Source organism: Gavia stellata, unplaced genomic scaffold (genome assembly GCF_030936135.1).
Source record: "Gavia stellata isolate bGavSte3 unplaced genomic scaffold, bGavSte3.hap2 HAP2_SCAFFOLD_42, whole genome shotgun sequence".
Lineage (NCBI taxonomy): Eukaryota > Metazoa > Chordata > Aves > Gaviiformes > Gaviidae > Gavia > Gavia stellata.
This window is the reverse complement of record NW_026776913.1, coordinates 1,062,501-1,131,605: the sequence shown is the minus strand read 5'-3', so window position 1 is coordinate 1,131,605 and position 69,105 is coordinate 1,062,501. Positions and strand designations below refer to the sequence as shown.

The window sequence follows — 69,105 nt, the reverse complement described above, 5'->3', positions numbered from 1 at the left end:
TTTAATATATCTATAGACGATCTGGATGAGGGGATTGAGTGCTCCCTCAGTAAGTTTGCAGACGACACTAAGTTGGGCAGGAGTGTTGATCTGCTTGAGGGTCGGAAGGCTCTGCAGAGGGATCTGGACAGGCCGAGGCCCGTTGTATGAGATTCAGCAAGGCCAAATGCCGGGTCCTGCACTTGGGTCACAACAACTCCATGCAACGCTCCAGGCTTGGGAAAGAGTGGCTGGAAAGCTGCCCCGCAGAAGAGGACCTGGAGGTGCTGGTTGACAGCTGGCTGAATATGAGCCAGCAGTGTGCCCAGGAGGACAAGAAGGCCAACGGCATCCTGGCTTGTATCAGAAATAGTGTGGCCAGCAGGAGCAAGGAGGTGATTGTCCCCCTGTACTCGGTGCTGGTTAGTCTGCACCTCGACTGCTGTGTTCAGTTTTGGGCCCGTCACTACAAGAAGGACATTGAGGTGCTGAAGCGTGTCCAACAAAGACCAATGAAGCTGATGAAGGGTCCAGAGAACAAGTGTTATGAGGAATGGCTAAGGGAACTGGAGAAAAGTAGGCTCAGGGAGACCTTATCGCTCTCTACAACTACCTGAAAGGAGGTTGTAGTGAGGTGGGTGTTGGTCTCTTTTCCCAGGTAACAAGTGATAGGACAAGAGGAAACGGCCTCAAGTTGTGCCAGGGGAGCTTTAGATTGGATATTAGGAAAAATTTCTTCACCAAAAGGGTTATCAAGCCTAGGAACAGGCTGTGCAGGGAAGTGGTTAAGTCACCGTCCCTGGGGTATTTCAAAGATGTGTAGATGTGGCACTTAGGGACTTGGTTTAGTGGTGGACATGGAAGTGTCAGGTTAACGGTGGGACTCGGTGGTCTTAAAGGTCTTTTCCAACCTAAATGATTCTATGATTTTATGTTTCTACTTTTTGCCCATCCCTCTGGCCTGTCTATGTCCTTTGAGATGGCAGCTGTGGACTGCAGTATAGTTTCTGCTCTCCTCAATATAGTTGCATCTACAAATGCTGTGAAAAATTACTCTCTCATCTCCTGCAGGTCATTAAAAACACATGAAACAGAGCAGGTAGCACGACAGACTCTTGCAGGACCCTTTTAGCTAGATGCCTCCAGGCAGAGTACCACACATTGACCTCATCCCTCTGAGCTCCACCATCCGACTGTTGTTTTAGCCATCTACTGACTCACCCACGCAGGCCATCATATCCTAACTTGGGCACAACAATAATGTGGGAGATGATGCTGAAAACTTCACTGACTTCCAGGTTAAAAGACAACCACTGCTCTCCCCACGCCCAGCAATCCTGTCCTTTCATCACAGAAAGCAAAGAGGATGGCGAGACACACACTACCCTGAGTAAAACCAGACACCACCTTTTTCAGCCACCCAGAAATGGGATCTGAGTGAATGGACACACTCTGGAGCACAGCCTTGAGTTTCACTGCTCATCTGTTGTGCATTTTTGAAAGGTGCGTGCCATGTTTGGGTGCTGCCAGTCATCAGGGAGTCCCCCTAGTTTCCATCACCCTCTAAAGATGATGGAGAGTGTCATCACTGTGAGATTGGCTTGCCCTCTCAGCTCCCTGGGATGCCGCCCCACTTGTCCCATAGACTGGTAAGGGTTGCGTTTGCTCAGGTGACCCCTGACTTGATCCCCATCCACCACTGGCTGATCTCCTTCAGGGTCCTGCCCTGAGTCACAGAGGCCTGCGAGACCTTGCTGGGGAACACTGAGGCAAAGAGGATAACAGAGAATCTCAGCTCTGTCTACACCTGCTCTTATGAAACTCAGCAGTGACCACAGAGTACCTTGGTTTTCTTCTTCAACTGTTCCTGAAGTAGTAAACACTCATGATGGTGCCCTTTCTAGTTTCCTTTGAGTTGCAGTCTGGGTTATTGCAGAGCTTGGAGGATGCTGTCCTTGAAGACCAGCTGGACTGAGCTGTGCCATCAGGTCACAGCTCTGTCTCCCACAGTAACGGCTCCAGTTTGTCCTGTCCGTGGCCCTGGCTGAGGTCATTGCTGCACATCTGGGCTGAAGCACCACAGCTGTGGCATCAGGCAGGGTCATACTTGCCATAGGGGAACCTGTTATCAAGTGTCCAAGAGCCTGGGTGTGCAAAGGCTTTACTTCAGAGGAGAGACATGGCTTGGACAAAAGAATTCTGGATGTCTTTTTATCCCTAGGACTACAAACCCAGAATGAAATGTCTGAATTCAGTCAACTGAAGACGTGTCCCCAGCTTGCAGAAATTAGATCCCTGCCTGTCACCTTCCTGGTGTCCTGTCTAATGATGAAACAAACAAAACGTGATTCTCATGCCTGACTCTTTTCCTGATAGGAGAAATGTCAGTGCTGGGAAGAAGTGTCTCTCCCCAGCTGCGGGAGGGAACCTCAGTGATTGCTCCAGCCTGTTTCACAGCAGGTTCCCCTGGAGCCCCAGGGACCCCTGGGGGGAGCCCCGAGGGGCAGAGAAAGTGCCGCCTTGGGCTGCTCCTCTGCTGCTGAGCTGGGCCGGGCTCCTGGGATGGAGGGAGCTCACGGCAAGCGGGCATCACTGCGGAGAGACAGCTCTGCCCAGGAGCAGCTCCTCTGCACAGCGCAGCAGGGCTGAGGGTACTGCCTGCAGGCACCGAGGGGAGAGGATCAAGGCAGAGAGAGGTTAAAGGCAGTCTGGGGTGGGAGGACAGAGGCGAGCTCACTGGAGGAGAAATCGTCACAGCCCTTGACACGGTAAGTCTCTGGGTGCAGGGCAATTTAGGTACAGTTCACGGACAGATCTCCTAATGATGGCACATCCCACAAACTCTGAGAGCTTTCAGGAAGAAGTGCCACAGGTGCTCCAGTGTAGAGGAGGAGGAGGTGCCCCAGAGCAGGGCTTCCCTGCTGCACCATCAGCGGGACAGGGCATGAGGGCTGCCTTCTGCCAGGGACGGCTGCAGGGTGTGAAGGTGGGTGTGCAGCCAGGGGTGCCCAGGGCTGTCCTTCCGAGCAGGGTCCCTGCACCCCCGGGGCTGGGTGCTGGGGCAGGGACTCTGCCGCCTGCCAGGGTCAGCACTCAGCCTGCCCGGGGAGCTCCCCACGGCGCTGTGGGGAGAAGCTGGGGGTGGAAGGAGAGACCAGTGCAATGGCAGGGTCCTTCTGCTGTTGAGAGGGTGCTGTGTGGGTCAGAGCTGCTCACAGCTCCACATCACTGCAGGATCTTCCCAGGAGACTTTTCAGGAAGCACAGCAAGGCAGGGGCTGCCTGAAAGGGAAGGATCCTGGTCTTTCACTCTTCTCCTCTGGGTTGTCTGGGTGGGCAATGGCACATAGAAATTAATCTCTCATTTCCGGAGGAGGCACTGAAATTCCAAGTCTGTTCCTCTTAGAGGTGAATAAAGCGGGGAGTGTTGGAAATCACCATGCCGTGGTTACAGACAGCATCAGTGTCACTTTTCCAGCCTCGCCAGGGCTGGTCTGATGTTCCCCTCAGAGCCTGCACACCCAGAGATGCCCCTGGGCAGTGTCCTGCTGCAGGGAGGGCTCTGCAGGGCAGAGCTGAGCAGGCAGCGGGTGGGATGGGCTCTGTGAGCACTGCCAGGGAGGAGACACAGGGGACAGAGAACCAGCTCCTGGCAGGGACAGCTGCAGGCAGCAGAGACAGGGACGGGGTTGGGAGGACACTGCAAACGAGCACAGGGGGAGGGTGCGCTCAGGCAGCTCTCTTTCTGTGTTTCCCTGCAGAAGTCTGCTGGGCACTGTCTGCGGGGCAATGAGCTGACTCTCTCTGTAGAACCTCCCATTGGAGGGACCCCCGAGTCTCTGCTTTGCCTGTCCTGCAGGGCTTGCAGGCTGCCCCCCAGAAAGGCGCAGCTCTGCTGTGGGATCCTCGGGAGTGCGGAGCCTTTCCTTGGGGGTCGGCACTCTCCTCGCAGAGTCAGTTGCTTCTCTCTGGGAGGGGTCGTGTCCTGCCATCTCCATCACACCTCCACCTCTGGGCTGGGCTGGAGGAGAGTTTGCAGAGCTGTTCTTTGAAACAGGACTCCTCTGGTCTCATCAGAGTCCAGGTTTATTGTTTTTTTTAAAAGACTAATTTGTGTGTGAAGTCATCTCCAAGGCAGCACAAGCGAAAGCACAGGGCAGATGGGAAAAGGACTGATGTACACTGCAGCCCTGTGAAAAAACACAGACAAAGTTATAAGAAAGTCATGCTGAGCCTCTCTTTCACAGCCCACGTTCTTCCATGTCATGAGTGCAGATATTGAATTTTTCCATGAAAGGTGGATTACATCTGACATCCCCTGTGATCATCGGAGCTGTCACAAGTCAGGTCCCATGTACCCACTGCAGCAGAGCAAAGCTGACTCCTCAGCAGCAGAAGGGCAGAGCTCGTGCTCCTCACAGCACACTCAGCCAGCACAAACTAGAGAATGGAAATGTATTCCAACTGCGTGGGGTTGCGATGAAAAATGGAGTGGGTTTTCTCAGAGAAATCTGTCCTAATTTTTCCTGTTTTTTCCTTTTTTGGACAGAGCCCCCAGACCAAGAGACAGAAAATGTCCAACAGCAGCTCCATCACCCAGTTCATCCTCCTGGCATTCGCAGATACGCGGGAGCTGCAGCTCTTGCACTTCTGCCTCTTCCTGGGCATCTACCTGGCTGCCCTCCTGGGCAATGGCCTCATCATCACCGCCATAGCCTGCGACCACCACCTCCACACCCCCATGTACTTCTTCCTTCTCAACCTTTCTGTCATCGACCTGGGCTCCATCTCCACCACTGTCCCCAAAGCCATGGCCAATTCCCTCTGGGACACCAGGGCCATCTCCTTTGCAGGATGTGCTGCTCAAGTCTTTCTGTTTGTCCTTTTCATGTCAGCAGAGTTTTATCTTCTCACCATCATGGCCTACGACCGCTACATTGCCATCTGCAAACCCCTGCACTATGGGACCCTCCTGGGCAGCAGAGCTTGTGTGAAAATGGCAGCAGCTGCCTGGGGCAGTATTTTTTTCTATGCTGTGCTGCACACAGCCAATACATTTTCACTACCTCTCTGCCCAGGTAATGCCTTGGACCAGTTCTTCTGTGAAATTCCACAGATCCTCAAGCTCTCCTGCTCAGATGCCTACCTCAGGGAAGTTGGGTTTATTGTGGTTAGTGCTTGTTTTAGTTTTGGGTGTTTTGTTTTCATTGTGCTGTCCTATGTGCAGATCTTGAGGACCGTGCTGAGGATCCCCTCAGAGCAGGGACGGCACAAAGCCATTTCCACATGCCTCCCTCACCTGGCTGTGGTCTCCCTGTTCATCAGCACTATCATGTTTGCCCACCTAAAGCCCCCCTCCATCTCCTCCCTATCCCTGGACCTGGTGATGGCAGTTCTGTACTCGGTGGTGCCTCCAGCAGTGAACCCCCTCATCTACAGCATGAGGAACCAGGAGCTCAAGGATGCCCTAAGGAAACTGATGACTGGTTGCTTTTCAGAAGTAGCAATGAACTGCCCATCTTCTTCTGCATATCACTTGTCACATAACTCATTACATGCCCAGACTCTCTTTGGTAGGTTGTTTGGTTTGGTTTCTTTGGTTTTTAGCTTTTCTTGGTTGTATTAATGCTGTCCACAAAAAGGAAGTCATTCTTCATCCTATTTCTATTTCAGTATCTGCCTGTCCTGTGTGACCCAGAGACTTTGTGTAAATTGGGAGCTGTGTGTTTAAACAAAATAAAGGACCCTGCTCCAGGTGGTTTGCCTGAGATCCTTTCTTTGAGATCTTCTCTGGAGACGTGGGGCAGTGTCTGTGTGCTGAGGTGAAGGGGGCAGTAGTCACCGGGAGCTGGGTCTGCCTCCCAGCATGACCAGCATGACCCTGTGGAGTCACTCCATGGCCCTGGGAACTACAGCCTGCTTGCTCTTCAGAGCAACGCCGCCAGCTCGGAGGCTGTGGGGAGCCTGGGGAGGGGGTGCAGGGGTGACTGGCCAGTGCGAGGAGAAGAGCAGGGCACTGTGTGTGTGCAGGGGAGACATGGAAAGAGAAACCCTTTGCTGAGGGTGGCAGCTGGGGGCAGGCTGCCCTGTCCATGGGGCAAAAGGACCTTCCTGAGCATCCCCTGGGCCAATTCTCTCATGCCATCCTGGGGACCAAGTTTGGCACCTGGGGCTGCAAGTTGCCTGGAGCGGAGATCTCCTCAGCGTGCCGGCTGGATGGACATTCTCACTGGCCTCCATTTCCTGCTGTGGGACGAGTCAGAGACATGGAGGACCAGCAGAGCAGGGTCTGACCTGTGCCCGTGTTCGCTGGACACCCCGGGCAGCTGCCCCAGGGTAGTCGTCACACACCAGCCAATAACCACCACCATGTCCAGCACTGGCCTCTCACCCCAGCTCGGAGAGGTTGCTTGTCCCTCCACAGAGGGACACCGAATGACCAGGTCAGAAGTCCAGGTTTGCATTGTACAGACGAGACGTAAGCATGCACATGGTGTGCGTGTGGGGAGATGAACCCGAGTGAGCACAAATGCCATCAGCTCTTCCTGGGGGTGCCATGAAGGCCTCTGGGACAGACAGTGTCTCAAGGTCACTTCACTTTGAGAGTAACATCCCCTGGGAAAGCACCTGGATGCAGCACTGGGATGTGCTTCATTGAACGGACGTCCCCGTGTCCATTCCTCATGCCGTGGAGCATCTCAGACGAGTGCAGAGCAGGGCGATACACCGCAGGGCTGAGGTGCCTCCCAGCCTCTGGGAGCAGCAGCAGGAGGTCAGATTGACACTGTGACTGCTGCAGTGCACTGCCTCTGCACGTGCAAGGCAAGGACTCCTGTCCCTGATCACCCTCGTGTGTACGAGGAGTGCACGAGTCCAGCTGAGACATGGGCACCTGGCAGAGCTCCGACATTTCTGTGTGTGACTCCAAGAACAAATTTCCATTTTCCCAGCTACATTCATCTCAGCTGCCTTGGACAGGCTCATTGCAAGTGCTCCTGACTGCTCCTTGCCTGTGATTCTGGATTGTGACCTCAAAAGTGCCGGAGCAATCATGGAGGTTCTGTGGTCCTTGGAAAAAGCAGACGTCAAACCCCTCTTCAAGAAGGGCAGGGATGAGGATTGACAGAATTGCAAGTGGCCTGCCTACCTCAGACTCTAGGAGGACATGGGGCAAGTTGTCCTGCAGCCATCTCCAGGCCCTTGAAGGACAAGAAAGGCATTGCTGAAGCAGAATGGTTAGGGGAAACGAGGGCACGTTGTGTACCTGGACTTTTGCAAGGCCTTTGACATCATCTCCCAGAGTCTCCTTAGAGCCGGACTGATGCTATCAAGGCTGAAGAAGTGGATGGTAGGGTGGGTGGGAAGTTGGCTGGATGGTGAGGCCCAAATGTCATCAGCAGTACAAAGTCTTTTTAGAAGGCAGTCATACCCAGAATCCCTCAGTGATTAGCATTTGGGCCAACACTCTTGAATGTCCTTATTATCCCTCCACATGGTGGAGCCCCATCCAGGAATAGGGCATGGATATGGGTTGGCATGTGCCTTCTGCCTGAGTACCTGACGGGACAGCAGCAGGCATAGGGCTTGTTTGTGCCTATCCAAGAAGCTGAAAGGCCAGGGAAAGTCACGTGGTTTAGAAGATCACAGTGAGTTTACGCACTCAGCTCAGGTGAAGGGCCACAAGAAGGCTGATGAGTTAGGTCGCGTGCTTGAAGGGTGCTTTCTGAGAATTTTGATCTCTCCTTGGTGGTGGGAAAAAGCAGGAGAGAGAAAAAGTGCTACAAAGTGCAGCTTGGAAAGTGGAGCCTGGACATGAGGAAGAAGAAATGTCACTCGAAGGGTAGAGCTGTGGTGCAAGAGCTCACCCAGTGAGAGTTGGTGATCAGACCATGGCTTTGTGTTTCAACGAACGGCCGGTGAGGGTGGGGAGACGTCAGTGAAGGCAGAGAAATGCCCAGGGGAGAGCAAGGTGGAGAAGCAAGATGGATGTCTACAGGCTGCAGGAAAACAGGGGCAGGTGTGGGACAGCCTGCGATGGAAACTGCCAAGGGCGCTGGCCAGGCTGGAAGGCATGAACAGAACCCAGGTCTTTGTCCTCTGGGCTATGGCAGTTGTCTGTGCCACCAAGGGCTGTGAGAAGACATGTTGTCCTCATGGCACTGGAGCCTCATTTCCTCCTTGCAACCCCATGGGGAAGCTGGGAGTGTTGTTCCATTGTCCTGCACTGGGCATTGCAGACCCCACATCCACTGGCCCAGGAAGGGCCCTGACCCGCGTGTGAGGGACAGGATCCCCCTTCCATGGGCCGGGGGTCAGGGCTTGGCCTTTGTGCTCCATGTAACAATCCAAGGGCTTTGTCAGCGTCAGAGCCACCTGCACAGTGCCTTTGCCTACCTGCAATCACAGCCTCCAATTATCAGCTCTAACGAGTCCCTGGGGAGGCTTTGTCAGTAATGGCCCTCAGTGGGGCCCAGTAATGCTTCAGAGTATTTTAGGTTTGTCTTCTGCCTTTGTCTCCTTGAGTGGATTGTTCAGTCTCTTCTCAGTACCTGAGGCTCCTGGAGTCAGCACTACATACACCATGGGGCTCATTAAAATGCAGAAAGCGCTAACGAGCTATGCCTCTTCTATAGTTTTCTTCAGGTCTTCAACATTTGTATAGCCAGTTAGAGAGGTAGGCACCTACCCTGAAGTAGCATAGCTAGCTCAACCTTTTCAATGAGCAATCTGAAGATGTGATAGGAGAATTCTCCAGTTGATATGGATGCAGAGTGTCTCCTAAAGAGGTGTGGACAGGTAGGAAAAGCAGTCCCTTGAGGCCAGACACGGTATGGACAACCTTGCTCCTCACCTCTCCAACCCTGCCATTGATCTCGTTGGCCACCGGGGACTTGCATCACTTTTCTTTACATCAGACTTCTCCACCAAAGTCTGCAGCTGAATATTACAGCTGCTTTGCAGCAATTCCTACCTGCTCTCCATGGAGAACTGCATGGAAACAGGGTTCTTTAATTGGGGGAAAGAAAAAAGAAGAAAAAGTAAAACAGAAGAGAACTTAATCCACAATAAACACACTTCTCAGCTGTATGGTTATTTTTAGCAGCTTCCAACGAGGTTCACCACCCCAGTTGAAGAGTTGCCTATAGGGACTATGAGGGAGAGTACTGAAAGACAAGAGAGGACTGAAAGACAATGACGCTTTACCTCCCTGGAGCTCAAAGCAGGGTGATAGGTGAGAGGGATCTGAATGATCAAAGAGTAAGAGGCGGAAAACCCTGGAGAACAGTGGAAAGTGCGTATGTCCAGATCGTTTTCTGAAGAGATGACTTCCGACGTGGGGAGTTTGATCAGGACAGGTAGAAACACCTGGAAGGTTAGGGAGATTAAATACACAGCATGATAGACAGAGTACTGGCAATGCAAGCACAGGGCAAGATCAGGATTTCTTCTCCCGCAATAAATACACAGTCTCAAAAGTCCCATTTTGGCAGGATAGAAAATACAGTGATATTTTATTGAAAGTACTGAAACATTGAAGCTGGTAAAAAGGTGCTGGGTTTTTTTTCTTTCTTTTTTTAAAGTATTGAGAGCAGTTCCCAGGTTTTCAGGCAGAGCTCCGGGGTCTGACCATAAGCAGCCAGTGCCACCTCGAGAGCTGTATCTGAGGTACTTGCCGGGGCATGTAAAGGACCACTTCCCCTCCTGGTCCAGACCTATGGCCTTACCAGTACCAGAGCCCCAAGACCCCACAGTTTCTCCAGGCGATGCTTTGGACCACCTGCTCCCTCCAGGAGTCAAATCCCCCCTCCCAGTCTCTCCAGTTGCTTCCCCCCGGGCACGTGAGCCCCTATGACTTGTGGTCCCCCCTCCAGGGGCTGGCACTCACACCTCCACACGTACAAAGAACAGAGATCCCCCTCACCCCAGGAAGTAGTGAAATGGAGTTTAACAAGAAGGCAGGACAGGCTGGGGCCATCTGTTGCAGGGTGCGGCTGGACAAGTGTACTTACCAGCAACCTCCTTCATCGTGACTAGCTGTTTTTAGCCCTATTTCATCCCCAAACAACCTCGAGTCCTCCCTTTCCCTGCCATCGGTCCTTTCCTAGAAATCCCATCGGAAGTCTTCATTATATGAAATAGGAACTGGGTTTGCAGATCCACTTTCAAGAAGACAAAGACAAAAAGTATGAGTAAAAGCATGAGTATTTAATTGCAGTAGCTGCTTCTACTCAGCATAATTGAGATGCAGTTGCATTGGAAATCATACTAGCACCTTCAATGCCATCTGCTGTGGTATCTGCAGCTGCAATGCTGTTTGACACAGCACCTGCGTCTCCGGTGGTGTCTGTAATGGTATCTGCATCTGCAGTGGCATCTCCAGTGGCATCGGTGCCGGTACCTTCAAAAGAATCTTCAAAGGCACCTGCATCTCCAATGGTGTCTGCATCTGCAATGGTATCTGCAATGGCACCTGCATCCTCAATAGCATCTCCATCAGCAATTGCATCTGAAACTGTATTTCCAACTCCAGTGGCATCTGCACCAGCATTGGCAATGTTATCCACAATGGTATCTCCATCCGCAGTGATGGCTGCATTGGAGAGCTGTAGCTGACAGGACAGTTGCACACACAGCATTCCAGATGCAGATACCTTTGCAGATGCCCTGGCAGATTCTTTCCCACTGCAGATGCAGAGGCCATTGCAGATACTGATCCCATTGCAGATATCCATAGCATCACACACCCCCATGCAGATACCAACACCATTACAGATGCACACACAGCACAGCAGGCATTATCCCCCCTCCTCAGCACCGCTCAGAACACATATACACAACACCGCGCTGCGTACGGGGTCTCAGGAAGAAGTGACCTCTTGCTGGCCTCTGTCCTCTACTGGCCTCTGACTCCGGTTCCCACAGGCCCTGCCCTCCTCCTGCCTCCCCAAGGGGCCAAGGAGCTCAGAACTGGGAGAAAGCGGGCACAACGCTGCTAAAGAAACCTTCTGCTGGGGATTCGCAAGTTGAGTCCTGCATGGACAGGAGGGACTGTCATCTCTGTGAGGGCAAAAATACCCTCCTGACCACTGCAACAGCCTCACTCACAGCCAACACTGCATTTGGTGGACAGGGACAAAAGAAATCCATTCACTGCCTCCAACACAGAAACAGCTTCAACATGGACCTGACTAGAGTTTTCCCCACCCTCTTGCAGAAGGGGATAAGGATCCACCAAGAAAATCACAGAATCACAGAATGAGAGGGGTTGCAAGGGACCTCTGGAGATCATCTAGTCCAACCCCCCCACCAGAGGAGGTTCACCTACAGCAGGTTGCACAGGAATGCTTCCACGTGAGTTTTGAATATCTCCAGAGAAGGAGACTCCAAAACCTCTCTGGGCAGCTTGTTCCAGGGCTCTGACACCCTCAAAGGAAAGAAGTTCCTCCTCATGTGTAGACGGAACTTCCTATGACCATGTTTGTGCCCATTACCTCTTGTCCTGTCACTGGGCACCACTGAAAAAAGACTGTTCCCATCCTCCTGGCACCCACCCCTTAACTATTTCTAAGCATTGATAAGATCCCCCTCAGTCTTCTCTTCTCCAGACTAGAAAGACCCAAGTCCCTCAGCCTTTCCTCCTAAGAAAGCTGTTCCACTCCCCTAATCATCTTCGTAGCCCTTTGCTGGACCCTCTCCAGCAGTTCCCTGTCCTTCTTGAACCGGGGAGCCCAGAACAGGACACAGCACTCCAGATGCGGCCTCAGCAGGGCAGAGTAGAGGGGAAGGATAACCTCCCTCGCCCTCCTAGCCACACTCTTCTGGATGCAGCCCAGGATGCCATTGGCCTCCTTGGCCCCAAGGGCACATTGGTGGCTCGTGGTCATCCTGTTGTCCCCCAGGACTCCCAGGTCCCTTTCCACAGAGCTGCTCTCCAGCAGGTCAGCCCCTAACCTATGCTGATGCAGGGGGTTATTCCGCCCCCGGTGCAGTGCCCTACACTTGCCTTTGCTGAATTTCATCAGGTTCCTCTCTGCCCAACTCTCCAGCCTGTCCAGGTGAAACTGAATGGCAGCTCAGCCTTCCGCCGTATCCACCACTGCTCCCAGTTTTGTGTCATCAGCAAACTTGCTGAGGGCACACTCTATCCCTTCATCCAGGTCATTGCTGAATATATTGAACAGGACTGGACCCAGTACTGACCCCTGAGGAACGCCACTTGTGACAGACCTCCAACTAGACTCTGGGCCACTAATCACAACCCTCAGAGCTCTATCTATCAGCCAGTTCCAAATCCACCCCACTGTCCATTCCATCACACTTCCTACGCTTGCCTCTGAGGATGATGTGGGAGACGGTGTCGAAAGCCTTGCTGAGGCCAAGGCAGACAACATCCACTGCCCTCCCCGCATCTATCCATCCAGACATGTCATCGTAGGAGGCTATCAGATTGGTCAGACATGACTTTTCTTGGTGAATCCATGTTGACTACTTCTGATAACCTTCTTTTCCTCCTGGTGCTTTGAGGTGACGCCCAGAATGAGCAGCATGGAGAATAAACAGGAAGAATTGGAGATCTGTGTGCGGTCGCAGGGCCATGATCTCATTGCAATGACTGAGACATGGTGGGATAGCTCACATGACTGGAATGTTGTCATGGATGGCTGTGTTCTTTTTAGGAAAGATAGGCCAGCAAGGGGAGGTGGTGGAGTTGCTCTTTATGTGGAGAGAGCAACTGGAATGTATCGAGCTCTCCCTGGGGGCAGATGAAGAGCGAGTTGAGAGCTTGTAGGTAAGGATTAAGGGGCAGGCTGACATGAGAGATGCTGTTGTGGGTGTTGATTACAGGCAACCTGATCAGGGTGGGGAAAATGATGAGGCCTTCTACAGAGAGCTGAGAGTCATCCCACCATCACAGGTCTCAGTTCTCCTGCGAGATTTCACTCACCCTGATACCTGCTGGGAAGGCTTCACAGCCAGGCATTTACAGTCCGGGAGGTTCCCCCAGTGTATTGATGATAACTGGTGGAGGAGCCAACAAGGAGAGGTGTTCTACTGGACCTAGTACTGACAAACAAAGAGTGACTGGTGAGGGACATGAAGGTTGGGGGCACCCTCGGCTGTACTGGGCCAAAGCTTCTAGTTCCTCTCGTTTATTTTGCATGCTGCACGCATTAGTATAAACACACTTCAAATGTGCTCCATTGTACTCAGCACATCGTGGAGCAGACTGAAGGACCTCGCTAGCACAGCGTCCCTCCAACATTGGTGTGCCACCCCCAGGTTTGTCTCTGGTGAGCCTGGTTTTATCCCTTTCCCCCTTCAAATCCAATTTAAAGCTCTTTCAAGGAGCCCTGCTAGCTCCTCTGCAAAGATTCTTTTCCTCTTCTGGGACAGGTGTACCCCATCTGTTGCCAGCAGGCCTGGTGTTGTGTAGATCGACTCATGATCAAAAATCCCCAAATTCTGCTGGTGACACCAGGCTCAGAGCCAGGTATTGTTCTGCTGGCTCGTCCTGTTTCTTTCTTCATCATTTCCTGCAACTGGAAGGACAGAGGAGAGCAATACTTGTGCTCCTGATCCCTTAACCAGTCGTCCCAAGGCCCTAAATTCTCTCTTGATTGCCCTTGGACTTCTTATTGCAACTTATTAGAACAGGCTGCCCAGGGAGGTGATGGAGTCACCAGCACTGGAGGGGTTCAAGGAACCTGTGGATGTGGCACTGCGGGACATGGTTTAGTGGGCATGGTGGTGTTGGGGTGGTGGTTGGACCTGATCATCTTACAGGTCTTTTCCAACCTTAGTGATTCTGTGATTCTGTGATTCATTGCTGCTGACATGAAAAAGCAAGAATGGATAATAATGCGAGGGCTGTACCAGGGTAGGAAGTTTTCCCATCATATCTTTAACGCAGACCCTAGGGAGGCAGCAGACTTCCCTAAGAAGTGGGTCCAGTCTGGATGTTGGGCCTTCTGTTCCCCTCAGGAGAGAGTCTCCTATGACAGTGGCCCATCTTTTTCTCTTTATGGAAGTGGTTTTGACGCAGGGAGTAGTCTGACTTAACCTTGGGGACACCTCCAACCTAGATCAACCATCGTCCTCGTCATTATTGGGTTCCACTTGCAGATTCTCGTACCTGTTGTGCAAGGACACCTGGGAAGGTGGGGTAGTGATGGAGGAGATGCGTCTGTTGTGCCAGGCAGGAACCTGTCGCCGTTTCCCCCTATCCCTTGAGTGACTGCGTTCAGCTAGGTGGAGAGAGGATAGGGAATCCTCCATATGATGTGTCCGGTCTGCCTGACAGGCTTGTTCCAGGAAAGGTAGGGTGTGTTTCCAGCATGTTCCCAATGGAGCTCTGCAAAGACTCGACAGTCACAGTGGATGCAGAGTTTAGAGAGGCCATGGCGTTCTGCTGGGTAGATACCATATCTCCCTGGTCAAGCCAGTGGAGTTACAGCGCCCTTCCTGCACACCCTTCCACATGAACTTCCCCGCAAACTGCTGCGCCATGCCCTTTCTGATGCACCACACCCCATTTGTCCGCCCTGCTCATGGCACTCCCTAGGGTTTTATTTTATACATGTCGGGGCTTGGCCACCATTGCTCCTGGCCCTACCCAGGTCTCGTTGGCCACTGTCATGTTAGCTGCTGGCTCCTGATGGGTCTCTCCACTCCCCTGAGGTGTCCCTGGTTCAGGAAAGCCCCTGTACACTCTATACCCTGTACAGTGCTGGAGTGCTCCTCTGCAGATCATGCCTGCACCAGAGCTGCTCACCTCAGCCACCATCACAACCCATCTCCAAGGACAGCCTGGTCAGGATGTCCTGGGAGCATGCAGGCGGGCCATGGTGGTCAGCTACAAGCAAAGACATGCACTGCAGGTGCCTGCATGGGATCAGAGCAGGGCACGAGGAGACACCCTACACCCAGCACAGAGGCCCCGTGGCAGTGCCCGTCGGCTGACACCGAGCTGGGGACTGTGGGACAAGAAGATGAGACCTTTGCAGCTGAGTGGTCCCCACATGGTCCCAGAGCCCCACAGTGCAGGCGCTGCATGGACCAGAGAGCATCAAAGGACAGGGAAACACTCCCCCGACACAGTCCACACAGCAGTCCTCTGTGCCTGCTCCCCCAGCAGCCCCCTATGTGCAGCCCCCCACCACTGCCTGCCCCTGCACAACCTCCGTCGTGTCCCATGGGACCATCAGCAGACAGCCCTGCTGTGGGATCCGGGGGTCTGGCCCAGGTGAGAGGCTGGGCAGAGCTGGCCATGCCCCAGTACCCTGAGCCCAGCAGGAGGACGGAGCTGGCCACGCAAGAAAGGCCCCTCCCCAGGGCTGGGGTGTGTGGGCAGACATGGAAAAGTGCCCCGCTCTGCTCCCTGCCAGCCCTGCTCCCCAGCACCTCTGAGGGGGTTTCACCTTCTGAGTCCCCATTCACAGCCCACCCCCGGGCACATGGAGAGTGCCTGTCCTCTCCTGAGCCCTCCACATTCCTTTCCAGAGGCACTGACAGCTGCTATCAGCCCTGTCATACCTCTGGCAGCCGGAGGAAGGGGACTGGGAGTTCACGCACCACCTCCAGTGCCTCTGGACACCAGGAAGGTGGTTTTCAGACAAGTTCTTAGTGTCCCAGGTGTGATTCGAGATTATGGCCCCAAACACAGTGAGAACAGAAGGAGAAAACTTTGAAAAGTCCAATTCCTTTGGAGTGTTGTTGGCCGGACCTTTACAAGGAAAGCTCAGCCGTCAGGCACTGCACTCAGGAGACTGCCTTTTATTTCAGAGATGCTATTAGAGAGGCCAGACGTGACACAGTGTTCAACATATTTGTGAAAGGGTCAGACACAACAGGACCAAGCCTCAAGAGCAGTGGTATGAACCCCAGCAATTACTGCCAGGTAGGATTATCATAGGGGAAAAAAGCACAATCCTGGGCTAAGAGAATCCCTGGGCACTCCGCAGAGAAGGGGAGGCAGGTTATTGTTGATGGAGAAATGTCCATTGCATCAGTTTCCTTAGGGCCTCCTTCAGCTCCACGTTCCTCATGCTGTAGATGAGGGGGTTCACTGCTGGAGGCACCACCGAGTACAGAACTGCCATCACCAGGTCGAGGGATGGGGAAGAGATGGAGGGGGGCTTCAGGTAGGCAAATATGCCAGTGCTGAGGAACAGGGAGACCACAGCCAGGTGAGGGAGGCACGTGGAAAAGGCTTTGTGCCGTCCCTGCTCAGAGGGGATCCTCAGCACGGCCCTCAAGATCTGCACATAGGACAGCACAATGAAAACAAAACAGCCAAAAGCAAAAGAAACACTACCCACAATAAACGCAACTTCCCTGAGGTAGGCGTCTGAGCAGGAGAGCTTGAGGATCTGGGGGATTTCACAGAAGAACTGGTCCAAGGCATTGCCTTCACAAGGTGGTAGTGAAAATGTATTGGCCGTGTGCAGCACAGCATTGAGCAACCCACTGCCCCAGGCAGCTGCTGCCATGTGGACACAAGCTCTGCTGCCCAGGAGGGTCCCGTAGTGCAGGGGTTTGCAGACGGCAATGTAGCGGTCATAGGCCATGATGGTCAGAAGACAATACTCCCCTACAATCAAGAACAGAAAGAAAAAGACTTGGGCAGCACATCCTGCATAGGAAATGGCCCTGGTGTCCCAGAGGGAATTGCCCATGGCTTTGGGGAGAGTGGTGGAGATGGAGCCCAGGTCAAGGAGGGAGAGGTTGAGGAGGAAGAAGTACATGGGGCTGTGGAGGTGGTGGTCGCAGACTATGGCAGTGATGATGAGGCCATTGCCCAGGAGGGCAGCCAGGTAGATGCCCAGGAAGAGGCAGAAGTGGAAGAGCTGCAGCTCCCGCGTGTCTGTGAAGGCCAGGAGGAGGAACTGGGTGATGGAGCTGCTGTTGGACATTTGCTGTTTCTTGGTCTGGGGTTCTGTCCAAAGAAGGAAAAGACAGGAGAAAATTAGGACAGATTTCACTGAGAAGAGCCACACCATTTTTCATAGCAACTCCCCCCAGTTGGAATGCATTTCCTTTCTCTAGTTTGTGCTGGCTGAGTGTGCTGTGAGGAGCAGGAGCTCTGCCCTTCTGCTGCTGAGGAGTCAGCTTTGCTCTGCTGCAGTGGGTACATGGGAGCTGACTTGTGACATCTCCGATGTTCACAGGGGATGTCAGATGTAATCCATCTTTCATAGAAAATTTCAATATCTGCACTCATGACATGGAAGAACGTGGGCTGTGAAAGAGAGGCTCAGCATGACTTTCTTATAACTTTGTCTGTGTTTTTTCACAGGGCTGCAGTGTCCATCAGTCCTTTTCCTATCTGCCCTGTGTTTTCATTTTGCCACCTTGAAGACGACTTCACACACAAATTAATCTTTTAAAAAAACCCTAAACCTGGACTCTGATGAGACCAGAGGAGTCCTGTTTCAAAGAACAGCTCTGCAAACTCTTCTCCAGCCCAGCCCAGAGGTGGAGGTGTGATGGAGAGGGCAGGACACGACCCCTCCCAGAGAGAAGCAACTGACTCTGCGAGGAGAGTGCCGACCCCCAAGGAAAGGCTCCGCACTCCCGAGGATCCCACAGCAGAGCTGCGCCTTTCTGGGGGGCAGCTTGCAAGCCCTGCAGGACAGGCAAAGCAGAGACTCGGGGGTCCCTCCGATGGGAGGTTCTACAGAGAGAGTCAGCTCATTGCCCCGCAGACAGTGCCCAGCAGACATCTGCAGGGAAACACAGAAAGAGAGCTGCCTGAGCGCACCCTCCCCCTGTGCTTGTTTGCAGTGTCCTCCCAACCCCGTCCCTGTCTCTGCTGCCTGCAGCTGTCCCTGCCAGGAGCTGGTTCTCTGTCCCCTGTGTCTCCTCCCTGGCAGTGCTCACAGAGCCCATCCCACCCGCTGCCTGCTCAGCTCTGCCCTGCAGAGCCCTCCCTGCAGCAGGACACTGCCCAGGGGCATCTCTGGGTGTGCAGGCTCTGAGGGGAACATCAGACCAGCCCTGGCGAGGATGGAAAAGTGACACTGATGCTGTCTGTGACCACGGCATGGTGATTTCCAATACTCCCCGCTTTATTCACCTCTAAGAGGAACAGACTTGGAATTTCAGTGCCTCCTCCGGAAATGAGAGATTAATTTCTATGTGCCATTGCCCACCCAGACAACCCAGAGGAGAAGAGTGAAAGACCAGGATCCTTCCCTTTCAGGCAGCCCCTGCCTTGCTGTGCTTCCTGAAAAGTCTCCTGGGAAGATCCTGCAGTGATGTGGAGCTGAGGGCAGCCCTGACCCACACAGCACCCTCTCAACAGCAGAAGCACCCTGCCATTGCACTGGTCTCTCCTTCCACCCCCAGCTTCTCCCCACAGCGCCGTGGGGAGCTCCCTGGGCAGGCTGAGTGCTGACCCTGGCAGGCGGCAGAGTCCCTGCCCCAGCACCCAGCCCCGGGGGTGCAGGGACCCTGCTCGGAAGGACAGCCCTGGGCACCCCTGGCTGCACACCCACCTTCACACCCTGCAGCCGTCCCTGGCAGAAGGCAGCCCTCATGCCCTGTCCCTCTGATGGTGCAGCAGGGAAGCCCTGCTCTGGGGCACCTCCTCCTCCTCTATACAGGAGTGACATTCCTGGGTACCATGCCAGCTTTACGAGAGCCCTCCATGAACTGCAGCTGCATTGCCCTGCAGCCAGAGACTTACCGTGTCAAGGGCTGTGAAGATTTCTCCTCCAGTGAGCTCGCCTCTGTCCTCCCACCCCAGACTGCCTTTAACCTCTCTCTGCCTTGATCCTCTCCCCTCGGTGCCTGCAGGCAGTGCCCTCAGCCCTGCTGCGCTGTGCAGAGGAGCTGCTCCTGGGCAGAGCTGTCTCTCCGCAGTGATGCCCGCTTGCCGTGAGCTCCCTCCGTCCCAGGAGCCCGGCCCAGCTCAGCAGCAGAGGAGCAGCCCACGGCGGCACTTTCTCTGCCCCTCGGGGCTCCCCCCAGGGGTCCCTGGGGCTCCAGGGGAACCTGCTGGGAAACAGGCTGGAGCAATCACTGAGGTTCCCTCCCGCAGCTGGGGAGAGACACTTCTTTCCACCACTGTCATCTCCCTGCTGAGAGACAGAGTCACGCCTAAATATCACCTTTTCTTGGCCCATCTTTAGACAGGACAGCCAGACAGCGACAGGCAGGGATCTCCTTTACCCCTGCTGAGGGAAGGGATGCAGCTGAGCCCGACAAGGCATCTCATCCTGGGTTTGGAGTGCTGGGGCTGGAAGGGCACTCAGCTCCCTCCCATGCACACCACAGACCCACAGCAGGTGGGATTCCTCCTGCCCCCCTTCAGGTGGACACACAATAGGCACCTGCATGTGAGCTCCTGCTCTCAGCTCCCATGGTAATTAATGGAGCTGGAGGCCAGGAGTGAGCTGTTCAGATGCAGTTGTCTGGTGACATCTGCGGTGCCAGAGGTGGTCAAAGATATGTGCCGCTAATAGAGACAGATTGAAGATACGTGCAGGCTGATGTAGAGACAGGCCAACATCTGGGGCATCTTCTTGGAGGCTCTTGGGAATTTCCTTTGGCCAACTGAAAGGACAGCTGCTCCCAAATTAAGGGCAACTGAACCTGTCCCTACTCGTTATGTTCAGGTCAGCCTATAGCGATATTCATAGGATGGAATGGAGTCATATGCCACAGGGAGAGCTCCGTCTCTTTCTTCCTCTCCTCCAGGTGTTGGATTCACTAGACCTTCACTGACTGTATTGGCAGCTGTCTCGTGTTCATCCCCACATTGTGGTACAGAATTCAAGGCAGCTGCTCAATGTAAGGTTCAAATCCAGGCCCACAGAGCTACATGAGATGCGAGGGCTGGCAAGAAAATCACAGGATCACCAGGAAAGCAATTCCCATTCAGGGTGGGTGCCTGACAGACACCCCAGTCGGCATCACAGAGAATGCCATTTGGTGCCTCACACATTGCTTGGGGCAATGTGTCACATACACAACGCATTCCCAGAGAATGGGATTTTCCCTGACACGTTGCTCGGGGCTTTTCCTGGGGCAGTGTGGTCAAGGAACATCCCTCCATCACACTGCCCCAGGAAGATCCCTGAGCAAGTGCAAAAACACGGTTTGAAACTAGCCAGGCTCCTGGGTAGGGAAGAGGAGTCCATGAGGCCCTCGAGCTGTAATGATGAAGTTCCTACTGGTAGGCCCTGGCTGGCACAGACAACAGCCACAGCCAAGGGGAGGAGGACGTCAGCTCTGTTGGGGGCTTTCGGCATTGCCAGCTCCCTCGACCACCTCCACCCAAGGCTGTCCTATGGTGTGTACGCCTGGCCCTGTTTCCTTGAAGGCTGTGGACACTCCATCCTCTTGTTCTCACCTGAGTATCTCACTGCCTTTACTGATTTCTCTCCGCCATCCCTGGCTGTTCCTTGAAACACAAAGCCTTGGGCTGGCCCAGGCTCCCTCTGGGTGGCCTCTTGTATCACAGCACTGCCCTTGGGGTGGCATTTCTTTCTCTCCTGTCCAGTCTAAACCCACCAGGCGAACACCCAGCTGCCTCAGCACCCCCAAGGAGGGCACTAGACCCTGACCCCCATCTCTGCAGAGCTCTTCTGGGCACTCTCCAGTTCCTCCCGAATTGCCTAGAGCAGGAAACCCCACAGAGGGACACACTAGTCCAAATGTGGCCACAACGGTGCTCACTCGATGAGGACGATAACTCCCACTGTCTGGGTGAACACATCATTCCTAACGCAGCTGATCTTTCTTCTGGTGAGCACGTGCTACTGGCTCATATGGCATCCCTTGTTGGGCCCAGGCCCTTCTGCTTTGGGTCCCTGCTCAGCCAGTCGGGTACCAGCCTGCCCTGAGGTACAGGGTTATTCTTCTCCCCCCGGTACAGGACTGGTGGCTTCTCCTTGTAAATTCAGGAGGTTTCTGTTGGCTGAATCCCAGAGATCCTCCAGGTCCTCATGGACTGAGTCACTGTTTTGTCAGCTGTTTGTGCAATTGAATTAGTCTGATTGTGGTGTCTCTCACAAGGTAACAGCATGAGTTGCAGAGCACTACAAATGGTAAAATGAGGTATTAGTTTAATGGAGTCACTTTCCAATGTAGAATTTTCCATGCTGCCCATCTCAGAAAGAGCTACAGAGCAAGCAAAGGCAAGACCAGTGTGGGAAGAGCAAACACAGGTGGGCTGTTTGTATGCGAGGACATAAGGATGACCAAAGGGCAGAGCTCTGATGGGGGAAAAGAGGGGAAAAGAAAAGAGAAGATGAAGCAAAGGACATGATCGAGGCTGTTTGGAGGTACCTGCCAAGCAGCTCTGCAGGTAAGCAGTGGTGACTTGCACGAGACAAGAAAGATGATCTGACCAAACTTAGGTTTGCTCACCTCCAAGGTGAAGCTGAGTGCTTTCCCTAGCATGGTTCAGGGAAGCCCTGTGGTGGAAGGAAATGTGCAGTCCCTCATGCTGCACGAGAGCCAACCTGCTGCTCCCAGCAAGGTCAGCTATCAAGTCACACCAGGCGGCTCAGAGTTTTATTTGTGTGAGGCTCGAAAACTTGCAAGGACTGACAGAGCACAACCTCTCTGGGCAACCTGCCTCAGGGCTTGACCCTCTTCATGGGTAAAGAGCTTTTCCTCAGGTGTTTCAAGTGAAGTCCATTGGCCCTCACCCTCCCATCATTCACAACAGGGAAGGAGAGCCTGGCTGCCTCTTCCTGGTGATCTCCTGGTAGGTGTTGAAAGGCTGTCCCCAGGTGTCCCCAAAGGCTTCTCTTCTCCCCACTGAACAAACCCAGCTCCCTCAGACTGCCATAGTGGCAAAGCCAACCTTACAAATCATGTCTGAGATTTTTAGGGCATTTTGAGTTTTTACTGGCTTTCCCAAGGACCCCTCAGATGTTATAACATCATTACCCTCGTGTCATGAATTTCTGATTGCATCCCTCTCATTTGGCATCATGTTTCAATGCACAGGTGTTTCAGGCTGTGAGAAGGGCCTGTTCTGTCTGAAAACAAAGAGTCATCCACAATGAAACTTTCAACATAAAATGTTTCAGTCCTTAGTGGCATCCTGACACCATTGAGAGGGTGTGGCTCTAGGGTTACCATGCTTGGTGCTAATCCAGATGCAGAGGAGGAATTGATGACTGCAAGAATTGCAGTAGCTATTATGAGACATGACAGAATCACAAACCCATTCATGCTGGAAAGCACCTTCGGATGCTTCTAGACCAACCTCGGGCTCACTTCAGGATCAATACTGGAATCACCCCGAGTTCCTCAGCTCTTGGCCGAACGGAGTCCTGACAATGTCTCCTGGGGACTTTTTTGAGAGCCTTAGTGAACCTGGATCTTGAAGATCCATGGAGCCCTCTGAGGACATTCAAGGGGCCTTTGGCTGCCAAGTAAGAAGAGTCAGAGGAGACGTAGACTTCTGACAAGCTGCTGGCAAGCTCTAGCAGCTTCTAAGGAGCTCTGTCAGCTGTCCTTGATCAAGGGGTGCATTGCTGGGAGGCTGCGGAAGCTTGTCCTGATCTTGGAATGTTAACCCCTTCTGCTCTTCCACACGAGAACCACTGATGTTGTCCTAGGAGACCTGGAAAGTAGCAAGCATGACTACGCTGCTCTGGGTGTGATGGTCAAGGGCAGGAGGGTGCAGATGGTATTCTTCTCCATCCTGCTACTGAGGGGAAAAGGTTTGAAAAGAATTGGGCAGATCCTGCAGTCAGACAATCGGTTTTGCAACTGGTACCAGCAACAGCGTTTCTATAGAATGAGTCTCATTCTGAAGATCAACAACTGCATGTAAAAGAAAGAATTGACCTGATGAAGTCAAGGAATCATCGAATATCTAATGTTGGAAGGGACCCATAAGGATCATTGAGTCCAACTCCCTAATCCTCACAAGGACTACTTAAAACTAAAGCACATGACATATGTTTTCAAGATGCTCCTTGAACTCTGACAGGCTTGGTACCGTGAGCACTTCCCTCGGGAGCCTGTTCCCATGACTAACAGCCCTCTCAGTGAAGAACCTTTTACTCATGTCCAATCTGAACGTCCCCTGACGCAGCTCCATTCCATTTCCTCGGGTCCTATCGCTGGTCACCAGAGAGGGGAGATCAGCATCTCCTTCTCTGCTGCCCTCCTTGAGGAAGTTGTAGACTGCGATGAGGTCACCCCTCAGCCTTCTCTTCTCCAAGCTGAACAAATCAAGTGACCTCAGCCACTGCTCCCAAGTCTTGCCCTCGAGACCTTTCACCACCTTGGTTGCCCTTCCCTGGACACACTTTAATACTTTGGTGTCCTTCTTCTACTGAGGTGCCCCAAACGGCACACAGCACTTCAGGTGGGGCCGTACCAGTGCAGTGCGGAGTGGGACAATCACCTCCCTCCACCAGCTAGCGATGCTGTGCTTGATGCACCCCAGGACACGGGTGGCCCTTTTGACTGCCATGGCACACTATTGACTCCTATTCAATTTGCCCTGAACCCAAAAACCCCAGATCTCTTTCTGCAGGGCTGCTCTTCAGCCTCTCCTCCCCCAATTTGTAGGTATAACTCAGATTACTGCATCCCAGGTGGAGAATCCAGCTCTTGCTCCTGCTAAATTTGATGTGGTTGGCGATTGCCCAGCTCTCCAGTCTATCCAGTTCTCTCTATAAGGCCTCTCCACCCTCAATCAAATCCAGACCTCCTCCTATTTCACCATCATCTGCAAACTTACTGAATTTATTGTATTACTGTATTCAGGAAGTCATGGTAGGTGGTTAAATCTGCTGGGAAACAGGCACAGGCATAGGACAGTGTAGGAAAGCCTGCGGTGGGGACAGCTGAGAGTCTTGGTGGGTCTGGGACCTCTCAACAACACAAGTGGGGTCCTTGTCCTCTTCGCTGTCACTTCTGCCTCTTCCAAGGAGGTCACCATTTCCTTACAGCCCCAGTGCTTTCTTGCCTCCTCATCCTTCATAGAGGCTGGGAGCTGTGCAACCGCTGTCCTGCACTTGTCATTGCGCACCCCACATCCCACTGCTCATAGGAAGAGCCCTGAGCATCCAGTGAGGGACAGGATGCCTCTTGCAAGGTGATGGGGGTCAGGACTAGGTCATCCTCCTTAGAGAAAGACATCAAGGGCCTGCTTGGCATCAGAGCCACCCCCACATTTCATTTTCCACCTCTTATCCATCACCTCTGACTTCCTCTTTCACCAGCCCCCAGGGATGGTCACCTTGTCCAGCGTTCCCTCCGTGGCCTCCAGTGATGGCTCTCGGTTGGGCTCACTAACACCTTCAGAAACGTGGAGGTTTGCTTCTCCTTTTCCTTCTCTAGAGGCCTGTTCAATCTTCAGGATCTGCAGTTCAGGAACTTGGCTCCAGAGGGCACTCGAACATTAAAAAAAGCCCTAACAAGCCAATTTTCCTGATTTTCTGTTTTTATGTGGTTCATTTGAGAGGTTTCAGGAGTGTATTCAAGGTGAAAAGAGTTCATCATTCACCAACAGGAAGAAAGAATTTATTCTTTTCCCACTTCCCTTTATTTTTCTGCATAAACCTCAAGTGATAGCAGCAATCTACAACTGATACTGAAAGAGAGCATATCCTAACTGAGGAGGAACAGATATGGAAGTCAAGAGCCTTTATGGCAGAAACTATATGGGCAGTCTTGGTACCTGCCACCAACGCCACCATTTCTATCTTCAACCACGTGCGCCTTACAGCAGTGCTGTACAAACAGAGTCTTCTCAACTAAAGCCTGCAGCTGCATGTTTCAGCCCCTTGGCACCAGTTCCCACTGTTTCACCTGGAGAACGAGCTGCACACAGGCACAGAAGGAAGTTTCTTACTTGCCAACAAACAAAACCAAAGGTAGACATAGTTCAATACAACATAGAAGACATTCCTCACCTGTATATTAAGGCCATCTTACCTCCTCATAAGTCCACTTTCCACAGTGGATAGCCTTAGACCGATGCAAAACACATCATTGTGTGAAGGACACACCCCAAGAGCACCCAAAACACTTTCTGTCCCCTCCCAAGCCCTTGCCCACCTCCCCAGGCCTTTGCAGGGGAGGGAGGTTGGAGAGGTAGCCTTGACGCTGCACCGGCACTGCTAAGCAAGAGCCAAAACAGCGGTGTGGTAGCAACAGCACTGTGGCTACAAATATAAAGCTGAGCACCATGAGGGCTGCTATGGGGAAAGTTAACTCCACCCCAGCCAGGTCCAGGACATGGCCAAATCTCCAGGTGTGTCAAGGTCTCTCTGGACTGAAGCTCCAACAGTCCAGCTGTTAAAGCACGTGTGCCAATGGTCATCCTGAGTCGTGGTGCCTCCAACGAGATCAGAACACTACAGATGACAAGAAGACTACTAGTGTAATGGAGCTGCTAACCAAGGTAGAAAGTACTGTGGTAACCATCTCAGAACCACCAAAGGAAGGTCCAAAGTGAAGCCAAGGCAGGGCCAGTGGGGAAACGATGAAAAGGAGTTGGCTTTTTACATGGGAGGGGATAAGGAGTAGTAAAGAGCAGGAATTGAGAGGTGGGAAAAGAGTGAAAAGGGAATGAAAGGTGAAGCAAAGGGAATGATCAGGGCTGTTTGGGGATAGCTGTCAAGCAGCCCTGCATCTGAGCAACACTGCCTGGAAACGGACAAGCAAGCTGCAGCTGCTCTGACCATACTAACATCTGACTTACTTCCATGGTGGTCATGTGGAACTGAAAACTTTCCCTACTCTCATCAAGGGAAGACCCAGAGGGGAAGGAACTGCAGCATCATTTACTTTTCCACTCTTCTGAATGGGACTCCAGGGGGTCTCTGGTCCAACGTCGTGCTCATGGCAGAAGCAGCTATGGAGTCAGACCACGTTGCTTAAGGCTTTATCCAGTGAAGGCTGAAAGCATCCAAGGACAGAGATGGCACAATGTCTCTGGGAAACCTGCTCTGATGCTTGGATGCCCTTATGGAGAAAATGTTTTTCCTTATCTCCAGCCTGACTAGTCCTTATTTCAACACTTGACTATTGTTGATTATCCTCCTGTCAAAGGTCATGGTGACAAGACTGGTTCCATCTCCCTGAAAACATACCCACAGTGACTGGCAGGCTGATATTCCTGAGGCCTTCCCTTCTCCAGGCTGAACAAGGACTTGTCCCTCAGTTCCTCCTCCAATGTAAGTCCTCAAGCCCCTGAGCATCTTGGCGGTCTTCCTCTGAACTCGCTCCCAGCTATCAACATGTTCCTTGCTGTAATGGGTTATTTCTGGCCAATAGCCCAGCAGCCACACAGCCGCTCACTCCCTCCTCCCCTGCCCCACATGAGGCCCAAAAATTTACATGGTAGTGTACAGATGTTCTAATTTGCTTTCTGTCCTCCAGCACCACCAGGGCCATTTACGCAGAGCTGATCCCCAGCCAGGCAGACATCAGCCGCTACCACTGCAGGGCGTTAGTCTGTCCCAGGTCCAGGACCTGCCATTTGGCCACCTTCTATCCCATGAAGGTTCTGACAGGACGGTCCTCCCACCTCTCCAGTTTCCCCTCTATGGCATCCCTAGGGCACAGCAATGGTCCTCCCAATTTAGGGTCATCGACAAACAAGGTGAGAGTTACCTCCTCCAAGTCATAGCTACACGTATTAAACTGCCCAGGTTCAGCAGAGTCCCCTGTGCTGCCCCACATTGCCCCAGTATGTCCCAGTGGCCTCCAGGTGGGGTATGACCCCGTCACCACTGCTCTCTCAGCCTGATCATCCAACTGATGTTTCACCCATCTGTTTGTCAACCCATCCAGACTGTAAGAACCTAACTTGGGTAGAAGAATATTGAGGGAGACCATGCCACAAGTCTTGCTTAAGCTGAGGTAAACAACATCTACTGTTCTCCCCTCATGCACAAATGCAGCTACATCATCATGAAGGCAATCAAGTCGGTGAGGCATGATTCACCCTTGGTGAGTCCATGCTGACTGCTTTTGGACAAATTCTTCTCTTTCAAGGTCCCAGAAATGTCACCCAAGAGGCCTCTAACTGATGGCACACTCCTCACCAAATGAGTACACCTGTACTCGGCGCTGGTGAGGCCGTACCTTGAATACTGTGCTCAGTTTTGGGCCCCTCAATACAAGAGGGACATTGAGGTGCTGGAGTGTGTCCAGAGAAGGGCGAGAAAGCTCCTGAGGTGTCTGGAGCATAAGTCTGATGAGGAGCGGCTGAGGGAACTGGGGTTGTTCAGTCTGCAGAAGAGGAGGCTGAGGGGAGACCTCATCGCTCTCTACAATTACCTGAAAGGAGGTTGCAGAGAGGTGGGTGTTGGCCTCTTCTCCCAAGTGACTAGTGACAGGACAAGAGGAAATGGCCTCAAGTTGCACCAGGGGAGGTTTAGACTCCATATTAGAAAAAATTTCTTTACTGAGAGAGTGGTAAGACAATGGAATAAACTGCCCAGGGAAGTGCTGGAGTCACCATCCTTGGATGTTTTCAAGGAACGTGTGGACGAGGCATTGTGAGACATGGTTTAATGAGCATGGTGGTGTTTGTTGGTTGATGGTTGGACTTGATGATCTTACAGGTCTTTTCCAACCTTAATGATTCTGTGATTCTGTGATTCTGTGAAGGGAGCTTGTACAGCCTGGGGTTCCCTGGGCTGCACTTTTGGCCTCCTTCCAAGAGGGGTGCACCATTGCTTTGTCCTCACTCACAAGAGACCTCTACCAATCCCATGACCTTTCAAAAGGCATATTCCAAGGAAATGCTGACCTTCCCCTGTAACAACAGTACCACTCTTCTGCCTGTCCTACGCTGTATTTCATTTCTCTGATCTTTCATTGACTTTCCCCTGCCCTGATACAAAGACCATTTCTAAAGTCGTCGTTTCAGATGCAGACTGCCTGGGCAAAGGCCCTTTCCGTTATTCTCCAGTTTTCTCCTTCCCTTTCTCTTTGTTCGTTCTGGTACCTCTCACCTACGCTGCTGCTTTGAGCTTCAGGGACTAAAAGCCGGCCTGTCCTTCAGTAGTCTAATTGTCTCTCTTTAAGAGCCAACTCTTTAATTACGTTGATATTTACTTTTTTGTATCTCCCTATCTAAAGCATTTCTCATGAGATTATCCCTTGTAGAAAGTCAGCCTCATGAGACCTAGCTTGTACTTTACGTGTGGCTGAGGAGTGCGTTTTAATGTTTATGAAACTTTTCCTTGCTTTCCTTCTCTTTGCTTGCAAAGAGGAACATTCCCTCTGTGCCGGTGTGCAGGCAGTTCTCTAAGGAAAGCAGGTGGGAGGTGGTGCAATGGCGCTGTAACATTCAGCTCCCAGAGTCCCGAGAAGTCTGACGGAAGGCAAAGTGAGGCAAGTCCCAGGTGGCCAAGGACAGAAATGGTGGGGCTGGGGAGGTGAGGAGCAAGGGTGTCCGTGCAGTGTCAGGCCTCAAGGGACTGCTTTTCCTCCCCAACACTCTGGGTCAATATCAACTGGAGAATGCTGCTGTCACCTCTTCTTTAAACTGAAAGGAATAAAATGTAACATTTAAAAATATATATTTTTTATTAGGGTCACCTTGAAATCTTCCTCTTTAACTAGACAATGAAATGATTCCAATTAGCTGCACAAGTCTTGAAGACTTGAAGAAAGTGACACGCAGGGAAATAGCTCGTTAGGGCTTTCTGTACTTTAATGAGCCCCACGGTGTATTTGGGTCTGTAGTCCATGAAACTCTGATGATGAGAGTGATCAAACCTCTCAAGAAGTCAAAGGCAGAAGCAAAAGCTAAAGAACCTTGAAGTATTAATGGGCCCCACTGAGGGCCATTACTGACAGAGCCTCCCCAGGGACTCGTTAGAGCCGATAACTGGAGGCTGTGATTGCAGGGAGGCAAAGGCACTGTGCAGGTGGCTGTAATGCTGAGAAAGCCCTTGGATTGTTAGATGAAGCAGAAAGGCCAAACCCTGAGCCCCAGGCCCTGGGCAGGCAGAGCTGGTCCCTCACGTGTGGCTCAGGGCTCTTCCTGGGGGCAGGGGGATGTGAGGATGAGCAAAGCCAAGTGCGGAAAAACAGCGCAACACTTCCTGGCCTCCCCAGAAGGGGCGAGGAAGAACCAAAGTCCTTTTGGGCTCTTGTTCTTCTTGACACCAGGTTTGGAAGAAGAGCCAACCGTGCAGGCAGAGTGCAGGGGAGATCCCATTTTATTACAGAGACAGTGTGAAAGAGTCAGATATGAGCCAGCATTACACAAAGTTTTCTAAGGTGTCCAGGTGAGAGAGAGCACGTTCCTGCCTCAAGCGTAAGGGACAAATCCAAACAGTCATGTAGGAAAATGATAGGGAGAAATAACAACAACAAAACTAGTAACAGAGTGAATAAACAAACCTCTAACACACTATGGGATGCACTGGGAATCATGTGTGAAGAGAGAGGGCAGGTCTCAGCTGTTGAAAAATGTCCGTGAAAACCATTTCTTGATGGCATCCTTGAGCTCCTGGTTCCTCATGCTGTAGATGAGGGGGTTCACTGCTGGAGGCACCACCGAGTACAGAAATGACACCACCAGGTCCAGGGATGGGGAGGAGATGGAGGGGGGCTTCAGGTAGGCAAACACAGCAGTAGTGATAAACAGGGAGACCACGGCCATATGAGGGAGGCACGTGGAAAAGGCTTTGTGCTGTCCCTGCTCAGAGGGCATCCTCATCACAGCCCTCAAGATCGGCACATAGGACAGCACAATGAAAACAAAACAGCCAACACTGAAACAAGCAGTAACCACAATAAGCCCAACTTCCCTGAGGTACGAGTCTGAGCAGGAGAGCTTGGTGATCTGTGGGATTTCACAGAAGAACTGGTCCACAGCATTGCCTTGGCAGAGTGGTAGTGAAAATGTATTGGCTGTGTGCAGCACAGCGTAAAGCAACCCACTGCCCCAGGCAGCTGCTGCCATGTGGACACAAGCTCTGCTGCCCAGGAGGGTCCCGTAGTGCAGGGGTTTGCAGATGGCAATGTAGCGGTCGTAGGACATGACAGTGAGAAGATGCAGTTCTGCTGACATGAAAAAGATGAACAGAAAGACTTGGGCAGCACATCCTGCATAGGAAATGGCCCTGGTGTGCCAGAGGGAATTGGCCGTGGCTTTGGGGAGAGTGGTGGAGATGGAGCCCAGGTCGAGGAGGGAGAGGTTGAGGAGGAAGAAGTACATGGGGCTGTGGAGGTGGTGGTCGCAGGCTATGGCGGTGATGATGAGGCCATTGCCCAGGAGGGCAGCCAGGTAGATGCCCAGGAAGAGGAAGAAGTGCAAGAGCTTCAGCTGACGCGTGTCTGCAAATGCCAGGAGGAGGAAGTGGGTGATGAAGCTGCTGTTGGACATTTTCTTCCTCGGGGCCTGGGGACCTGTCCAAGGAGGAAAAGTGAGTGTCGAAAAACCCGTGCCATTTCCCATAGAAATCCCCCTCCCTCAGCTGAATGAGGAGGGAGTCAGCTCATTCCCCAACCCCACCAACTGAACTACATGGTGCCTCACAGTTCAAAACACAGCTGAGGCACCTAGCTGCCATGAAGACACATATGGGGCTGCGTCCCCCAAGATGGAGTCAGAACAGAAGCTGACCCGCACCCCTCACACCAACTCCTGAGATTTGAGAGCACCACAGGCAAGTGGGGAAATACATAGTATGTCTGTGGTCTGAAAAACTGAAGTAAGGAGAGAAAGGCAGATGGGCATGCAGTGAAGTCTTCCCCTTACCCAGCCGTGCTCTCTACCTCACAGACAGCAACACTGCAGGGCACTGTTTTTAGCATATTTCTTGTGTATCGACTGTAGAACACATGCACTGGTCCTACGCTGGAGGTCCAGCTGCCGAGGAGGTGATTCATGCCCTGGACCCTGTGGCCCTGGGGATGAGGCTGTGCTGGGTGGCAGAGGAGACCAGGGACTTGCTCTGGGGAAGTTCTCTGAACTGCAGGGGATGGCAGGGAGGTGTCCAAATTCTCCCTCCCGCAGCACTTTGTGTAGGAGCAACCTGTCTCTCAATGTCTCTGATCCCTGGGGCTCTCCCTGCTGGGAGCTGATTCTCTCTCCTCCTGCAGCAAAGCACTGCCCAGGGGCATCTCTGTGTGTGCAGTGAGCAAAAGAGCTGCTCAGAGAAGGGCTAACAAGAACTGGGCTGTTTGTGCCTTCTCCAGAAGAGAGAAATAAATTGCCATCACCCACTGCCCACCCACGAACCAATAGGAGAAATGTCAAAGCACAGACTCCTGCCCTTGCAGGAAAATGCTGCCTTTACCTCCCTCTTCAGAACAACCCTCTGCAAATATCCTCAGAGTGATGTGGAGCTGTGATCAGCCCTGACCCACACAGCACCCTCTCAACAGCAGAAGGACCCTGCCATTGCACTGGTCTCTCCTTCCACCCCCAGCTTCTCCCCACAGCGCCGTGGGGAGCTCCCCGGGCAGGCTGAGTGCTGACCCTGGCAGGCGGCAGAGTCCCTGCCCCAGCACCCAGCCCCGGGGGTGCAGGGACCCTGCTCGGAAGGACAGCCCTGGGCACCCCTGGCTGCACACCCACCTTCACACCCTGCAGCCGTCCCTGGCAGAAGGCAGCCCTCATGCCCTGTCCCGCTGATGGTGCAGCAGGGAAGCCCTGCTCTGGAACACCTCCTCCCTCTCTACACTGGAGAACCTGTGGCAGTTCTTCCTGAAAGCTCTCAGAGTTTGTGGGATGTGCCATCATTAGGAGATCTGCCCGTGAACTGTACCTAAATCGCCCTGCAGCCAGAGACTTACCGTGTCAAGGGCTGTGAAGATTTCTCCTCCAGTGAGCTCGCCTCTGTCCTCCCACCCCAGACTGCCTTTAACCTCTCTCTGCCTTGATCCTCTCCCCTCGGTGCCTGCAGGCAGTGCCCTCAGCCCTGCTGCGCTCTGCAGAGGAGCTGCTCCTGGGCAGAGCTGTCTCTCCGCAGCGCTGCCCGCTTGCCCTGAGCTCCCTCTGTCCCAGGAGCCCGGCACAGCTCAGCAGCAGAGGACCATCTCAAGGTGTTTTAATGACCCCTCGGGTGGGTTTGGTGCCCAGTCCATGAACCTCAGACAGGGAGAGGGAGTTGAAGAAACCTCTCAAGAAGTCACTGTCTGATGTAATCTCCAACTTTTCTTGCAGTGTTAATGGGTCCCACGGAGGGACATTGCTGACAAAGCCTCCCCAGGGGCTGCTTAGAGCAGAAAACTCCAGGCAGTGATGACAGGTAGGCAAAGGCAATGTGAAGGAAGAGATTCTGAGTAACCCTGGATGTGTTACCTAAAGGCAAAGGGCCAAGCTCTGACCCCCAGCCCCTGGGAAGGAGATCTGGTCCCTCACACATTGCTCAGGGCTCTTCCTGGGGCGGTGTGATGTGGGGATGGGCAATGCCCAGGGCAGGACTACGGTAGGATACCTCCCAGGCTCCCAGGTGGGGAAGGGGAGGCAATGAGCCCCGAGTGCTGTAAGGACAAGGTGCTTCCTCATGGGTGTCAGTGGCAGAGACAACAGCCACAGCCGAGGAGGGAAAGAGCTGATCTCTCTTGGGGGCTTTTCCGACTTTCTCCATCCCTCTCTCATCTCCACCATTGGCTGTCCTGTGGTCTCCCACACCTACACCTTTCTCTGCAGGCTGTAGACATCCACCCTGCTACCCCACCTGGCTCTCACCTGAGCATCTTCCTTTACTGATATCTCTCCATCCTTCCTCGTTGTCCCTTGCAACACAAAGCCTTGGGTTGATCCAGTCTCCCTCTGGGTGACTTCTTACACCACAGCACTGCCCTTCGAGTGACATTTCTCTTTCCTCGTGTCCAGTCTGGACCTCTCCAGCTGCACTTTGTGCTTTAAGTTCTTCCTCATGCCGTTTCCCACCATGAAGAAAAGCTCCATCATCTCTGAAACCACCTTTCCAGCAGTCTCAGGCTAATCCTATACTGCTCTGAGTTTCTCTGCCACTGGGCCAAAGCTGCCCAGGTCCCTCAGCCGCCCCATACAGGTCATGTGCACCCGGTCCCGTACCCCATCTTGGCAGACCTGCACTCGACACTCTCTAGTTCCTCCTGACTTCTCCAAATTGGGGAGCCACCCACTGGGACACACCCATGTGTGTGGAGCCACACCAGTGCTGAGTCAAGGGGGATGATCACTCAAGTTGTCTGGGTGGCCCACACTCCTCCTAACACAGCCCCACGTGCAGCTGCCCTTGTTCATAGGGACCGTACGCTACTGGTTGTAGGGCATCCCTCGTAGTGCCCAGGCCCTGCTCCTCAGCTGCTCACGTCCCAGCCTGTCCTGATGTATGGGGTTATTCTCCCCCCGCCCCCCACCACTGCAGCTCGGATGCAGAAATGTTGAACCATACGACTGTCACAGAGTTCCTTCTCTTGGGCTTCCCCTCCCTCCACCATCAGGAGTCCCTCATGGCAATCGCTCTCCTGGCTTCACACCTGGTGATCTTAGGGACAAACCTGCTGATCATTCCCTCATTCTGTCTGAAGGAGACCTCCACAGTCCCACGTACTTTTCCCTCTGTAACCTCTCCTGTTTGGAGGTTTTCATCACCATATCCATCATACCCAAAGCCGTAGGAAACTTGTGCATGGCCAGCAAAGCCATATCCTGCCCAGGCTGCTTAACTCAGTGCTACTTCTGCTCCCTTCTGGGCTGCATCTTCATGTATGTCCAGCCTTCAAGTCACCACATTTCCTGAAACAAGGCAGTGGCCCTTCTCAACACAGTGCCAACTCCTTTGACGAGTCCCTTTGTTTTCAGGCTCAGGAACCAGCTGATGAAAGATGCTCTCAAGGCAGGTTTCAAAAGAAGTGGGATAATCTTCAGAAACTGCTTTTCCACCTGAGGAGAGGTGTTGTAAGTGGATTTTGAAAGGGGAGAGGGGTGGGGAGGGCAAACACATGATTATGATGCATCTGCAGAAATGAGACCTCTCTTTCTTAGCAGTGTAAGATCTCCTTAATCGAATATCACACCAGACTCTCTTCTGCAACACGTCATCATAAGATGACCCTGCATAGCAATGCCTTTCAAATGACCTACAAGCACTTTACAAACCCTGGTGAATACCACAGTGGCATTTTCTAAGCGTGCAAACCAAGACAGAGAGCAACAAGCAGAGGACTTCATCCCTCCATGGCACACCCAATTCTCAACAAGCTTCGCCCTCGTCCGGTTCTCATGCAACTGCGCCTTCCTTCTAAATCTGGTTTCCTGATTATTTTGGTGACAGATCTTTGCTGAACCTCTTAGTCTTTAGGAAATGACAGGACATAGGTGGAACACAATGAAGAGAACAATAACAGCTTAATTTTTCGACCAAGTGGAAAATACATCTCCGTTAACGTCCTGGTCAGAACAAAAACATGCCTGAAATTCAGTCCAGTTGAACTGTTGAGAATGACCTCTCTTCTAATTTGGTCCAGAATCTAGAATATTGGTCAGGAATGTAGTTTGGAGTAACAGTGCACCTGTCTCCATATCACTCATGTTTGGTGAAATAAATGTCCAGTCCTTGACACAATGCTCCCCGAGCCAATACTTCAGCTAATCCAGCACATTCAGTGGAATTAGCTTGTTCAGACATAGACTTTTATAACTTTAATGTCTAAAAAGATGAGTTCATTCTCTGGCCTCCTTTGATAGCGGGGAAGGATCAGCACTCTAGAGGGTGATATCATCTCCTCCTACAGTGGTCTTCAGGAGAACTGTACTTAGCATAGACTTGGCAGCTTAGTTTTCCCATAGGTAATGCCAAGTGCCCTGAGCCACATACCGGGCAACGTGTGGTCGTTTGCAGAAGAGATGGACTCTTGCTCAGCGGGGCCATCCTTTGAAGACATGAGGGTTACAACTGTACCTTAAAGTCTCTCCCAAATTAAAAGGAAACCTCTCCTCTTCTCTAATCCCTGCCACAGTGTTGCCTGTTTGTGCCAGGGGCTCTTTGCACAGCGGCAGCTATGAAGCGAGACCACGTGTTTTGGTACAGCCCTGTCCTGCCTGTCTTCTCATTCCAGCTCCTCTTTCCTTAGATACCCTCTCTGTGTCCTTGACACTGCTGAACCCAGATACAGGCAGCGTGGTGGTCAGTGCAGTCAGAGCTGTGGGGCATAAGCTAATGGGCACTCACACACCTCAGTGGACAGGCAGAGGTTGGGGCAGAGTGTATGGGGCCAGGGTGCCAAGACATGCCCTTATGTTCTCAACTCTCTTAATCTCTCGCTGTCTCTTTCTCCATCTTGCTCGTATCTTAGGGATCCATCTCAATCCCTCAGCTCTCTCACAGTTGTCTCTCAGCCATCTACATGGGATGTGATTTACAGCGAGCAGTGAATCTGAGGCACCCTCCCCATGGAAGCACCTTCAGGAACAACGCACCCCAGTGTAGGTGGGGTGAATCACTGAGTAAAAGGGCTCCTCCATTCCAGGAGCTCTCTGGGCTGTCTAGGTGACTGCCTCGGCCATCTCCAAGTCACGATAAAGATATGAAGTTTGAGACAGGGAATCATCAGGGACTTGTGCCAAATTGGGGAGCCACCCACTGGGACACACCCATGTGTGTGGAGCCTTCCCATTTGGACTCACACTGGTATCCTACATCTGCACCAGAGCTGCAGTCCTGAGGATCCCAACCACCATGGGGAGGCAGAAGGCCTTCTCCACCCGCTCCTCTCACCTCATCGTGGTGACTGTTTTCTATGGCACCCTCGTCCTTTTCTACATGACACCAGGACAGCCTCCCTGAGGCAGCTCCATGAAGTCCTCTCCTTTTTCTACACCATCCTCACGGCCCTGGTCAATCCACTCTTCTGCAGCCTGCGGAACAGGGAGGTCGAGGGGGCTCTTGGAAATGCACTCAGAAAAACTGTGGCCTGCCTCGAGAGCTCATACATGTTGTGATCCACCAGGAATAAACAGGTGGTGCATCTCTTTTGATCAAGTGGGGACCACTCGTAAGGGCCTCCTTTGTGTACCAGGTATATCTTTAGAAGTGCAGAATCTTGGGACTGGTTGTGGAATGAGAAGCAGGAGAAGGGAATTTGTGTCTTAAAGAAATATAGGTCTGGTCTTGAAGAGTGTAAAAAACTTGCCTGGCTTTCTTCCTTCTTTAAAGTAAAGCCAGTTGTGATCCTGCAAGTGGGAGCTGTTGAAATGCCACACCTGCCCAGGAGTGGGAGGAAACTGACTCTAAGCATGCTGTTTTCTCTTCTGTCACCCAGCCAGGCTGAGGCGTGGCATTCCTGCATGTCTGGGATTCCTCCGGGCATCTCCCTATTGGCAGGGAGAAGTGGGCAGCTGGATCAAGCCCTTCCATTGGACATGTCTAAATCCAACTCGGTGAATCCAATCCCTCTTGTTCTCTGGGCTTCCTAGCAGAGGACAACTGTGAAAGCTACTCTGATAGGGTCAGCTCCTCTGAAAAAAAAAATAGTACATCCTTGCGCAGAGGAAAGATGCACAAGTTGGGTCTCAGTTTCCCCATCTTTTAACACAGAAATCATTACTTCCCCCTTCTTTCCTTCTCATATTCTGACTCCCCTCCAACAATGTAATTATTTATTTGTGTCCACTGTCTGACTTAGATACTGCAAACCGAGTCCTCCTGTTTTCTTCTTTCTTGCAAAAGAGAGCAAGGTCAGCTCATGGGGCATGACTGAGCACAGACACCCCCAGCAGCAGGCTCTCCCCATTTCCTAGGCTGAGGCAAGCGCACAAGGTGGGAATGTCTCCATCATCTCTGATTTGCGCAAGGGCCTTCAGCCCTGACATACTCCCACAACACACTTGTTCCTCCTCCACCCACAGACAGAAATTCCTTCCCACTTCCAGGCTCAGGTCTTGGTTGCAAGAATTTGCTGCACTTCAGAAGAGGCCTTGAGCTTCTTGGCTCTTCTTGGTGCTTAAGGCAATCTTCCGGGCTCCCTCCAGATTTCATGGGGGGACTTCTTGTCTCTAACAAGGACTTTACGACAAGTTTTTATGAAATGTTTGTTCTTCTGTCATTCCTGTGTGTGGGAAGAGTAGACACAGAGAAGGAAGAGATACACCAAAAGGGATGCGAGTGAAGTGCCAGTAAGAACCAGGTGAGCTCCCCCCATGCCTGTGGCTTCCTGGCAAGGAGTCTGTCCTGAGAAGGGGAACCAGCCTCTACCCCACTCTGGAGTGGGGAATGAGCAGCGCTCGTGCCTCCTGGGGGACACAAAAGATGACTTTTCAAGGGCACCTTTCCTCTGAACTGCTGTAGATTTGTCCTTGAGGATGAGGTATAATGGCCAGCACTGCAAATACTGATCTATCTGGTGTTGCCCAGAGCGGCCACCAGAGATGCAAACTGCTATGTTGCAGATATTTATATTTAGGCAGATTAATGTTGGGGTTTGGTTTTGCTTTGGTTCTTCTTCTTCTTTAGATACTGATACTCTTAGGGAAATCACAAAAGCACCTGAAAGATTATTGAAGGTTTCCTCAGAGAAGCCCCAGCAGATTAGCATCTCAAGCAATGGGATGCCAGAAGACAAGGGAAGGATGGTTTGGGCACTGCCCTGGGATTTGGGAAACGGAAATGAGTTCTCCTCTCCTTGACACCCTGCCCTTTTCAGTGAGGGCTGTGAATAACTCTGCCAACTAGGTCGGAACGCACAGTCATGTCAGGGAACTTCTGTCTAACTGCAGCCAACGTGGTCCTGACAGCTCAGGCGTTGAGTTTCCGTTGGAGTCCAAACCACGACAATTCACACTGCCTCCGTCTTCACTATGACACTGGGTGTTGTGTGACACAACTGTCCTGGATCTCCAGGCAGGATGGGCAGAAGTTTGATACCTGAATGGGAACTCTTCCTCTTCCTGGAAATGTCAATGTCACAGGCTCGAGCCAAGAGGCCCAAGAAACAAAACTTCCCAGAGGGTCAATTCATGAAAACATCCCCCAGGCTGTGGGACTTGCTCTTGACTGACAGAGAATTTGTCAGTGTAGACAAATTTGTGAGTCTTCACCTAATTTTCCCTCTCTTTGTAACTTGGCTCTCAGCATTTCTGTATTGAATCTGCTTTGCCGCTTTGAAAATGTCTTTGAGAAACTAGCTCAGGATATTTTTATTATCTTTTTTTAGCCCAAATGAATATGCAGCATTGAAGTGGGTTTCCATATATGGAGCAGTTTTGCACAAAGTCTGCTCAAAGAGGAGAAATATCTCAGCCTGCAGTGGGAAAAGAGTGAAGCTGTGGAGGATAAATGTGCTGCTTCAGACAATATGTGGTATGCATGCAAGAGAAAAAGTTGCAAAGGTGAATGGGCATGAAAGAAATGGAAAACTGCCCATCCAATGGAGCTCTGCAAGAGGAGGATGGAGCCGTACATAACATGGCATGATCCAAGTGGGATCAGCATGGAGAGAAGACATTTGTAGGGAATGGAGTTGCAATGGAGTACCTTGACGTCACCCAGCTGGAAAAGAGAGATTGGACAGTGCGCTGAAGTGACGGGCAGAAGTGTCCTGGGCTAAAAGACCTTGGCTAAGAGAAGGTTGGAGGGATTTGGGTTGCAGAGGTTTGAGGTCGTCCTTTCAAGATCTAATCAGGCTGAGCTTTGGAGACAAGTAAAAATAAGGAAGCTCTCAAGGATGTTTTGCCATTTGTTGTACTATCTTTGCTCTCTCTTATCATTTAAAGATTACAGTATTGCCCTTAAGTAATCCATGCTCCATATCTTTTTTCTCTGCTTTTTTGAGGAGGGGGAGGTGGAAGAGAAGAACAGTTTCTTTTTTAACCAAAGGCAGCCAAAGGGCAGATCCCAGGTTAGCGAAAAGGTACAAAGGAAGGCAGAATTTTGATGTGGTGTACACTGGCACAAGAGGATTACCTGCATTTCCATTCTCTGAAGCCCTAACTGGGCGGCAGAGAGCCTGGAAGCGCAGAGCTCCCTTCATCTGCCCTGCATTTCAGCATGTAAAATGAAGCTAACCTAGTCATAAAGTTGGTTTTGATTCTCTTCACAGCCTAAGGCACAGCATGGGGCAGGAGACAGGCAGGACACCTAAAGAGGACTCACACTTCTCTGGAAAAAAGTTTAGGTGCTTGCGGGAACCTCAGGAGGCATGGCATACCGATTCCAGGGTTCAACGACCTGGTCAAATGCCTTGTTTCCTTCTCTGTAATGGTGGCATCGATTCGTGGCACTTGTTTGCGGACTCTGTACAAGGATCATAGAAACATCAATTCATAGAATGGTTTAGGTTGGAAAAGACCTTTAAGATCATCAAGTCCAACCATAAACATAACCCTGCTAAGTCCACCACTAAACCATGTCCCTAAGCGCCTCATCCACACGTCTTTTAAAAACCTCCAGCGATGGTGACTCAACCACCTCCCGGGGCAGCCTGTTCCACTGTCTGACAACCTTTTCAGTGAAGAAATTTTTCCTAATATCCGCTCTAAGCATCCCCTGGCACAACTTGTGGCTGTTTCCTCTTCTCCTATCACTTGTTACTTGGGAGAAGAGACCAGCACGCACCTCTCTACAGGGGGACAATCACTTCCCTAGTCCGGCCGGCCACACTGTTTCTGATACAAGCCAGGATGCTGTTGGCCGTCATAGCAATGTTGGCCAACAGATGAATGTTTCTTTTCCATAGGTATTCAGAGAGATCCTTCTTGTGCTCGGAAGAGGCTGTCCTGCAAGGCCTATCAATTTTCCTGAGCTCCTTCGCCCTTCAGAGCTGCTTCCCACGGCACCACCTGGATCAGTCCCCCCGTACATCAAAGTCTTCGCCTCTGGAGTCCACCAGCCTGTGCTCTGCTGCTGGCCTTCCTTTGACATCTGGGACCCCACTATTTCCTTGTTTGCCAGTACCGCCTCCAGGTGAGCATCCCCCTTGTTGTCCCTACCTGGCAGCTCTGTTCGGAACTTGTCCCAGGAGCCTCCAGGCTGCCGGCATCCTGTCGCTTTGCCTGGCCAGGGAATGCCAGGGCACTTACAGTCCCCCACAGGAACCTGCTCCTTAACCTGGAGACTTCCTCGGCTTGCTGAGAGAGGACTATTGCTGTTTCCTCTCCCTGACAAAGTAGGTTATGAGAGCCAAGACCATGTCACCCTTATTGAATTGTCTTCTCATCCTCACTCACAGAAGCTGGCCCAACCTGTTGCCCATCTCATAGAGGAGCTCCATATATCCTAGTTGCTCCTTCACACAGGGTGCTTCCCCCCAATTCTTGTCCTCCCTGTCACCTTCTCCATCAGAGCCTGTATCCCTCCACTGCAGCACCCCAGCTCAGCAAGCTGTGCCACCACTTCTCATTTAATCCCAAACCATCACAGTAGAGTGACAAGTCCTGGGGCTTCAGCTCCTCCTGCCTGTGCTCCAGCTCCTCCTGGCCATGCACATTTGGGCTGCAGCACCTCAGCTGTGGCACCGGGGTGGAGCGCAGACTTCTCACAGGGAAACCTGATCACTGATCCTGACCAGAAGACCATTGTGAATCGAAGAGTTAGTGCTGTGCTGCGCTGTGCTGCGTGTACAGCGTGGCCTCCACACCTGTACTGTGCTGCAGAGATCCCTTGGGCACAGGACAACCTCAGCAGCTCCTTGTCCCAGTGCAGCCTGCGGGCAGCTCCACTCGGTACCGGCCATCACGGCACCTGCATGGCCTTGTCTCTGTCTGACAATGCAGCAGGAAGGTCTCCTGAGAACATCATTTCTGACTGACTGTGGAGAAGAGGAATAGAGTCATTTCCTCCTAAGAGTATACAGTAAGAGTTTGATTGACCAAAACAGGAGAATCTCTTCTCTGGACAGGCTCTGCATGGCGTGCAGCACATGGCTGGGAGTCCCATTCGATGCTACACCACCTAGGCATCCCACCACCTAACTGGATCAAAGATTACCTATACTATTCTCTCCTTATAATCCTCGACCTAACTGCATTTTAAATGATACTTCACAGTGTCTGCGTACCTTCCTTACTGGGATCATCATGGACCAGGATCTACTGGTGAAGAACTCTCCCAGCACACTTGGATGCAGCCCCTACAGTCCAATGGACTGGTAGGTGTGCAGTTTGCTCAGGTAACCCCTGGCTTCATCCCCATTCACAGCTGGTTGTTCTCCTCCAGAGCCCTGCCTCAAAGCACAAAGGCCTGGGAGACCTTTAATGGTGGAAACTGAGGCAAAGGGGACACAGAGCATCTCAGATCCATCTACACCTACTCTTACTAAACTTAGCAGTGGTCCACAGTCTCTCTGTCTCTTCCTTAAGTTTCCTGAAGTAGCAACAGCTCATCTTGGTGCCCTTGAATTCCCTTTTGAGTGTCAATTGAGTTTTGATATGGACCATTGCTGTGCTTGGAGGATGCGGTCCATGAAGACAAGAAGTGTGCAGGCACACTGAGAAAAGGATTGTTCTGTTCTGGGACTGTATCATCAAGGGAGTGAGTACAGATCCCTGTGTGATGCTTTGTGTTCACGCAATGCCTGCAGCTATTGGGCAGAGAAGGGGCAGACGTTGCCTCTCTTATGACATCTGATGACCGATGCCTCTGAGTGATGGCAACATTCAATGGCACACAGCCACCAAATTGCATTGTCTGTAATGCCGCCTGCAGTGTCTTGTCACACACCCACCCTGAATGGGAATTGCTTTCCTGTTGGTCCTGTGATTTTCTTGCCAGCCCTGGCATCTCATGTAGCTCTGTGGGCCTGGATTTCAACATTACATTGAGCAGCTGCCTTGAATTCTGTACCACAATTTGGGGATGAACACGAGACAGCTGCCAATACAGTCAGTGAAGATCTAGTAAACCCAACACCTGGAGGAGAGGAAGAAAGAGACTGAGCTCTCCCTGTGGCATAAGACTCCATTCCATCCTATGAATATCTCTATAGGCTGACCTGAATATAACGAGTAGGGACAGGTTCAGTTGCCCTTAATTTGGGCAGCAGCTGTCCTTTCAGTTGGCCAAAGGAAATTCCCAAGAGCTTCCAAGAAGATGCCCCAGATGTTGGCCTGTCTCTACATCAGCCTGCACGTACCTTCAATCTGTCTCTATTACCGGCACATATCTTTGACCACCTCTGGCACCTCAGGTGTCACCAGACAACTGCATCTGAACAGCTCACTCCTGGCCTCCAGCTCCATTAATTACCATGGGAGCTGAGAGCAGGAGCTCACATGCAGGTGCCTATTGTGTGTCCACCTGAAGGGGGGCAGGAGGAATCCCACCTGCTGTGGGTCTGTGGTGTGCATGGGAGGGAGCTGAGTGCCCTTCCAGCCCCAGCACTCCAAACCCAGGATGAGATGCCTTGTCGGGCTCAGCTGCATCCCTTCCCTCAGCAGGGGTAAAGGAGATCCCTGCCTGTCCCTGTCTGGCTGTCCTGTCTAAAGATGGGCCAAGAAAAGGTGATATTTAGGCGTGAGTCTGTCTCTCAGCAGGGAAATGACAGTGCTGGGAAGAAGTGTCTCTCCCCAGCTGCGGGAGGGAACCTCAGTGATTGCTCCAGCCTGTTTCACAGCAGGTTCCCCTGGAGCCCCAGGGACCCCTGGGGGGAGCCCCGAGGGGCAGAGAAAGTGCCGCCTTGGGCTGCTCCTCTGCTGCTGAGCTGGGCCGGGCTCCTGGGATGGAGGGAGCTCATGGCAAGCGGGCAGCGCTGAGGAGAGACAGCTCTGCCCAGGAGCAGCTCCTCTGCAGAGCGCAGCAGGGCTGAGGGCACTGCCTGCAGGCACCGAGGGGAAGAGAAGCGAGACAAGGAGAGATTAAAGCCAGTCTGGAATGGGAGGATGCTGAGAGCTCACTTGGAAAGATGTTTTCACAGCCCTTGACACGGTAAGTATCTGGCTGAAGGGGAATGGATTTGCGGTTCCTACATGACTCTCCAAAAGCTTTTACACCCCACAGAGTATGGGATGTTTTGGGAGGGTTTTCCTCTGGAGGAGGAAAATGTGCTCCAGAGCAGGTATTTCCTGCTGCACCATCAGAGGGACAGGACTGCCTTCTCCCAGGGATGATATCAGGGATGTGAACTCGGATTCTTCGTTCTTGCTGTCAGGCTCTCTGGGGATGGGAGTTTCATCTGCAGAGTCACACACTGATCTTGTGCGTCCTTCCATGCAAGTGTGTCCATGGGAACAAGGGTCCCAGCTTTCCTCACACCTGTGAGGCTGTGGACAGTGCAGTCTGTGGGGCTGGGGAATGAGCTATTTTTCCCTTAGTGAGACTCCATCATGAAAAACATAGGTATCTCCTTGAGGTATCCTTCATGCTGTGAGCTGCCCTCCAGGATGCAAATCTGTCCCATAGCATCTTTGTATTATCTGAAAGCACCATGGATAAGCACAGAGATGTTATGACCAAGGAAATGCTGTTGGGTTGGTGAAATAAGCCGTGTGTGTCCTTGGCTAGAAATGGGTTGCTGAGACGTCGAGAAAGAGTGAGACATTTAATGGTCTGCAGTGGATCCCTCTGCTCTCAGCAGTGTCTGGGGGCTTTTCACAGAAACAAAGCAGTGGGATCGCCCTCAGTCTCAGAAAGATGCAAACCCAGGGCATCTCAGACTGAGGGACAGACCAGCTCCCCTCGCTCTGCTCTAACCCAAAGGCAATCCTCTTGCTTTCACTCTGTTCTCACTGCATGCAACAGAAATACTGAGGGTTTCTGACATCCCAAAACCATCCTCAAACAAGATGGGGGAATTTAAAAACAAAGAGAAAACTTTCAATCTGCTTTCTGCCAACCTCGTTCCTTAGCACTGGGAATGCAGATGCTGACAAGCTCTTCTGCATTAGGGGTGGTTTCATCTGACATATTTGAACACCAGGACTGGCCCCTGCTTCCACCGTTCCCGTGAACTCACTGCTGCAGAACAGGGCTGAAACCTCAGCAGCCCACTTCTCACAGCATATTCAGGCAGCACCAAACCAGTGCTTCAGCCATGGAGCTGAAGGAAGGTCTCCTAGAAAAGTAAATCAGGGGAGCAGGGTGTGTAGCAAGGGGAGGGTCTGAAGGAAATTGCTTTGGTTTTGCTCAGAAAAGTCTCCCCTAGCTTCTCAATGACTTTTCTTCCTTGCACAGGTCCCCATGCCCAGAGGCAGCAAATGTCCAACAACAGCTCCATCACCCAGTTCCTCCTCCTGGCATTCGCAGATACGCGGGAGCTGCAGCTCTTGCACTTCTGCCTCTTCTTGGGCATCTACCTGGCTGCCCTCCTGGGAAATGGCCTCATCATCACCGCCATAGTCTGCGACCACCACCTCCACACCCCCATGTACTTCTTCCTCCTCAACCTCTCACTGCTTGACCTGGGCTCCATCTCCACCACTGTCCCCAAAGCCATGGCCAATTCCCTCTGGGACACCAGGGCCATCTCCTTTGCAGGATGTGCTGCCCAGGTCTTTTTCTTTCCCTTCTCAATGGTAGGTGAATATTTTCTTCTGACCATCATGGCCTATGACCGCTACATTGCCATCTGCAAACCCCTGCACTACGGGACCCTCCTGGGCAGCAGAGCTTGTGTCCACATGGCAGCAGCTGCCTGGGGCAGTGGATTGCTCACTTCTCTGCTGCACACAGCCAATACATTTTCACTACCACTCTGCCAAGGCAATGCTGTGGACCAGTTCTTCTGTGAAATCCCACAGATCCTCAAGCTCTCCTGCTCAGACGCCTACCTCAGGGAGGTTGGGCTTATTGTGGTTAGTATCTTTGTGGACTTTGGGTGTTTTGTTTTCATTGTGCTGTCCTATGTGCAGATCTTGAGGGCTGTGCTGAGGATCCCCTCTGAGCAGGGACGGCATAAAGCCTTTTCCACATGCCTCCCTCATATGGCCGTGGTCTCCCTGTTTATCACTACTGCCATGTTTGCCTACCTGAAGCCCCCCTCCATCTCCTCCCCATCCCTGGACCTGGTGGTGGCAGTTCTGTACTCAGTGGTGCCTCCAGCAGTGAACCCCCTCATCTACAGCATGAGGAACCAGGAGCTGAAGGTCACACTGAAGAAGCTGATTCTGTCAGTAGTCTCTCAGAAGCATTAACCTGCCCGTGTCTCTTTACAAGTCATTCAAATCCACCTTGGAACCTCCTGTGCTTTGGGCATTTTATGTGTGATAACAATGTTTATCCAGGAATGGCTGCATCCACTCCACTCCACCAGAGGCACGAACCCAGCCCGTCTGACCCAGAGGCCTGTTTGCATGTTTCTGGCACAATGGTACAGCCTCCCGTGTCGTGTCTCCGTAATAAAAGGGGATTTCCTCATTGCCGGTGTCTGGTGGTTGGGTTCTTCCAAAGCTGAGGTCAGGTTGAAGAAATTGCCCTTACGAGGTCATGCTGCTTTGCTTGGGCTCTCCATGGGCTCAGGGGAGAAGGGCATGGGGCAACGTGTTAGGGAATGGGCCTGGGATGAGCCTTCACCTGTGGGTTCCCAGTGTCCCTGGAGATGGTGAATGATCCACAGGGATCTGCCTGGGACTGGCTCCGCATGGCTTGCAGGCACCACAGCCTGCTCGCTCTGCAGAGCACCACTGCCAGCTTGGGGTCCTGTGGGGAGCACAGCAAGGGGGCAAGAGAGGCCAGCCAGGCCAGCACGGACACAATTCCTTGGGAAAAGGCTCTCTGGGGGCAGGGACATCCCTGGACAAGAGCAAAGGAGCAACTCTGTGCTTCCAGGGGGGCAATAAATCACCAAGAGAAACCTATTTCTGCATGCACCAGCTCGGGGCAGGCTTCTCTATTGCTGGGGCAGCCGGAGCAGCCTGAGGAGCCCCTGGGCCAGGAGTCTTTTCCCGGGAGAGGGACTGGCACAGAGGGTCTTGCTGGCATTGGACGACAAGGATGTCTTGGAGACAGGAGCAGGGGACACAGGGAGACACTGGCCTCTGTCTCCTCATGCCATGGCTGGCCCTCAGCCCTGGAGCTGATGGGAAGGCTGAGACACCTCTCTGCCCCCCAGGAGTTACAGCGACTTCCAGAGGGGCTGGGGCTGGGGGGTTGAGTGCGCAGAGCTTTGCAGCACCCATCAGTGGGCACTGCCGTGGGGTCAGCCCAGAATGGGCTGCTTTTCTGGGCTGGGTAGGGGAGAGATGGGTGGGAGGTGGGAAGTGATGGGGAGAGCCAGAGAGGGACTGGGCTGGGCTTGAAAGTGCTCGGGAGAAGAACACACTAAAGTTAGCTGAGCTGTTGGACCATGCAGGGTGCGGACTCACGCGAGGGGGTTGGTGGTGCAGAACCAGGGCTCGTGGAAGGCAGCTGAGACTTGCAGCCGCGGGAGGGATGAGGCTGCTCTGTGCTTTTGGTGGCATGGAGAGTTGGGGAAGGTGGGCCAGGGCATTTGTAACCCCTCAGCCTTTCTCGCTGGCTGTTTCCAACACTGGCAGCACACCCCAAGTTTACAGGTGAATTTTCCTGCCTGTCCATCTCCATTCTCCTGCTGGGCTCAGAGCTTGAATCACTTTGCTTGAAACAAAGGACCTCCAGGATGGTCAGGGACTGGAGCACCTTTCCCATGAGGAGAGGCTGAGGGAGCTGAGCTAGTCCAGCCTGGAGAAAGGAAGGCTGAGAGGGACCTCATTGCTGCCTGCCAGTGCCTACAAAAACATTCTAGAGAATAGGGGAAGAGGCTTTACACCATGGTGCATGGCCGGAGGACAATAGACTGTGGGTGGGAGGTGAAAGAGGAGAGATTAAGCCTGGAGATAAGGGAAGTCTATTTCACCATGAGCTGAGCCAAGCGTTGGAGCAGGTCACACAGAGATGCTGTGCAGACTCCGTCCCTGGAGGTTTTCAAACTCTGACTGGACCAAGCCTTAAACAACCTGGACGGACACTTTTTTCTGGCAGGTTGGACTGCAAAACTCCCAAGTTCCCTTCCAACTTGAATTGATCCTATAATGTCAGGCCCTTTTTCTGACAGCAACAGAGCAAATGTTTATGGGGCAAGAATCTTCCTCTGCTGCATGTAACCACCTAAACTAACATCTAAGCCAGCAAAGAGACGTCAAGACCACCGTGTGACTCTCTCTCTGCAAAGACTGAGGGGTATCATTGACAGTCCTGAGCAGGAACTGTCTTGGGGGCACAGGGCTCTGTGTGTTGTAAATACTCTGATTTTTTTAAAATAATCAAAATATGATCATATAGAAAGGTTAAATTTGATTGATAAATGAAATAATAAGATACAAATGCATAAGTTAGGATTGTGAAGTTAGAAACAATAACCATAGGAACCTCACCAGGGAGTCACTGTTCCATTCTAAGGAACTAATAGTAACGAGATGGAACAATGAAGAATTGAATAGAAAAGTCTTGCTTGAGTCCTGTGACCATGTGACCTGATATGCACCAATGATGCTGCTTGGAAAATTCCTTACCTTTCCCATCTTGATTTGAATATCAAGAATGCCGATCAATAGATATTAATAGAAATAACCATTGATTATTTTAAGTATGGATATTGATAGAATAGTATAGTCCAAAGAGCGATTAATAAAAATTAAATTACATATATATTTTGTATGAAGGTAACTAGGTATGATTTATCTGTGATTTATTCATAAACTAACTGTTGAACAATGTAGCATTGTGAAGAGGTAGAATTTGCTTGTCAAGAGAATGATAAGTTGTAGGCCTGGTCAGTAAACCGGGGAAAACTAAAGAAGATTCCAAGAATGGGATTTTGCAACCAACCTGAGCATGCGCAAAGATTGGGTTCAACTAAAGGACACCATGAGGAAGACTATGGCCGACCACCAGAGGACCTTTAGACGACCACCTGTATACCTGAAGGCGCATGCGTCACGAGCATTTACATATATTAATGAGTTCTTGGAAATTGTATGAATATGTTAATTGTTTCTTGGAAATATGATGAATATGTATACTTTGATTGTATATAACTTTTGTAGCAGAGAAACTAAGCACGCACACGAGGTGGAGCGATCCCCTGTGCGTCCAGCACTGCAATAAAGAAGTGCCTGCTCACCTACATACATTGTGCAGATGAGTTTTTATATTACAGATTTGTAACATGTGCAAGACACAAAATGACCTTTTTTAAAATGCTGCCAGCCTGATAAGAGACATGTTTAGAAAATGTCAATAAAAATAAAGCAAAGAACTAAACATGAAGATGCAAAGCAAAGAAAATGTTTAAAAACACTTTTCAGCTTTTAAAATCTTCATTGTTTTATTTTCTTGTGTTTTAATATACTGGTCAATGGGGGGAATTTGTGTCCTTGTTCTTTTTTTTTTTTTTAAAAGGAAGGTTTTTTCCAGAACTGGGTTTAGATGTAAGACACAAATGCCTTCAGCTATGGGGACACAGGCACCTCCTGCCAGTACAGATGCCCTGGACACCCCCTGCCCAGCCTGAAACTGTAGCTCCCGAGGAGCTCTGCTCAGGCTTGCCAGTCCCGTGCAAAACCTCAGGTACACTGAGGTCTCTAAATGTGGCCCTGGATATTTTATGGTCAGACAGACAAGGTCTGCCTGGAAAGATGAACAAATCTGCAACATTAAAAAAACATATATAAGCACATTTTCATCAGCTGAAACAATGGAGTACTTCTAATATAATGGCAATGTTTTCACACCGTGTCAGAATGGGAATTTGCAGGAATTGCATTGATCATAGGAGAAAAAATAGTCATCTCCTGTACTTGCATTACGACTACTCTATCTATTATATTACATTGCATATTTAATGTCCCTCATCTTTCAGGTGTTCCTACCTCTCCTGGTTAAATGACCATGTCTAAGGGCATCTTTTCAGCAGATGTATTGGGACATTTGCCCTTCCCATTGCTGGCCAGATTTCCCACTCCCCTTGCTCTTTGTTCATTCAAATACCGTCCACCCATCTGGTTGCTGCTTTGAGTGTCAGGGAGTTAGAAACTTGCCCCATCTTTCTGAAGTCACGTTAATTCTTTAATCAGCTCCTTAATTGCATTTCTACCTATCTCTTCCTATCTCTCTGTCTAAACCATTTCTTGCACGGCTATCGTTGTTGGCCATCTCCACCACAGGATGCCCTACACTGTCCCACACTTGCACCTGTTTCCCTGCAGGCTGTAGACCCACTATCCGCTTCCCCACCTTGCTGTCACCCTCACAGGTCCCTGCCTGTACCGATGTCTCTCTTTGAAACAGAAAGCCATGGGCTGATCACAGACAAACACCGCCAGCCCCGGTGACCTCTTGTTGCACCATGGCATAACCCTTCAAGTGACATTTCATTTTCCCTCATGTCTAGTCTCAGCCTCCAAAGCTTTTCCTTTCTCATGCCTCTTCCTCTACAAAGAGAAGCTTCATCCTCTCTGAAACCACTTTTCAAGTAGTTGCAGGCTACTCCAACATTGCTCTGGCCTCTATGTCATGAGGCCAAAGCAGCCCAGGTCCCTCAGCCTCTCTGCACGAGTCATGTGATTCAGCCCCTTCACCCCATCTTGGCAGACGTCCTCTGGACCTTCTCCAGTTCCTCCCCACTCCTGCAGAACATGGAGCCCCACACCAGGACACATTATTTTGGATGTGGTCACACCAGTGCTGAGTCAAGGAGGGAGGTAACTGCCCTTGTCTGGGTCGCCACGCTCCTCCTAATTCAGCCCCATATGCAGCTGGCCTTATTCGTGCCCAGCATGCTCCACTTCTTCAGACAAGGCCTTCTTCAGACAAGTAGAAGCCTCTCGTTCACAGACCTTGGTCCTCATGGGGGGCACTACCCAGTCAGGCATCTGCCCGAGGGGCAGCACAGCAGGGCACAAGACACCCAGGAGGGTTCTGGAGGGCACCGAGAACCTCCTGAGCATTCAGAGAGGGTGTTAGGAAAGTCAACGTCCATCTCGAGTTCAATCTGGTAATTCAGCCTGGATGTGAAAGGCCTCAACAAAGGATTCAACAACAGTCCAGGAGCAAGAGGAAGGCTTGGGAAAATGCAGGCCTACTGCTAGATGGGGCAGAGACCCTAGTGACAGAGAGCACAGAAAGGGCCAAGGTACTCCATGCCTTTTCCTCTCTGAGTTTACTGGTAAGACCAACCTTCAGGAATCCCAGGCACCCAAGACCAGAAGCAAGGAGCAAGGAAGACTTTCTCTTGGTGCAGGAGTCTCAGGTTAGGGAACGTTTAAGCAAACTGCACATGCGTGAGTCCTTGGGACCTGAGAGGATGCTCTCATGAGTGCTGAGGAAGCTGGCTGACGTCATTGTAGGCCACTTGAAACCATGTGTGCAAGGTCATGGTGACTGAGTGAGGGTCCTGAGGGCTAGAAGAAAACAAAGGTAAAACCTATCTTGAAGCAGGGCAAGGAGGAGGATGCAGGGAGCTGTCAGCCTGTCTCCCATTATACCCCTATAGACAAGCTGAGCAAATATGGTCTAGATAAGTGGAAAAGGAGGTGGACTGGAAACTGACGGAATGGCTGGTCCCAGAGGGTTGTGTCCAGTGGCACAAAGTCCAGCTGGAGGATAATCAGCAGTGGTGTTGCAAAGGGGTTGTTACTGGGTCCCATTCTATTCAACTTTTCATTACAGTCCTGGATGATGGGACCAAAGGCATCCTGAGCAAGTTTGTGGATGATACAAAATTGGGAGGAGTGGCTGATACACCGGCTGGTTGCACTGCCGCTCAGAAGGACCTGGGCAGGCTGGTGAACTGGCTAGAGAGGAACCTCATGAAGTTCAACAACGGGAAACACAAAGTCCTGCCCGTGGGCAGGAATAACTCCATGGCCCAGTACAGGCTGGGGGCTGACTGGCTGGAAAGCAGGTTTCTAGAGAAGGATCAGGGGGTCCTGGTGGAAACCAAGCTGGCCACGAGCCAGCAGTGTGGCTGTGTGGCAAAGCAGACCTACAGCCTCCTGGGCTGCATTCAGGAGAGCTTGGCCAGCAGGTCTAGAGAGGTGGTCCTGCCCCTCTAGTCAGCACTGGTGAGGCCACATCTGGAGTGCTATGTCCAGTGCTGGGATGCCCAGCGAAAGAGACATGCACTTACTGGAGCGAGTCCAGCAAAGGGCCACAAATATGATGAAGGCACACAAGCATCTGTCAGAAGGAGAGGCTGCGAGAGCTGGGACTTTTTAGCCTGAAGAAGGGAAGGTTCATGGGGATCTCATCAATGTGTATCGATACCCGATGGCAGGGAACGAAGATCAGGGAGCCAGACTCTTCTCCATGCTGCCCAGTGACAGACAATGGGTAGAATCTGAAGCACAGGAACTTCCATCTCAACACAAGAAAACACTTTTCTACTGTGAGGGTGGTTGATCACTGCAACAGATTATCCAGAGAGGTTGTGGAGTCTCCATCCATGGAGATACTCAAAACCCAGCTGGACCCTGTATTGGGCAACCTGCTCTAGACTAGGCTAGGCAATCTCCAGAGATATTGCCAAGAAGGGTCAGAAGGAACCAATGGAGGTGTCTAGTGCTACGATGTGCTCTGAGCAGGGAGAGCTTGTCAGTAGGATCACGTTGGTCAGTGCTTTCTCCACTTGAGTTTTGAAAACCTCTGAGCCCCACACTCTGTGCTAATCAACTATGAAAGTGACTGGTTGTTTTCTTAAACCTCAGTTGAAATTTCCCTTCTAGCTTCTTGTCCTCATTGTCTCTTGTCCTCTTCTGCCCTTCCTGACTGCCAGGCAGATCCTCATGCCTACTCTGACCATGGACAATCACAACCTTCTCTCCAAGTGTGGCCTCATTGAGATCCCCTGCGACTGCACAGCCAAGCATTGGTGGCCAGCTCCAAGCAGACCTACACCCTGGGGGTCCCTGCGTGGGCTCAGAGGAGGGCATGTGGAGGCACCCAGCACCTCACACAGAGGGAATGTGGCAGTGCCTGTGGGCTGGCACCAAGGCAGAGTTTGAGGCAGAAGGGGTGAGCAGAGAAGCCCTCCAGCAGCTCCTCTGCATACCTGGTCAGGGAGTAATGCACTTGGTGGTGCTCGTGAGTGAGGACGATGGCATGGGAGGGGAGGTACTACGAGCTGTGGTGCAGGGCACTGGGGCTCAGCCCTGCTCTGGGGCCTGCCAGGGTCTGGGCATGTGTGAGCCCATGCAGGTCTGGCTGTTCCCCCAGTGCAGACACTGAGCCCAGCAAGAGGATGGAGCTGGTCATATTTCAAAGATCAGCCTTCACCTGGTCCACGGTGAATGGCCAGGGCTGGAAACGGCTGGTATGGGGAACGAGGACTGGGCGTGACTTTGGGGTAAGGGCCAGCGCATGGGGTGGAGGAGGCTGTCTCAAGGACATGTGCTGGGCACAGAGACCAAGGGACAGCAGCAAACTCATATGGCTCCCCAATATCTTCCCAGGGCCCCGAGTTCGTGGTGCTGCTCTGCAGAGCTATTTGGCTCTGGTGCCTGGGGCCACCAGTGACTCCACACTGGCCTTCCTGGTCAGGGAGGGAAGCAGCTCCAGCTGGATGGGGATGACTGCTGCTAATCTCCCCAGTGCTCTGGGGAGATCCCATTTCATTACAGGGATGCCATGGGGGAGGTATAACCCATGAGCACACAGCGGTGGCAGTAGGAGGGGTGTGAGGTCACCATCACTATAACCCATGAGCACACAGCGGTGGCAGTAGGAGGGGTGTGAGGTCACCATCACTATAACCCATGAGCACACAGCAGTGGCAGTAGGAGGGTATGAGGTCACCATCACTATAACCCATGAGCACACAGCAGTGGCAGTAGGAGGGTATGAGGTCACCATCACTATAACCCATGAGCACACAGCGGTGGCAGTAGGAGGGGTGTGAGGTCACCATCACTATAACCCATGAGCACACAGCAGTGGCAGTAGGAGGGTATGAGGTCACGTCACCAGTGGCAGCCCATGGCCATCGGGGCTCGGTGCAGAGCAACCGTGTGCTGTCACAAGGGCATCACGGGGGACAGGAGCTGCCCGGTCCCATACCTGTGAGGCCGAAGGAGCAGCCCCTGCAGCCCTGGCTGGAGCAGTCGGGGTTGGGGTGGCTCGGGGGCACCGCAGGGATGTGCCAGGGCACGGCGCCAGGGGGAAACCACAGACTTCCTGCCTGGGCGTGATGGGGGGGAGCGCGGGGAGCGCTGCGAGGCCACGTGGGCTGTGGTTTGTGCACCTGCAGGCTGCAGCTCCGGAGCCACCCGCGGGGAATAACGGCCCCTCGGTGACATGCCAAGAGTCAGGGATGCATGTGAGCCTGCGGGCTGCATGTCTGCTGCCAGGACAGGGACACATCCCAGCTCCAGCTCATTTGAAGGGACCTTCCATGGGGCTCTCCAGGGAGGGACAGGCGAGCCAGCACTCCTGGCATGGGGCTCTGGCCTGGGCTAAGGCCCTTTCGCAGCTGCTGCTCCCAGTGCAGCAGGGTCTGTAGCAGGGGCAGGGGCTGTTCCCTTCCCTTCCTGACACAGCCCTCAGTGCAGTCCCAGCCCTGCGGTTCCCATGGCAGGGGGATGGCTGGACACTCGCGCCTTGGGCTCTTGGATGTGCCCAACATAGGAGATGCTCAGTGCTCCTGGTCCACACAGCAGGGTTCAAGGGGTGAAAAAATGCATTTCCCCCACTACAACCGGTCCTGTCCTGTGATGTCCCACCACCACAGTGACGTGACATTTGCAGCGGAGCCATCCCTCATATATGGTCATGAATTGAACTGGAGAAGTTCATTGGAGGGCTCGGCTGTGTCGGAGGGGAGATAGCTCCCGATAATGTCTAAAAAGGTGCTGCTGCTGCTTCGATTGGCTCCTTCTGTAGCTGGGCTGGCATGTGCGGAGATATATTGCCATCCCGCTGCCATTGTCCCCATGAGTCCCCAGGTGCTGTGGCAGGGAGTGTGGCAGAGCAGGAATGTGCTGGCAGGGCAGAAGGCTCAGGATGGGCACAGAGGGACTCCTGTCCCCTGAGGTGCTGTGGCTGCTGCTCTGGGTGCAGCTGTGCAGAGGTAAGTGCCGACTCCCTTGTCCCACAGCCCAGGGCCAGCGGGTACCAGCGTGGTCATTGGGATCTGTCTGGGAACGGGGTTTCTTTGCAGGTGCCACTGAGACGAGGGCCAGAAGGTGCTCAAGTCCATGGACCCTGTGCCTTTCCCTGTGCCCATCTGGGTGGGAGAGAGTGTCTCCTTTTCCGGGGTTCCAGTGTTTAGGGCAGCCTCTGCCTAGCTTGATTCATAGACACCCTGTCCTGGGGTACCCTTTTGGACACCCCCCTCTTCCCCAGCACGGTGCCTTTGGAGCCGGTGGTGGCCTAGCTAGTGATGGCAGCACCCAGAGATCCCCAGGGCACTGCCAACCTTTGGGCTACCCCAGAGGGTTTCTGTGCGGCTCGCTGCCCCCTTGTTCCAGGGGAGCCCTGACCCCATGACAGCAGTTCGTACCTCTCAGAGAGAAGGGGACCGGGCATCTACAGTAGAGAGACATCCTTCCTGGGGGGCCTGGCTCAGTGCAGGGACTGAACTGACACCAGAGGCGAGGAGGGGATGTGGGTTGGGGGACCATCGGGATCGTCTCGGTGCTCCCTGGGAACATGGAAAGCCCCGGCGTGGGGTTGGGTTTGGACGGTGCTGGGGCAGGCGGTTTGCATGGGAAGCTGCAGGCCTGGGTGCCTGGGGCTGTTCAGGGGGTGCTGGGCTGTGGAGGAGCGGGTGCCCAGTGCAGGGCTGGGCAGTGTGCGGGTGGGTATGGGCGGGGGGGCACATGGTCATTGTAATGGGAAAAGGTACCTTGTGTGGTGGGATGGTGAATGACTCAGCCGGGCCAGAACTCAACACCCCCAGCCTTGTGCAGCCCCTGAGGATAGAAGGGACCCTCACATTGTACTGGGGACAGCCTGGAAGGGAGTGGGCTCCCACCCTGGCACCTCTGACTCTACCTGGGCAGGGGGTTCCCCCAGACATGCAGTGCTAAGGCTTGGTGCTCTCCTGACCCATCCCATGTTGTTGTTTAAAGGAGCTGTGGAGGTGAGGCTGGCGGATGGCGGCAGGCGCTGTGCCGGGAGAGTGGAGGTGAAACACAGGGGCCAGTGGGGGACCGTGTGTGGTGACTACTGGAGTATGAACGATGCTGCAGTGGTTTGTAAGCAGCTGGACTGTGGGTCTGCTGTTGGAGCTCCTCAGTACGGACACTTTGGACCAGGATCCGGCCCCATTTGGATGGATGATGTTGGCTGTAATGGCACCGAGTCTGCCCTGTCTGACTGCACACACAGAGGATGGGGTGAACACAACTGTGATCATCGTTTTGACGCTGGAGTGACATGTTCAGGTAAGGGGTCAGCTGTTGCCTGCCTTTGGGGCTGGGACAGGCAAAGGAACCTGGCTGTGCCCTCAGGGAGCAACAAGCAGATGTCTAATCAGGGCCCAGTGTGGCCAATCACACTGCCGAGCCAGGACTGTCGTTGCTGGTGTAATCGGTCTCCAGGGAAAGCCCAGTGGGAGCCTACCCCAAGGCGAACTAACTCTGCCTCAGTTTCTCAGCCCCGCCTCAGTTGGTGTCTTGGGCTGCAGATGAATCCTTCATGCCTGACCCAGGGTGTCCACTGGGCTTCATCGATCTCCACCTATTCTGCCAGTTCCCAGACAAAAATGCTGAGGGTCCCTGTCCTGGAAACACCACGGGGGACTTGCTTGGCACCCCACATCTTGGAGGACTGGCGTGAGATGGCTGGTCACACTGGGTAGTTCCCCCTCACAGACATGAGCACCTCGACTGAATTGAAGGGACTTTTTAGAGTGGTGGGCCCTGGGCAAAGGAGCAGGGTGGCCACAAAGCCCTTTGCTGCCTGTCCCGAGGGCTCAGCTGTGTGATCCAGCACTGCGAGGCCTCACGGCTTGGTGGCTGCTTGACCCTGGCTGCTTCTTCCTGCATCGCCAGAGTCCCAGGCTGGCGCTAGGATGTCCCTGGGACTGTGACAGCCCTGCGGGGACATGACCCCGTGCAGGTTGTGCTGGCCACTGCCCAACCTCTCCTGCCTGCCCACATCTCCCTACACTGCCCCATGACACCAGGGACTTTGGCAGCACTTGCAGATCCTCATCTGTGCTGGCTGTTCCGTGAGAGTAGGCATGGGCCCAGGGGGGCATGTGAAACTCCTGCCCCTCTGTCTGGGTGTTGATCCGGGTTGTGCACACATCCAGGCAGAGCGTTGTGTCCCTGGCTGAGAACATCCCCCCTTGAGCAGGCATCAGAGGGGTCTGTACAGGCACCAGCCATGATTACAGCTGCAGCATTTCTGTGCTCTGTGACATCTCCTGCTTAAAAGGAACCTCCCAGCACCCTAGAACACCCCTGGGAGCATGTTGTATTTATGGCTGCATCAAGGTGATGGTCCTGCCTGGTCGCAAGCTCTGCAGGGACTGAGCAGGCTGCAGCAGTCATTATCATCTGGGCCAGTTCTTGTGGACCCAAACTGCGCACACCACTGCGGTGCTGGGGGGACCATGCCGGGCAGTGAAGGGCACTTTGTGCAGCAGCAGATTGTCAAAGTTGAGCCTGGTGCTGCACCAGACACATAACCTCTAGAGCCCTGAGGGTGTAGAGAAGGGGCGCAGGGAGGGCGAGGCTGGATGTGTTTATGTCACCAACACTCCCCCACAGCTTCCTCTGGGATGTGCAATGGGTCATTTGGTCATGGCTTGCTTGAAGGTCACCAGAGATGTGGAAATGTAACTGCCAGAGGGCTCTGGGAACTCCCAGTTGCTTTGTGTTTTTTCCAGGATTTGTCCGGCTGGTGGAAGGGAAGAGCCGCTGCTCAGGACGTGCGGAGATCCATGACGGGGACCAGTGGAAAACCGTCTGTGATTCCCACTTTGGTCCCAAAGCTGCTGACGTGGTCTGCAGGGAGCTGCAGTGCGGCGTGGCCCTGCCTGTCACTGGAGGAGGTCACTTTGGAGAAGGGGTCCGTCCCATCTGGGATGGAGCGTTGCAGTGTGTGGGGAATGAATCCCTCCTGGCCTCCTGCCCCAGAGGGTCCCCCAGGGACCAGCCCTGCACCCACGTGAACAGCGCTATTGTCACCTGCACATGTAAGAATTCCGGTGGGGTGTTGAACACTGGGTTGAGCCCCAGCCTGGGGCGGGGGAGGCAGGTTGTGCTGTGGAGACAAGGGAACTGGGGTATCTGTTGCCACAGGCTGGCAGAGAGGTGACCTTCCTGGGGGATCCTCGACAAGGGCAGGGCTGGGCTGAGGCCTTGGGGACAAGGAGGGGGCATGGGTTGGGAGGGCTCCCTGGGATCACCGTGTTGCCCCACAGGGGACACAGGAAGGCCTGAGGGTGGAGGATGGGTTGGGAGGTGCCCTAGGCAGGCTGTGGTCCAGGGGAGCTGGGGGCCCCGGGGAGAAGCAGCAGTGTGTGCCTGGGGGAGCCCTGGTGGGGACAGGTCTCTTCTCAGGGTGCTGGCTGGGGAGGAGCGGGTGCCCTGGGCTGGGGACAGGGGACAGCTGGCCATTGGGTGGGAGTGTCAAGGTCTGTGGGGCCACAAACAACACAGTAGGGCTGGAGCTGGGCACCCCTAACCTTGCACAGCCCGTGGGGATAGAAGGAACCCCTGCACTGCCCTGGGAACAGCCTGGCAGGGAGTGGGCTCCCACCCTGGTACCTCTGACTCCGTCCGGGCAGGAGTTTCCCCAGACCCACAGTGCCGGGGCTCGGCACTGTCTTGACTGGTCCTGTGTCAGTGTTTGAAGGTGCTGCGGAGGTGAGGCTGGCGGATGGCGGCAAACACTGTGCCGGGAGAGTGGAGGTGAAACACAGGGGCCAGTGGGGGACCGTGTGTGGTGACGACTGGAGCATGGATGATGCTGCAGTGGTTTGTAAGCAGCTGGACTGTGGGTCTGCTGTTGGAGCGCCTCAGTACGGACACTTTGGGCCAGGATCCGGCCCCATTTGGATGGATGATGTTGGCTGTAATGGCACTGAGTCTGCCCTGTCTGACTGCACACACGGAGGATGGGGTGAACATGACTGTGGTCACAGTGGTGATGCTGGAGTGACGTGTTCAGGTAAGGGAGAGCCTGTTCTCCACCTTGGGAGGTAGGACAGGGAAAGGGGCCTGGTTGTGCCTTCAGGGAGCAACACATGGACACTTGAGCAGGGTCCCATGATGCTGGTTGAACTGCTGAGCTGGGATTGTCATTGCTGATGTCCTCCATCCCTGGGGAAGGCCCAGTGGGAACCTGCCCCAGGGTGTCCATACCCTGCCTGGCCCCTGAAGTGGCTCAGATAAATCCCCCACCCAGCCCCGCAGTGTCTGTTGGTTCCCATCTTTCTCCTCCCTTTCACCCAGGGCCTGTCTGGCAGCACTGAGGGGAGGGCCAGGTCCCCCCATGCCAGAGGCACCAAGAGTGACTCACGCAGACACCCACAGCTGCAGGGAAGGGCGTGAGATGGATGGGGAATTTTGGGTTGTGCCCCCTGGCAGACAGGAGTCCCTTGGCCCAAGCAAAGGGATTGCTTGCAGAGGAAGACCACGGGGCTTGGGCAGACGAGTGGGGTGGCATGTGGCACTTCATTCCTCTCCCAGGGTCACCCCACAAGAGACTTCCCGTGAGGATACAGCCCTGTCCAGGCAGTGCTGACCCGCTGCCCAGCCTCTCAGGTCTCTCTCAGCGCCGGGCTGCCTTGCACTTTTGGATGTGCCACCGTTTATTGGCTCTCCTCTGTGCCTGCCCTTGCACTGGGAGCTCGTGGAAGCCCAGGGTTGCTCTTCTGTCCACTCTCCTGCCCTCTTCCCAGCTGTTGGCCAGGGACATGCGCATCCAGAAGTGCACTCTGGCCATGGCTGAGGACCTCTTTCCCAGGAGGGTGCTGGAGCGAGGGGCTGGTACAGACACTGACTGCAGGTACAGCCTCACCATGCTTCTGCTCTGTGACTTACTCCATCTACCCGAAGCACCCCAACAGTTCAAGACCCCCTGGGGAATGGGGTGCATTTCTGGCAGCTCCAAGGGGTTCCTCACGTCTGGCCCTGAGCTCAGTGGGGCAGAGCAAGCTGCAGCAGCCAACAGCGCCTGGGCGCATTTCCCTGGACCCCAAGTGCTTCAGGTGCTGCAGTGCCCAGGGACCAGTGCCAGGCAGCCCCAGGCCTCTGGGGCAGCAGCAGTTTGTCTGAGCGGTGCCTGTGGCTATGGCTTTGGGGGAGAAGCAAGCCCACAAGTGCTGTGCTGATTTCTGAGGAGCAGCAGGGGGGCCCTGATGTGTTTGTGCCATCAGCACCCCCTGAGAACAGCAGGGGTGGTCGTGGGGCTTTTTGCCCGTGGCAACCAAAGGGCTGTGGGAAATCTCAGGGGTCTTTGGTTGGTCCAGAATCTGTCCAGCTGGTCTGAGGGGAGAGCCCCTTTTAAGGACATGTAGCGACGCATGAGGACGACCTCTGGATAACTGTCTGTGACTCACACTTTGGTCCCAAAGGCAGCAACATGGTTTGCAGGGTCTGCTGTGGGTCTAAGATAGGCACGTACCCTTGAGTGCTGTGATGGTGTAGTGAAGGGGCGCAAGGGTTCCTGGATGCCTTTGTGGCACCAACACTCCCCCACAGCTTCCTCTGGGATGTGCAATGGGTGATTTGGTCATGGCTTGCTTGAAGGTCACCAGAGATGTGGAAATGTAACTGCCAGAGGTCTCTGGGAACTCCCAGTTGCTTTGTGTTTTTTCCAGGATTTGTCCGGCTGGTGGAAGGGAAGAGCCACTGCTCAGGACGTGTGGAGATCCGTGATGGGGACCAGTGGAAAACTGTCTGTGATTCCCACTTTGGTCCCAAAGCTGCTGACGTGGTCTGCAGGGAGCTGCAGTGCGGCGTGGCCCTGCCTGTCACTGGAGGAGGTCACTTTGGAGAAGGGGTCGGTCCCATCTGGGATGGAGCGCTGCAGTGTGTGGGGAATGAATCCCTCCTGGCCTCCTGCCCCAGAGGGTCCCCCAGGGACCAGCCCTGCACCCACGTGAACAGCGCTATTGTCACCTGCACACGTAAGGACTCGGGGTGGGGTGTTGAACACTGGGGCTGTGCCCGGGGTTGGGGAACAGAACAAGGACCGTGCTGGGCCGGGTGTGAGGGCAGGAGGGATGAGGGGATTGTCTGCAGCATGAAAATAGTGCAGAAGGAGAAGAAAGGCATGCTGTTCCTCTGGCCTCCCCGCCAGCTACTGGGGGTACAAGAGCACCAATCCGCCCTCTCTCCTCCTCCTCTGTCCCCAGAGTACACAGGGTTCAGGCTGGTGAACGGCAGCACGCCATGTGCAGGGAGGGTGGAGGTCCAGGTGCTGGGGACCTGGGGGACCCTCTGTGCCTCCCACTGGGATCTGTCGGATGCCCACGTTCTCTGTCATCAACTCAACTGTGGGTTTGCCGAGTCCATTCCTGGAGGAGAGTATTTTGGGAGAGAGACTGGCCCTGTCTGGAGAGACTCATTCCACTGTGACGGGACTGAAGCCCACCTGGGTCAGTGCCCAGTGATCACCCTGGGGGCCTCACCATGCTCCCGCGGGAGCAACGCTGCTGTTATTTGCTCAGGTGAGTGCCGGAAAAATGCTGCCTTAACTTCATTCGCCCTTTGTGTGCATCATGGCCACCCAAAGTAGGGGTCGCAAGGCAGTACCAGGCTGAATTTCTCCCTGGAGAAACCCAGGAGCCAACGGGAGGGCTTTGCCTGCTTAGTCTGACCACTCTGCTGCGGGAGAGCTGAGGACTGAAGCATCAGGGCAGTGGCTTAGGCCCTGGTGCCGCTGCCAGGCCTGGGCTCCTCTGTTCCTATACTTTGGGATGAGCCCAGGACAGGGCTGCAGGGCACTGCCTCAGCCCTCTGGCTGCAGACAGCGGCATCCCATCCCCACAGAGGGCCCTGCAGAGCCTCATCCCACCACCCAGGCAGGAGCCCCCAGCAGCAGCAGACCTGGGTGTGAGCTGTAGAACAGGCCAAAGCTTTGCCCTCTCTTCTCACCAACACAAGGCTCAATCTTGTCCTGTTTGGTCGGAAAATCCCCTCTTGCCCTGCTCCCTGAAGGGTACCATGCTCCCCGGTGCCGCCAATGGCTGTGGTATCTCTGCTCTCCCTAGGCTCAGCCAGCTTTGCATCCCTGCGGCTGGTGGGTGGAGGGAGCCGGTGCGATGGGCGAGTGGAGATCTTCCAGCATGGGACGTGGGGCAGAGTCCTGGATGACCAGTGGGATGTGCAGGAGGCCAGCGTGGTGTGCCGGCAGCTGCGGTGCGGAGAGGCAGGGGGAGCTTACAACCCCCCAAAGCCGGAGCGAGGGACGGGCCCTGTGGGGCTGCGAGGGGTCAGGTGCACAGGGCACGAGGCCAACCTGACCCTCTGCAACACCTCCCTGCCTGAGAGTGCACTGGCGGCAGGGGTTGCGGAGGACGTGGGAGTCATTTGCTGGGGTGAGCGGCGTTGCACGGGCCCCCCAGGTGACAGGGTGGGTGGGCAGCCGGCCCCTGAGAGCAACAGGGGTTTCTACCCACTACAGGGAGCCGGCGGGTCCGGCTGGTGAACGGGGCTGGGCGCTGCGCCGGGAGAGTGGAGATCTACTACCAGGGCAGCTGGGGGACTGTCTGCGACGATGGCTGGGACCTGTCTGATGCTGCCGTCGTTTGCCATCAGCTGGGCTGCGGAGGGGCAGTGGAGGTGGCTGGCTCTGCTCAGTTTGGGGAAGGCTCCGGGCAGATCTGGCTGGATGGCGTGAACTGCTCCGGGGCCGAAGCTGCTCTCTGGGACTGCCCTGCCAGGCCCTGGGGGCAGCACGACTGCGGGCACAAAGAGGATGCGGGAGTCGTCTGTTCAGGTCTGTGCTGGGAGCTGTGGTGGGAGCCTGGTTCCTGGGGAGGCCAGGACACACGGAGGGCCGGGCATGGCCAAGGCTCTCCCTGGCTGCCTCTGAGCTCCTGCCCAAGCCCATCCTGTGGACACCCATGCATGGGCACCCTCAGTCCCACCGGGGGTCCCTGGGGAGCTCAGCTGTCCCCAAGGGTTAGCGGGAAGGGCAGGGGTGTCTGTCCATCAGGGACTTCTCTCTGCCCCTGGGTGCAAGGCGGGTGTGCTGGCCCTGCCCCTGCCCGTCTGAGTGCCTGGCGGGTGCAGAGGTGTCCTGGCTCCCACAGCCCCAGACCAGCCTGTTCCCCCTTGGTGCCTTTCCTCCCAGAGTTCGTGGCCCTGAGGCTGGAGAACAGCGACGGCTGCTCTGGGCGCCTGCAGGTTTTCTACAACGGGACATGGGGGAGCATTTGCTCCAACTCGATGACTCTCGACACGGTGTCGCTGGCATGCAAGGAGCTGGGCTGCGGAGACAGAGGATCCCAGGAAACAGGCCTGCCCTATGGTAGGGTGTCTGGCCCCGCGTGGCTGGATAAGGTGCAGTGTGGGGAGAAAACCAGCTCCTTCTGGCAGTGTCCCTCGGCTCCCTGGGACCCACAGTCATGCGAAGACCTGCGAGACGAGGTCCACATCATCTGCAACGGTAACTCTGAGCCGTTTGGGCACCCGTGTCACCCCAGATCCTGCTACCCGCTGGGCATAGCCAAACACAGAGAAAGGGCTTGGAGGGGCTTTTCTTTTCCATGTCAGACCCTTGTGTTGCCAGTGGCACAAGCATGACCGCAGCCACACATGTCCAGCAGCAGTTGCCACCCAGGTTGCCAGCAGCGCCCAGGGGAGGCAGAGGTATCTCTAGGTGAGGTCTCAGAACAGACCAGACAGGATTCAGAGGTGCCTTCCCTCCATGGACACCCTCCTGCTGCTCTGCAAACCAGGGACCTTTTGGGGCTGAGCAATCTGGGTCCCCCCACAGTCCAACGCGTGTCCCCTGAATGACCGGTGTTCAGTTGCTGCCGTGATCATGATGGCAAAGGGAGGCACAAGCAGAGCTCAGCCCTGCTCTGTTCTGCACGATCCCCCAAACAAACTCCTTCACCACAGTGTTTCCTTCTTCAGGGGGACGCCCAGAAATGCCCCAGAGCCCGTTGGCCCCGTGCCCCAACTCCACGAGCTGCACAGGTAGGGAGCTGCTCCCTGTGTACCCTTCTTGTCTGGCAGGGCTCTGCCAGCTGTCTCAGTGCCATGGGAGGTCTTTGCCTTCTCCAGACAGGGAGAAGATTCGTGCAGTGGGAGGCGAGGACGGGTGCTCAGGCAGAGTGGAGGTCTGGCACCGTGGCTCTTGGGGGACGGTGTGCGATGACTCCTGGGACATGCGGGATGCTGAAGTGGCGTGCAGGCAGCTGGGCTGTGGCCCCGCAGTGTCTGCCCTGCATGAGGCTGCGTTTGGGATGGGGATGGGCCCCATCTGGCTGGAGCAGGTGGAGTGCCAGGGGACAGAGCTGTCCTTACAGGACTGCTGGGCCCGGCCCGGGGACAGCGGTGTTTGCCGGCATAAGGAAGATGCTGCCGTGCGCTGCTCAGGTGAGTGGCAGGACTGGGACCCCTTGCTTGGGTATTGGCAGGGAGCTGGGGAAGGCCTTTTGTCCACTTGGCCCTGGCATGGCCCCTGACCTCCCAAGAGCAAGAACGTTCCTGCAGAGTGCAGGAGCCTGGTGCCAGGTGGGGAGCAGTCTTGGTGGAACTGGACATCCTCTGGCCACTGCCCGTGGGGCCCTGCAGCCCCAGGGCTATCCCCTGGGCTGGCTGTGCCATCCTGCCTGCTGCCCACAGCAGAAGCCCTGGACCCAGTCCCAGCCTCCCTCTCTAGCACTACAGGAGGGGCAATTTGGGTGGGATGTGTCAAGGACACCTACAGACACATACACGGTGTGCTGAGGAGGAGGCACACCCGCCCTCTCAGCCCAGCTCTCCTTTTCCTCCTCTGCAGCTATAGCCAGGACAGCAGCATCCCCACCCCGAGCAGGTAACTTGTCCTCCCCCCAGGGCTGGGTATCCCCATGGCCAGACTGTGACCCACAGCTGGATGGAAGGGGCTCCTTGCTAGGGTGTGAAACTCCCAGGAGGAGGCACTGGGTGGGTGGTGGAGGGTTAGGGAGGGTTGTAATTTACTCAGCAGGGTGGAAGCTTCCCCGTCACTCTACCCCTGGGGCCCTCCACCCCCTGCTGCCTTGTGTGCTGGGGGTCAGGACTGGTGCTGCCTCCACCTCTCCCGGGCCTGCTGCTGCCCCTTCCATGTTCTTGCCCATGCAGATCCCACCCGAGGCCGTCTGACCAGCAGTGGGAGAGTCTCAGTGCCCGTCATCATCTGCATCATCCTGGGGGCCCTTCTCTGCCTGCTCCTGGCCCTCCTGGCTGGGCAAGTGCTAAGCGCCAGGGCTGGGCGCAGAGGTGGGTCCTTCCACAGCTGTCCCAGGGGGAGATGCCTCCTGGAAGGGCTTTGGGGTGCTGCAGGGTGTCAGCCAGGGGCATGAGCAGAGCTGGGGGGATGAGACTGTGTACTGCCACCTGTCCCATGCACGGCCCCATTGAGTGCCTGGCTGTGGGGCACCAGCAGTAAGGGGTGGAGAGAGCCCAGAGGCGGGGGGAGCTAGCGATAGAGCGAGGAGAGAAATGGCAGAGTGGGGATGGCCAAGGCTGGCAGTGCTCTAGGTAGCACTGGAGGGGGCTCTGGGGCAAGGGAGATGACAGGAGGAGTGCGAGGCAGCATGGTCCATCTCCACGGTGTCAGGCCCCTGGGCTGTCCCTCTGCCCAGCCCTTCCCACCCCCTGGCAGGGCAGGGGCTCTGCTGTGGACCCATGGGGCAGATAAGGGGCAGCTCCAGGTGGAGAGGAAACATGGGAGCTGCTCTGGGGTCAGGCAAGGGGGCATGACCCAGGGGCCAGAGGGGCATGAGCGCTGTCTCCAAAAGGATGATGCGAGGATGACACTGCCCCAGATAACCTCCACAGTGATGTTGCCCTCACTGAGGATGTGGCAGCTGTGCCTGGGCAACACAGTGGGGCTGTGCTGTAGGACCAGCCCCAAGGAACAGGTCTGCGGGAGAACAGTGGGGTCCCATTGCCCCTCTGCCTTTCCCTGTGCCAGCCCTGCCTGTGTCCCCAGGCTCCTGGAGAGCTCAGGAACCATTCCCCGAGGCCGTGTATGAGGAGGTTGGTTACAGCCCAGCGTGGGAGAAGCAGGCGAGGTTTGGTCGCTCAGGTGGGTGTGGGTCGTCCCTGGAGGCGCATCTGCAGGACCCTTTTCCCTGGCCATAACCCAGGGCTGATCCCCGTAAGGCCCCCAGCCCATTCAGCGCTGGGGCCGTGTGGTCTGTGGGGAGAGCATGCAGGTCCTGGGCCTGGGAGAGGAGCTTCCTCCCAACCAGCTTTGCCCATCCCAGCTGGACAGCCCCTCTCTGCCTGCCCCTGCACCCCATGGGACAGCCAAGGAGTGAGGGAAGGGGCTGTCCTAGGGCAGCTCTGGGAGCACCTTTGAGACAGGGTTTGTCCCAGGGGAGCAGGGTGAATTCCCATCCCTCTTCCCTATTCAGCCCCAGCTCGGTGGGTCCCCCTTCCCCAGCAGTGCTGACCACGAGCCAGGTCAGTGGGGCTTGCTCCATAACACCCGCTGTGCATCCCTCCAGGCTCCTATTCAGAGGAGTCCCTGACCCAGCTGCAGCCCTACCCTGGCGTGAGCGAGGAGGAGGATGGTCTGGGATCAGCACCAGGTAACGGAGGCAGGAAGGGGTTGATCTCCCTGCAGACTTGCGATGGACAAAGGTGTCACTGAGTGTCACTGTCAGAGATGGGCAGGACCTGGGGGTCTCCCATGGTACTGCCAACACCAGTGTCTCAGCCCTGTGTCCCAGAACATCCTCCCGCCCTCTGCTCTGCAGGACGTACCTTCTCACTGTCACCAGCTCCCCTCTGCTTTCAGATGTTCTTGTCCTGCCCGGAGGTGAGCCAGCGGATGGCTATGATGATGCCAGGGAGGTTTCTGACCCAGGGGAGGATGCTGCCCCTGGGCAGGGAGCTTGGGAACTGCCCAGGGTGCCAGAGGAGGGAGCAGGGACCAGGGATGCAGCCAGAGGTGAGAGGGAAATTCAGTGTTGCTGGTTCCGGGGGTGTCATCCCTGGTGCCACCCAAGCCGCTGCCATACTGAGACCCCAGCCTCATGGGAAGAGGGAACCTGACCCAGGAGTTTCCCTTGGAGGGACTGGGGGTGGGAGAAGGAGCTGAATGTGGTGAGGAACAGGGAGGGAAGTGATGTACAGAACCCATGGGGCGAACTGCAACGTCCTGCTTCGCTGCTTGCAGGGGGCAGCCTGCACTCCCAGAGAAGTGCCGGGGTCCCTGGAGCTGAAGGAGTCACCTTGTCCCTGTCCCTGGGGAGTACGGGCTATGATGATGCTGAAGAGGTGTCTCTGGCACATCCTTGTGAGGACACAAAGGCTGTGACACGGGAGCTCAGTGCACAACAGTGCCTGAGCCCCAGGCCAGGAGAGCCCAACCCTGCTGTGCCGCTGGGTGCAGCCAGGAGGGAGGAGAGGTCTGTGCAGCTGGGAGAGCTGTGAGCTCCAGGGCACCATCTCCCTTGACCCATGCGCAGCAGAAACAGTCCAGAGTTTCCTCTATTTTTCTTCCCATTCTTATGCTGTACATCATACTTGTTCTTATTAAAAGTCTCGGGGGACTTTGACCCTGAGCTGCTGCTTGCCTGCCCAGGTGTCGCGGTGTCTCCCTGAGGCTGGTCTAGGGGAGCAGAGCACAAAGACATGGTGGTGGGGAAAGGTCGTGTCTCAGGGACAGCAGGCTTGGGGTGAGGTTGTGGGGCTGCGAGAGCCCATGGTCCCTGGGGGATAATCGTACTGACAGAGACACTTCCATCCTGCTGGCCACGGGCAGTTTCTAGTCAAAATGTCTCTCTGATAGGTCCCATGATGCAACCCCAGTGGGAGCACCCATTTCCTCACCCCGGGGTTTCCCAGCTGCTCCTTGCCCCAGGCCCTACCTTCTGGTCCCACAGTGCAGAGGCCATGACAGAGCTGCCATGTCAGGGTAAGCCCTGGGCTGTGGCCCCACACAAGTGAGCCCTAAGGCGGCTGCAGTGCCCTGAACACCCCAGCCCACCCCAGGGGGATCATGGCCACGGATTACCTCCCACAATGGTTCGGAGGCAGTTCTGCTCCCCACTGCCCCAGCACAGGGTGCAGAGCCAGTGTCTGGGACACATGGGACTGGAATTCCCTCTCCTCATGCTCTGCCAGGACCCAAGTCTCCAGGGGCTGTTCCTGCTGCCCAGGCACTCGCAGACCCCGAGCACTCTTGTCACAGCCGCAGAGCTGCCTTCTTCCTGAGCAGGGGCTGTAAGGCTCCATGGCAGCCCTATGACCCCTCCTCCTGCTCCCCTCCAGCCCCCACCCCTGTCCTCCTCTGCCTCACCAGTGGTGCCAGTCTGGGTTTGTGTCGGGGCAGTACTTGTGTGCAGGTACAGGAGGGGTGGGAGCAGGGGAATGGGGGCACCTTTCTCTCAGCGCTGTTGGAGGGCCAGGGGGATGGAGAAAGGATCCCCACGAGACGTGTGCTGCAGCCAAAAGCCATGTCCCAGCCCCTGGCCTGGAGAAGGGCCCGTCCAGGAGGATGTTCATGTGGGCACATTTCCATGGCAGAGGAGATTTTTGTGTCCCTCCCCTAAAGCAGGTACTGCTGGGAGCTGAGCCAGGGTCCATCTCTCTCTGCTCAGGCTTTTACCTGCCCCAGTGCCCACGGCAGAGAAACCTCTTATGCAGAAGCCAGGTGGGGAGAAGGATTTGACACCTGGGCAGGAACTGGTGCCCAAACTGCCCTCCCTGCTCCCACTGGTGGATCTCCACACCCCTCCAGCTCTTCCCCAATGGACTCCTCTGCTGCGGGCTGGAAGGTGCGTTGGCTGTCTGTGGCAGGGCTCCCTGTGGGGAGCAGCTGCAGCTCAGTAGCACTGCAAAGAGCAGGATCTGGCCCTAGAGGAGAAGAGAGGCAGCAGCTGTTGCCAGCATCCTCTTCTACGGCAGCGTTGCCCCATTCCCTGCTGGGAGCTCCTCTACACCTGGGGTGACCCTTGGGGGGACCTGGGGGAGCCCAGGCTCACACATCCCTCTGCCCCACACCCTGGAGCCTTCCTGCTGGCAGCCCCCATGGGAGAGCAGCGATGGGTGACATTCATGGGCACTGCAAACAGCCTCCTTTCCCTGGAAAACTACCCACTGGGGCAAGCTGCAGCCCTGCATCTCAGAGAAGTAACGTATAAAAGTGAAGTAAAGAGGAAGGGAGGAGTGTTATCTTCTGAACACAGGATGGCGGGGGCCTCCGGGCAGTACAGACACTGACCTGCAGACTCAAGGTGCCCCAAGTGGGGACCAGGGAGAAGAACCCAGTGGCGGTCCTGCGCCACCTCCCCGCCAGCTCTGCCCTCCCACAGGCATAATATTTCTCCCCTGCTCTGGCACCTGGTAGAGGTTTGCCTCCTCCTCCTTGGGGAGATAAGCCACAGGCCTGGGTGTGCTTGAGGGGGCAGCACAGCTGAGCAGAAAGAGCCCATTTCATGGCATTTTGGGACCTGAACATTCTGGCCCTGCAGGCTGGCTCTGTTCTCTGCAGGAGGCAGGATCATCACTGTGCCCCAGATCCGTGCTTGCTCCTGCAGCTCCCAAGGACCGACCTGAGGGGGGTCACAGTGAGAGCCCAACTCTCAGCACTGCTGCCCTACGCCGGGCAGAGCTCGGCTGTTGAAAACCCAGAGGAGAGCAGCCTTATTTCTCTTAGTTTGGGCTCACCGTTCCCGGGGGCTGGGCGTCCTGCAGTGAAAGGCCATGTCTCACAACCCATTTTGATTGAGGGTGTTTTTGCTGATGGAGCAGCTGAGGCACCACCTTCTGGCCCTCGCCACCTGGGCATGGCTTTGGACAAGCCTGTGCATCCCTGATCCCACCATCACAGGGTGGACGGAGACACCCAACACCCAGAAACGAGAGGTGGGCACCGGCCCCACCAAACCCACCTCTGCAGGGCTGCGCCTGACCTCAGCAGCTCCAGGTTCCCTGAGCTGAGGCTCTGCTCTAAGCCAGTGGTGACAGCGGAAGGAGAAGGAGCTGGAGGCAGGGTCAGGGTAAGAAATGTCATTCCATTCCTCCAGCTGGGGGTCCCACAGCCCTGCCCAGGCTCCTCCAACTCAGACACCCTACCTGCTGGCACAGAGGAGTGTTTCCCATGTGGTATGGCATCTCCACCTGGAGACAGGACAATCTCAGACCCTTATCCCTGGAGACCCACCAGGGCAGCATGGCCCTGGTCCC

At 54.2% G+C, this 69,105-nt stretch overlaps 5 protein-coding genes across 5 annotated transcripts; 3 read left to right on the top strand and 2 right to left on the bottom strand.

Annotated features, from left to right (window-relative positions):
- The first annotated feature begins 4,551 nt into the window (after positions 1–4,551).
- On the top strand, positions 4,552–7,101 carry LOC132321441 (olfactory receptor 14C36-like). The gene is made up of 2 exons (XM_059834937.1): positions 4,552–5,551; positions 6,929–7,101. The coding sequence occupies exons 1-2, from the start codon at positions 4,552–4,554 to the stop codon at positions 7,099–7,101; spliced, it is 1,173 nt and encodes a 390-aa protein (XP_059690920.1).
- An 8,854-nt stretch (positions 7,102–15,955) lies between these two features.
- Positions 15,956–16,723, bottom strand: LOC132321440 (olfactory receptor 14C36-like; the record flags this gene model as incomplete). The annotated part of the gene is made up of 1 exon (XM_059834935.1): positions 15,956–16,723. A coding segment is annotated over one exon (768 nt), but the record flags the coding sequence as incomplete, so codon positions are not given.
- Positions 16,724–29,379: 12,656 nt separating this feature from the next.
- On the bottom strand, positions 29,380–30,312 carry LOC132321439 (olfactory receptor 14A16-like). The gene has a single exon (XM_059834934.1). The coding sequence runs from the start codon at positions 30,310–30,312 to the stop codon at positions 29,380–29,382; it is 933 nt and encodes a 310-aa protein (XP_059690917.1).
- A 13,719-nt stretch (positions 30,313–44,031) lies between these two features.
- On the top strand, positions 44,032–44,988 carry LOC132321438 (olfactory receptor 14A16-like). Its single transcript, XM_059834933.1, has one exon. It carries the CDS (start codon positions 44,053–44,055, stop codon positions 44,986–44,988), a length of 936 nt encoding a protein of 311 aa, XP_059690916.1. The 5' UTR covers positions 44,032–44,052.
- An 11,378-nt stretch (positions 44,989–56,366) lies between these two features.
- LOC132321437 (antigen WC1.1-like) lies at positions 56,367–66,348 on the top strand. Its single transcript, XM_059834932.1, has 13 exons — positions 56,367–56,421; positions 56,643–56,824; positions 58,662–58,749; positions 59,583–59,891; positions 60,120–60,260; positions 60,978–61,304; positions 61,391–61,705; positions 62,063–62,377; positions 63,001–63,315; positions 64,045–64,182; positions 64,898–64,993; positions 65,418–65,501; positions 66,092–66,348. Exons 1-13 carry the CDS (start codon positions 56,367–56,369, stop codon positions 66,346–66,348), a joined length of 2,622 nt encoding a protein of 873 aa, XP_059690915.1.
- The last annotated feature ends 2,757 nt before the right edge of the window (positions 66,349–69,105 follow it).

What these genes read in the sequence shown, in the direction of transcription:
- LOC132321441 (XM_059834937.1), top strand. Translation starts at nt 4,552, where the DNA reads ATGTCCAACAGCAGCTCCATCACCCAGTTCATCCTCCTGGCATTCGCA. An exon ending in ACATGCCCAGACTCTCTTTG is followed by an intron (nt 5,552 to 6,928) that starts GTAGGTTGTTTG and finishes CCATTTTCCCAG; the next exon opens with CTACATTCATCTCAGCTGCC.
- LOC132321439 (XM_059834934.1), bottom strand. Translation starts at nt 30,312, where the DNA reads ATGTCCAACAGCAGCTTCATCACCCACTTCCTCCTCCTGGCATTTGCA.
- LOC132321438 (XM_059834933.1), top strand. Translation starts at nt 44,053, where the DNA reads ATGTCCAACAACAGCTCCATCACCCAGTTCCTCCTCCTGGCATTCGCA.
- LOC132321437 (XM_059834932.1), top strand. Translation starts at nt 56,367, where the DNA reads ATGCCGGGCAGTGAAGGGCACTTTGTGCAGCAGCAGATTGTCAAAGTT. An exon ending in CGCTATTGTCACCTGCACAC is followed by an intron (nt 59,892 to 60,119) that starts GTAAGGACTCGG and finishes CTCTGTCCCCAG; the next exon opens with AGTACACAGGGTTCAGGCTG. An exon ending in TGGTCTGGGATCAGCACCAG is followed by an intron (nt 65,502 to 66,091) that starts GTAACGGAGGCA and finishes CGCTGCTTGCAG; the next exon opens with GGGGCAGCCTGCACTCCCAG.